Source organism: Protopterus annectens, chromosome 8.part1, assembly GCF_019279795.1.
Source record: "Protopterus annectens isolate FY-2018-M chromosome 8.part1, PAN1.0, whole genome shotgun sequence".
In the NCBI taxonomy this organism is placed as follows: Eukaryota; Metazoa; Chordata; order Ceratodontiformes; family Protopteridae; genus Protopterus; species Protopterus annectens.
This window is the reverse complement of record NC_056742.1, coordinates 404,838,770-404,910,858: the sequence shown is the minus strand read 5'-3', so window position 1 is coordinate 404,910,858 and position 72,089 is coordinate 404,838,770.

The window sequence follows — 72,089 nt, the reverse complement described above, 5'->3', positions numbered from 1 at the left end:
AGTGCATGCATGAAAGCAGAATTGCGTGCATGAAAGTAGATGAAGAGTGTGTGTGTATGTGTGTTTATGTGTGCATGACAGAGAGAGACGCATGCACAAAGAGGCTAACAATGATCAGTCTACCTACTGAACACAAACAAGTTAGCTCACAAATATATCATACATTAAAAGTACACTTTCATTAAATTGTGGCTTTCCTGACAGGGAGAGTGTTGTATTGAACATGAACTCATACCTCTTAACTCTATGGATTTTCAAAGAATGTCTGAATTTTTGCCTCATCTTCCAATTTGTGTCTTTTGCTTAGGAAATAAAAGTAGTCATCCAAGGTAATGCAGTTCCAGGGAGTAAGAATGAGACAGCAGCCTAGGGTTAATGGGTCAGTACTGGACTGACTATGTGGGACTGTAGCATATAAAGTTGTATTGTTTTTTCAGACAAACAAAAAAGCACCTAGTACTGTTTTTTTCATTGGTGGGTTCTAAGCAGTGGTAGATTGGACAACATTAAGCATAGCTTTGGCGGATCGTCAATACTGGCAAATCAAGTGGGCACAATGTCATTTTTTAAATGTTGGGGATTTTAGTGTGCATGTGTGTGCTTATGTGTTGGGAGTGCTGCAACAGTAGATGTTTATTAAAGGCAGAGACTTGCGGACTGTAGAGAATATGTTTCTTTGTTTCAAAACCTAATACTTGGGTACGCATGCCAGAAGTAGATTTTAAGACATAGCTTCTTGCCATTTACAGTGGATGGATATTTACATTTAATGGACAATGTATTAGCGTGGGCCTGTGGGGTTCTGAAGGATGTCAAGTCTGCCACTGCCAATGTCTTGTAAAGTGACCTGGAAATGGATATTAGGATGTTACTGAAAAAATATAGTAAGTGGGCTTAGAAATATAGTTTAATTAAACAAAGTGTACATTCAATTTACAGGCCATCATTTACTTTATTTCAGGTAGTCCAGATACCGGTAGATTGTATACCATTAGACTTAATTAGGGAGAGCTGTCATTCTGGGGAAACAAGCAGCCCTAGTTTCAGTGAATGCTCTGTAGTTGCTTGCAGGTAGGAAGTTGCAGGATGTTGATGCAATGTGTTTTATTTATTATTTTAGTACATTTTGTTATTTCAAAGCATGGTTTTCTTTGATGCAAAAGAAGGTAGGACTGAATGAGCCATATAATGTTTAACTGACAATAATGGGATAGAAAGATTATAAGTGATGTATAATGTTTGCAGCTACAGTTGTTTCAATGGTGTCTGTGATGCATAACAATTTTTGGGCCTGTGTCCCACTTTTATTTTTCGCTTTGTCCAAATTTCTTGCTCTAAGGTTGAGAGGTATGGTTCCATACTAAATCAGAAGTTGTATTTACCTTGGAAGACTTTTCGGCATAATTATGAAAAACAGAGCCTTTTTAATATCTCTGCTTATTTCCAGTATAAACTGCCATGTAACCTTGCAAATAACCTTCTTATTAAGCTACTTTACTTCTTTTGGAATTGACAGGTATGATTCATCTGTTCGGACATAAGCATAGAGTGCTAATGTGACTGATTTCTTGCAGCAGTCTGTGGTTTACATAATCACAATAACTTTTCTGTGTTTCTGGGTGTGTAATCAATTTAACAGTTTTAAAGATGTTTTCCAAAAATAAATAAATATATAATAAATAAATAATCCTCTCTACACTTTCAGCTATTGACAAAGTCTGGGAATTTGTTTTTTTCAAAAGCGAAGGTCAGCATTACAGCTCAGTAAACTGTCAGTCTGTGAGTAACTTCTGCACAAATTAAAATGTGTGAATGTCAAATGGCTTTAGACTGGAGGGAAGTTTATTTTTATTTATTTTACATTTGTTTACCGGGAAAGTCCGACTGGACACAGGTCCATTTTCAGCGGAGGCCCGGGGAGAAAAGCTCCAAAAATAACAGAAAACAATATAATACAATACATGAGAGAGACAGCAAATTATTGATGTAGTACTTATACAATATGACAGAGATTACATCTCGTAACAGTGAGAATCACTGAGGTACAGACTAAACTTAAAAACATTTTTTTTACAGTTATAATTACAGCAAGGCAAATATCAATTTTTAAGAGAAAGCTGTTTGTACATAGCTGAAGCTCTGAAACAATCTTTTGGTATGGTATGGATTAACCTGGGGATTGATACAAGTTATATGTTTACACCAGTATGTATGTAGCATTATAGTTTATGGTTTTCTTATTGATTTACTTTTTGCCGAGCAGTTGTTTGTTGATTTATTGGTGGTCCTTTTGTTAGTGGGAACTTACATGGATGAATCCATCTCTATTATGATTTTTTTTTTCAGCTATTTTGACTTCCAGACAATTTCATTCAGTGAGTGGTTGTCATGCGATTACTGAGGTTGCCTATTTTACAAGTAGGGGCTTTTTTTTGTGTGTGTGTGTGCGTGTGTGTGTGTGTGTGTGTGTGTGTGTGTGTGTGTGTGTGTGTGTGTGTAAGAGAGAGAGAGAGAGAGAGAGATTTAATATGTGTACTGAATATAATGTTACAAATGGAATTCTTAGTTAAACATGCCCCTCTTCTTGGGCAACTAGACTTGAGTAACCAATATTAGATCGTAGCCATCCAGCTGGGAAAGGTTAATATGTGGATTTTCCATCTGGTTTGATGAAGTCTATGCTACTTACCAATGACTACATTTATGGCTATCCATCCAGCCATCGTGTTGCTGAACTACATTGTTTAATAATGAGAGGAGCTTTTTACAGAAGTTGAAGGTTTTTGTGTCAAGAACCTGTCCATAAAAAGTGGCTTGTTTATGTTGCAGTGAAGGCTGTGGTCTTTGTAGTGAGCGTTTAAAGTATAACCAGTATTTCTGAGGTAGAGGAAGTCTCTTAAGGCAGGATCTTTCTTAGCCTGGAAAGCAAGCCAATGATGAAATTTATAGGGGCCAGTGAGAGACAGAGGAAAGCAAGAAGCTTTTTAGTCTGTTTGGATAACTAAGTGAACTTAGTCCTTTGACCTTTTTTGTCAGAAATGGTTGTAGTCTTTCTGTTGGCAGGGTGTTTTGCTGTGGCACATGCCAAAAGGGCACTGCACTCAATAATGGCTCTTGTAAAGGAAGAATACAGGGATGTTATGACCTCCTTGTCCCTGGATGAGATACCCTTACTAATGAAGTGGGCCATGTAAAAGCTTTCCTTACAACAGAGACAACGTGGTGGTCAAAAGTCAGGTTTCTATCAACCTGGGTGCCCAAGTACCATACGACTTATTGCGTGCTTACAACATTGTTATTAATGTGATAATTTGTGGGGACATCACTCTCCTCAAAGAGGATGATGATGCATTTTTTGGCATTTAGCTTGAGGCCATTTTTCTGGCACCAGTTATTTGTTTGGGTGAGACCCTCTTGTAGCTTATTCAGAATTGTTTTATTAAGTCAGTAATGTGAATTCTTTACTTTATTGCAAATTTGTTGGGTTATGTTTGTGGATTATAGTATTGTAGGACTGCTGTTGACATTTTACGTAGTTGGACTGCTGGAATGGTTTTCCCAGTGAGAAATGCTAGTGCTGTAGTGAATATCTGTTTATTTGTAAAAAAAAAAAAAACACACACACACACATATATATATATATATATATATATATATATATATATATATATATATATATGTATATATATATATATATATATATATATATATATATATATATATATATATATATATAGATAGATATATATAGATATATATATATATATATATAGATATATTAACTAAGATGTTAGAGTTAACTGTTAGATTACAGAATTAGAATTAGAATGAGAATTAGAATTTTAAGGAAATATTAGGCATTTATTACATTTATTCATTGTTCAAATGCATCTACAGTACAGCCAGGAGGTCAACTGTGGTCTTTCGGAGCAACAAAAGAGTTAACTATATGATATATTTTATATGCGGCCCCAAGACCATTTCTGTTCACTCAATGCGGCCCCAGCAAGCCAAAAGGTTGGACACCCCAGCTTTAATGGTTATAGGGTCCTTAGCTGATTGCTGTCACATTATCCTTTAATGGTTATAGGGTCCTTAGCTGATTGCTGTCACATTATCCTTTAATGGTTATAGGGTACTTAGCTGATTGCTGTCACATTATCCTTTAATGGTTATAGGGTACTTAGCTGATTGCTGTCACATTATCCTTCTGGGATGAGCGATACCTGCCTTGATTCCTGTTATCAGAGATCTTCATATGCACAAGGGTCTTATCCTTATGGTATTTACACGTCTTTATTTCTGCAGTGTAGCAGACGAGAAGTGCTAAGCAGGAAACAAATGAACTCATATATTATTATCATTATTAGCAGCAGGCAGTCACTATGGCTCATACTGTACAGGTTCTAATCCTAGCTAGTGTATTTACCTCAGTGTGGGACACAAATGGATAAGGAATAGCTTCATAATGCCTGTGTTAGAATTAAGCAATAACCCACGGCTGGGTGTTGGTAATGCTGGATTTATCTATGGTTGGTGCGGTTTGGTCACGAGGGCGAAGCCCGAGTGACCAAACAAAGCCAACCATGGGTAAATCAAGCATTGCCCACACCCAGCTGTGGGTTATTGCTATTATACAATGACATAATTTAAGAAAAAAATACTTACTATTCTTAATCAATGTCCTGGTATAATGCCTCTGTGCTGCCCTTCTGCATTTTTCCAGTATCCTGGGGCTTTTCTGATGTACTGCACATGCATATGGCACTTGCATTGTGACACTTATCCAGCACATCAGTGCTTTGAAAAAAGAAGCAATGGAGAAAAGGTCTCCGTTGCTCCTTTTTTTTTTTTAAATAAAAAAGGTTTCAAACTGTTTAGAGGCAGGACAGAGGCAGAAAGGTGGAAATAAAAGAAAATAAGGTACGTGTCTTTAGTTTTAAATAACGTACCTGATTTTCCTGGTATTTTCTCCATCTTGTCTCTCTCGTATGTCCACAGTCCGCATTTGTGATTTTATTTACATATTTTTGTTAAAAAAATAAATAAAAGTTACTGAATATAACAATGGAAGAAAAGTCCGGGTGACCGGACCTTTTTCCATTGGTATATTCCCGGATTTGCAATGGGCACACTGGTTGGGCTGGCCAGTCAGTGTGCTCATTTTAGCATATTAATGACCAGTCATTGTATAATTTGTGATATCTAAAACTGACTGAAAACAATACATAGACTGTATGTTGGAATCTACAGACGAAAACAGACATAGCTACTTAAATAACAGAGCACTAGAATAATAAAGTCCTGGTTTGGCAGCTGTTACAGATGTATTCAGAAGAAGAAGCAGTGTGTTTGAATATACCTAAGCAGACATCCGGTACTGAGGTGGATTCATTGTGCATACAGAATGTTTAAAACTGTCTGCCAAAAAGCTTTTCACTTAGTGTGGACAATACTTTCGAGAGGGACCTCCTGCATATTCACAAAACAAACAGCACCAGAATTACCCATTCTAAAGACTTAAACCTTGCCTCTGATATAAATAGGAAATAGGACCTGCTGGAGAGATATGTATGTATCTCAGAGACTACCCCGTCTATGAAACAGGCTCCCCATCCATGTGAAGCAGAGTTCCTCCCTAACCCAATTCAAGTGCAATTTGGACAATTGGATGGGAAGCCAGAAATTCTTTCCTGGTTTGGCACCTATGTCTCTAATGCAAACAGATAACCTGTAAATGGTTCATCTCCCAGGGCCATACTTACACTTATCAAGGGTATCAGAACTTGCCATAGATTTGGGATGCATGGCTAGGCTTAAAAAGGCCCTTGTGGTCATTAGCCTAGTAAACACCTATGAACCTATGAACCTATGTGCAACAGAGAGGAGTATTGCAGGGTCACTGTTAGACATTGCTATGCTTTGTTAGAGAACTGCAAGCAACATATTATGGAGGAGGTTATTATTACGGTTCTGAAAAATATTTCAAGTGATGTTGTGGTGTGACCTACTGTGCATAGTGCCTACATCAAACATTTTATTTATTTATTGGTTGATTGATTGACTAACTGACCTGGATAGAACATTGATCCCAGTGGACCATTTGTAGACTCAGCCTGCGGAATGTAACCAAAATGATGATTATAACGATAAAAGCAAAACATATACAAAGTAAATACAAACAATCATTATGTAACAATGCAAGCAAGCAGTACATAGTACATAAAATTTCCAACTGTACATATAGAAAGATTCTTTTTGACTGCTTCTATCCCTCGGGCTCCGTGATTTAAATTACTTGAAGAGAGATGCCCTTTAAAGGACATTTTTTAACTTTATTTCACAGACCAAATTAGACTACTGTCCATGTCCCAAACAGCACTGCAGATATATTTGTATGCTGCACTGAATATGGCAGAATTAGACCTAGGCATACAAAGTGTATTTTGCATCACTGCAATAGCTTGTAAGCAACAATACAGGCTACAGAAACCAAGGTTATTTTTTGTGCTAGACTGGTAGGGCTTGAATAGGTTTTAGAAGGAACCCATGATGATATTCTGTCCATTTCCATGTATATACATTCTCCCTGATACAGAGCACATGGCTAAACATCTTCTGCCTTGCATGTATGTTATCTCAGCAAGCAGGGAATTCTGATCATAGGAGATCAGTAATTCCTCGTGGCTTACGTATACTAAACATGCCTACATATGGAAATTCTTATCCTGAACTGTTACGTAAGTGGCAAGAGTTGAATTTATCTTTTAGCTCCAAATACATGGAGCTTCTTATAGAATTTGTTTCACCACTTGAGACTGAATTACAAACAGAGATCATGGCTTTAGAGAGCAAGATATCTGGAACTTTCTCTACTGCTATTACCGTGAATAAAATGGGCCAGCTGCACGAGAACATTAGTGCTTATGAGAGGAAACTACAAAATATCAAATTAAATAAACTGGACAGAGATAAACTCGATTTTAAGAATAACAATGTATTTTCATGGCCGAGGGACTCTGTAAATAGACCTATTACTCAGAATCCTGCTACTACGAACGTAGAGAATAGTAGGACACTAAATATTGATACACAACCATCCACTTCCGGTTTTCGCGCTAGTAATCCGAGCGCCAATATGGTAACAACAGTTATACACAGAAAAGAAAGTGCTAACGCTAGTAACTCTGCTTCTAGAGTTACTTCCTATGTTTCAGCTGTGAATGGAGATATATCTACATCGACTGGGAGCAAGAAACAGCAGAATGAAGAACGTAGTAACGCTAGTAATACAGGTAAGAGTCCTACAAGTAGTATACAAGCTAGCGCTACAGATAGCAGCGTTTTTTTAGAGAATTCGAAAGTGGGAGAGTTTTCTTTGAAAACAGCTCTCCCATTCAGAGCCAGGGCAAAAAGCAATCCAGCTGTGGTGAATATAACAAAGGAACACCACATGGACAGAACTGTACATTTCTCAAAGAAAAGGAGAATGTAAATAATCTTGTTGTAAATATCTCTTCCATTACATTGACTAATGAACAGAGTAACTTACTTGACAAGGGTCTATCATTTATTCCTGCCAGAAAGGCAGATCTAACAGAAATGATAACAGATTTAAAATTACTTGGCAGAAATTTAAGCTTAAAATGTATGTTTCCTAATAACAATGATGTAAATATTAATGTATATAAGAAACCCAGCATGTTTATACCTTTTACTCCTCCAGGTATACAAAGATTTGTAGATATTTGTGAATATGCCTTCAAAGAAATGCACACTACTAATTTAAATGGCAGCACTTTTTATAATCTTTCTGTATCAGAATATAGGGCTTTGGATGACTTACAGAATTTACACTCTATTGTTATAAAGCAGGCAGATAAAGGTGGCAAAATTGTCTTAATGGATAAAGATCTGTATGTTAATCAGATGAATGTTTTATTATTAGATAACCTCATCTATCAACCATTAACAAAAGCAGCTGTAACTGCTATTATTGATAAGGTGTCTTTTTTGGTATTTGACCTACTGATCACAGGATTAATTGATGAATCTTTGTTTAATTATTTTCTGGTGCAGAAACCTTTAATTCCCAGAATATGCGGCTTACCCAAGATCCATAAGCATACCACTGCCCCGCCTATGCGACTCATTGTATCAGGTGCAGGCTGGTGTACTGAGCCCTTGTCAATTTATGTAGAAGGCATTTTACATGAATTCTTGAATAGTTGTCACACTATTTTGAGAGATACAAATATGTTTTTACAGCGTCTATATGACAGAATGGAAACTATTGATAATGATGAAGCATTTGTATTTCTTACTATGGATATTGAATCTCTATTTACGAGTATTCCAAATGTATGGGGAATTGATAAAGTAAGGGAATTTCTAAACACAGATAGGAAACTTATTTTAAATAAGATTATGTTGGTTTCTAGTCTGTTAGAAATCATACTTGAAAATAATGTTGTGACTTTCCAAGATGAGTTCTTTTTACAGATAAATGGCGTGGCAATGGGCACTTCCTGTGCCATTACTTACGCCAATTTATCATTAGTAAGATGGGAAGCAGAACATGTTTTATCAGTCTTGAATCCTTACTATGATTTTATTCTCTGGTATGTACGTTTTGTGGATGACGTTTTTATTTTATCAGTTTTGAATCCTTACTATGATTTTATTCTCTGGTATGTACGTTTTGTGGATGACGTTTTTATTTTGTGGACAGGGCATGGTTCAAATATTAGTAACTTTGTAGATTATTTACACAGTACCACAGATTTTTTGAAATTTTCTTATACTTTTTCTGACACATCCATTGATTTTTTAGATGTAAGTGTAACTAAAACTGACTTAAAAAAAGTTAAAAACTAGCATCTACCACAAACCAACTAGAACCAATGCCTGTCTCGACAAATCCAGTATGCATCCAAGACACATATCTAGAAATGTTCTTAAAGGACAAGTATTCAGAACTTTACGTTTACATAATGATGATGAAGAGGCTGCAGGTGCCTTAAATAAATTACATAGTGAGTTTGAAAAAAGAGGTTATTCAAGCTCAGAAATCACGAATGTGATAGCTGAAGCATGGAAAGTTAGATCAACAAGATGTAAACCTTATATGAGCTCGCATGGAACTAACAAGAGAACAAATGGAAATATTGATACTGATAAGAATAAATTCAGAGTAGTTTTTCGGTTTGCCAGTGATATCAATAAATATACAGATATCATAAAGAAGAACTGGCACCTACTACAAGAAATACCAAATCTTGTCCCGATGATTGGTGACACACCAAATTTTAGTTTTAAAAATAATGTGTCATTGAAGCAACATTTGTGTAATAAAGAGCATAAACCTTATAGAAAAATTTTTTCTAACGGACAAGGCACTTTTCCATGCAGGAATTGTGCAGCCTGTCAGTATATATATACTAAAAATGAGTACATCCATCCAGTGAAACATTTTAAGTTACATACTAAGAAATATTATGACTGTAAGAGTACAGATGTTATTTATTTTAGTTTTTGTCAAGTGTGTCATGCTTATTATATAGGAAAAACAAATAGAACCTTTAAAGATAGAATATTAGAACATGTGAGAGATATACGGAACCAGAAGCAGTCTAATGCCCTGGCTGATCATATTTTAAATACAAATGGTACTCATTGTTTTAAATTTTTGGTCCTACAACAAATACTAAGGACTAACAGAGGTGGGGATGTGGAGAATTATACAGAGGAGACAGAACAAAAATGGATTATTAAGTTAAATGCAGATAGATATCCAGGCTTGAATGGCTGTACCTCATTAGTCCCTTGCCTTAAAGCAAGACGTCTTAAACATTAACTTTTAAGCTTTATGATAAAAATGTTACAGTCAAGAAGATTTTTTATATGTAATACATTTATAGCATAAATAACAATGGTGCTTTCCACACAGATTTAAGCTTGATTTTAACTTTGTTATATATGTTTTTATGAGTTGTGCATTAATAGTGCTTAATTGTTTGACTATATTGCTTTAAATGTTTGAAATGATCTTGATTGCTTAAGCATTTAACCCAGCATGGTTTGCATTTGTATTGTCTGATGAAGCAACATTGAGTTGCGAAAGCGCTCACCCTCTGTTCTTTTAATAAAAGCAACTGTGGATAGTTTAGTGTGTAGCTTAGGTTTTAGAAGGAACCCATGATGATATTCTGTCCATTTCCATGTATATACATTCTCCCTGATACAGAGCACATGGCTAAACATCTTCTGCCTTACATGTATGTTATCTCAGCAAGCAGGGAATTCTGATCATAGGAGATCAGTACCTTGGGGGACATGACTGCTGCTGATGGAAACTAGTGCAGGAAGGACAGCTGTCATGTGAGACATATTATCATGAACTTTGTTGTCTAGCACCGAAGCATTTTGTTTTATTGAACTCCTGATCAAACCCACCTCTCCCACAGATCTTTGTATTAACATTACAGACATGGTATTAGGTTAATATCAGAACATTGGACTTATGGCTGATGGAATCTTGGTATACAAATAGGTAGGACATAGGGCATACTTTTTCAGAGAAAAAAAAGGATTTTATTCTATGCAGTATGTCTGTTTTCATCCAACAAACAGCTGCTGAGACTGTTTTAAAAAATTAATAATGACAGGACCACATTAATCTATTGAAGTTCAGCAGGATGACAGATGGACTTCATCGAAAGAAATAGGAGGGATGGCTAAAAAAAATGTATATGTGCTCACTAGGTCACAGGTAGGGCAGGAAGGAGAGGGTGGGAATGGTCCAAGGATGTAGATATCCAAACAAATGCTCATGAAGTTCAAATGAACTAATAAATACATGCATACACTTAAATGCATACACGAACAGGAAAATCCATCACTCAGTCAAATCATCTGCAAAATAAATGCTAGCATGAATGTGAAACAGGTGCATTTTCATGGAAAAATGTAAGGAAGTACCTCTTTAAAAACATCTGACAGGCAGCTAGTGTTATCTGAGGAGATCTTCCTTGGTTTTAATTATGCCTGTGGCACATATTAAGAAAACATCTGGGTGATAGTGACTGTGGAAGATTGCTTCACCAGTGATGGAAACAGAAATTTTTGACAACTGTCAGTTGTGGAACGGGGCAATGTAATGATTTGTAGTCAGTGTCAATGATCAGAACTTGATGGATTGCACTGACTTTAAATTTTTAGAAATTATCTCCATAAAACCTCTACTGTATTCTATTATTTTAATTCAACCATTCAAGCTATGTTGCACAAAACTGCTATTAGCCTTTTGTTTCTGACTTAGAATATTTGACTTTTTGAAGTGTTCCCTGATAGTGATAGCAGTGAATAGACTACAGTGCTGAAAATTTCAAATGGTAACATAAGGCACTCTTGTTACTTGCATTACATTTTAGAACATTGTTAATATTTCAGAGGATGCATATTCTACTAACTAACACAGTTAATTAAAATGTTTCACTATATGTGCTGTTCTAGGTAAAGCTTAATGGAATGCTTCTGGTTTATTTCAGTGACACTCCAGCAATGTGCTTTATTAACTGTAGTTATTCCTAATATACTATCATTTAATATTATGATGAAGGACAAATGTCTATTGATCGTAAAGCTCATTAAAGGTATTTATTTTATAAATCTTGCAAAAGCTGGGGGAAAATGACTTGCTAGAGTCACTTGTCATATTTGACTCCTTACAGTGAAATATTCTAGATTTTGGTAGGACAAGTGGGGAACAATATTCACCTTCCTACATAAAATCACAACAACACTTTGGTTTCATCACTACTTTTCATACACAGTATTTCATTTAAAGCAAACACTGTGAAAATCACTGCAAAGAAGTGTGCCATGTACAGGTACAATTAACAGTCAAGTACCATAGCATCTACTGACCCAACATTTCTCACTAATTGCCTAGCAGTTCTTTGGTGCCTGAGGGAATTCATCGCAATGAGGTGTTTAAATATCCCTGAAGTGAGCAGGCTGTGCAATACAACTAATTTACAAAAAACACCAGGCACCCCATAAAATGCAAGTGCAATGACAATTAAAACCATAAAGCTACTAAGAAGTTTAATGAAGTGCATAGCAGCTCTGTAATAATTATAATAAAACCATGCAAATACATTCCAGTCTTATGTTCATAGCAAAAGCTGGAAAGTGAAACTTAGATTGAGTTTAACATAAAAATTTCATTCTCTGTGTATGCATACTAGATACACCATATTCTTTCTTTCTAAAATTCTCTGGATTGTTATTAGGTAAGATTGTAATAAAATGTTGATTAAAAATATGCTGAATAATTATATAGTGCTTTCATCAATGTGACGTATGTCACAATCATTTTCAGCTTTAAATTGCAAAAAAAAAGCCCAGATATGTGGCTTTATTTTGTTTTGTCCTTTTAGACTTTTTGACGCCAGTTGGCCTCTTTTGATTGACACCTCTGATCTTTTTTTAGATTTTTAGATTTACAGGACACCAGCTTCACCTACTTTTCCCTGATTCACTCAGTAGTGACTGTCGTCCAGTTTGATGCCCACAGTAACAGTACAATATCATTTGATACCTAGAGTGAGTTTTGCAAGCATTTATTTTTTTACACCATGGTGCAGCAGATAGGGGTGATGCAATGGTACCATGGATACTGTTGTCACCTCACAGCCAGAGGTTCTCTGGTTCGATTCTTGGTTGGGGTGTCTTCTGTGTGGAGTCTGAATGTCCTCTCTGTGTTTGTGTAGGTTTCCTCTGGGTGCTCTGGTTTTCTCCCACATTCCAAAGATATGCAGTAAGTGGACTGGATACTCTAAATTGGCCATAGGTGTGAGTGTGCATGCAAATGTGTGGTGCAAAAGACCTACTGCGGCAGGGTTACTGTCCTGGCGATGTAAATCTTGGCTGTAGATGATTGTCACTGCTGAAATGACACCCTGACTCCATGTGCAAAAATGGGAAAAAGGGATAGGATGGATGGATCAGAAGAAGTACAGAGCTCTTTGACAATTTTCAGTTTGCCCTTCCTAACTATAAAACGCTAACAAGTATCACTCCTTCTCCATTAAAAAGTCCTTGGTTTTATATATTTCCTTCCAGCCTGTGAATGTATATGGTGATTAACTGATGGGCCAAATGATTAATATATACTTTAAGTAATGGGTTAAGGCCTACTATCAAGAATCTGTCAACGTAGCATAGAAGGTTAAGAATATGAGCTGCTAATGACCTTCACCCTGTATTCCTGGGCTTGAATCCCTCAATCTCCACCTGTACATTGTTGGTTGATTAGTTTGTCATCTGGGCTTGTGGGTCAAGACTAGGAGCACTGACATAAAGCAAGTGTAAACAGTTTCATACATAATAAAGAGTGTTTTGCCTGCACATATTTCAGCAGATAAATCTTACGTATACACATTATTTTAATTTAAGCAATAATGTACGTAACACAGTATAAACCATATATGATTTAAAAGGATTCATGATGATCCATCAAATTAAATTTGTCTGATGAACAATACCTCAAAAAAATTATTGCCAAAAGCCATTTTCAGAAAATAACAAAATAAGCTTTTTTTTCAGGGGCAAGCCCTTATATATTCCCCATGTGGTGGGAACCCCCCCCCCCCAACCATTGCACAGCAGTGGAGAAAACTGCAAATATTAATGTCTGCTGAAAGTGACTGACATTGATATTGACTTTGTGGTATTTATTACCCATTGGACAAATTATTATCGAAACCTGTGAGGTTCCCGTTTAAACAGAGCAGCTGAACTCTGTAATGTGCTATCTTGTACATTATGAATATTAAAAAGTTTCCATGGTTGCCAAATTGGCTTGATTCATTGTTGAAAATGGTGTATGGACCAGCACACCACCCAGTTAATAAATAAAATAAAAAAATAGATAATTTATTAATATGATTTTTTTATTATTTTTATTTATTTGTTTTCCATGGTTGTGCTCTGATCTTCATGGAGTATTTGCAGGCACAGCCTGGGTGAATAAAATCACAAACGAAATGAACAAAACATATTTACAGATACAAGAATATATATACATGTTTATAGATGCAAGAATATGCTACAACATTTAGTTCAAGAAGCAGTTTACAGTGTCAAAACATGAATGGAAAAATGGAATTATGCTTAGCAGAGCTTTCTGGATAAGATGTGGCCATAATGAATCAGATGGCTTATGCTAGAGGAATAGCAGCATATCAGTGTACAAAGAGTTAAGAAGTCATTAGAAGAGCTCAGGGTGAATAGTTGCAGGAAAAGATACCAAGGGAAGAAGGCAGAGAAATGGTAAGAGAGGCATGTAGAGGGAAGAGAAGTAGAAAGGAATGGAAGTATGAGAAATGTGAAGAGAAAAGGGAGATAGGCAGAATGAGAGGCAGTAAGTGAAGGATGACAAAATGAGATATGAAAGGATAAAATGGGGATAAAGGAATGTGAGAAAGCTACAGGATTCATGTAATGTGACCTGTGTGAGTTCAGCCATACTTTGTTTGGGTGAAGAGGTGTTCCTTGAGCTGTTGCCTGTAGTTAGAGCACTTTTGGTCATAGCTGATTGAGAGAGGAATGAGGTCTCATAGTTTAGCTGCTAGGATGGAGAACGTATGGTCAGTGCACTGAAGTTCCTGAGATGGGAGGTAGTATGCACACTGTAGGACAGATGAACAAATGAGGACATAAGAGCAGAAACCAAAGTAGCTCCAATGACAGAAAAGTGTCAAAGAGAACAGATTATTGTGGTTTGGGCATATGTGCAGAAATGACAATCTGGTGAAGAAAACATGGGACAGACAGGAAAAAGGCAAGATGAAACAAGGGCATCCAGCAAAGAAGTGGCTGGGTTGTGTGGGAGAAGGCCTGCAGTAGTTAGGGATGAGTATCAGAGAAGGTAAGAGAGTGGCACTGAATAGAGAGAGAGAGATGGAGACAGTTGTCACAATACCCCAACCCCATGTAGAAAATGAGAAGAAAAGGGGGGGTACCACTGATGATGATAATGTTAATGTGCAGCTGAAAATTAACAGATTTGTCTACCTAAATGCCAAGGTATTTGAAGGATGTGGTAGTTTCAATGGTGGTATTGTTAACATCTTTAAAATTAAGGAAGCTAGTTGCTTTGACTATATTTTGGTTGGTTCAAAATAGCATTGCTTTTGTTTATGAGGGATTGAGTTAAGGGTGCTGGAACCATAGCTCAAGGAGGTCAAGTGCCCTCCCACTTTTAAGAGGATTCAACAATTAAAAAAAAAAAAACACTCCACGGTGGTGGCGTCTTCTCCTTTAAGGAGGACTAAAATTTAATACAATCAGGAATGTGAATCAAAGAACACATACATGTGTGGATGGTCCTAAAAATGTCTGCAAAGAGCCCAAGGTTTGAAAACAGCCAAAGGTAAACTTAATCCTCCGTTGGCCAGATTCATTTTCTTTGAATGTTGGTTTTCGTGCTGTTTCAATGAATGTGAGTTTCAAGGGCAGAGAAGTTTACTCCTCATGCTAAGTCTGTTTTCATTGTGAGACTATTTTGTTTGTTTAGCACATGGCTATCAGTGTTTGTGCTGTTTTATTTCAATATCTGTAATCATTGTAGAGGTAAATAAGAAAACAATCTGCACACTGACAGGTTTGAATAGTGTTTATGGTAACTGAGGAGAAATAGTCAAGTAATGGAACACTGGAATGGCTATGGCGGGGGCTGCTGCAGGGGAGGATGGGGGTTGCTGCAGGAGGAGCTGCTCTGGGGGGGGCCTGATCTATTATCCTTCCTAGGGCCCCATTTGATCATGATCCGGCTATGGTATTTTGCATTGTTATTTACTATCGACTATCAAAGTTGGAATGAAACAACAGAGTTTCGGTTGTAAAAAATAAGTGCTTTTGTTCCGTGTTTGGCAATAAAGGAATGACAATGATTATTATTTTTCACAACTGTCACAGCATTATTTCATTCCAGCTTCTGATAATTTATGGTTTTCACTGTTATTTACTGTTAATAACATTCATATTGTTGAACTTGCTAGTGCAGTTCTGTGGATTGTGGACCTCATCTGAAGTGGCAGCAACCCTGCCAGGTACATTCTGGGCAGTCATTTATGAAATAATAACAGTAAACATAACAATAATAATGATGATAGTGGTGATGATAAAATAAGACTTAATTCAGGCAAGAAACTGGAATAACGTTGACTCTGCTGTTACTGTGTTTCAGAAGAGGTTAATACAGTTTCTTCCTTGACTTAAATCTTCTTTTTTTCGCATTTTTTTCACTACTGCAAGTTGTCTGCAGTCTTGTTAGATTTTTAAAGTCATACAAGAAACATTAATTTATTTAAAAGCGCAATAAATTTACTGTGTCATTTTTATTATGCGTATAAAAAAGTTCTTAAAGCTTCGTGCCTGACTTTCAGCCTTCAGTTAGGTTATTTATTGTTATTTTTCAAGTTGCCAAGTTTTTGTTGCACTTCTGTTTTATTTAATTGAACACATAAAAATATACAGCAGGTTGAGCTTGAAAGTGGTAAACAGCTTTTGCTCACAGTTCTCATTTATATCTCAAAACTTCATAGCTCAAGGGATAAGGCCAAAAATGTAATGGGTCGCGAAAAAGGTCAAAGGTCCAGAATCAGGGACAGATTTTAAGTATAACATTGTTCTTATATGCTTAGCTGCTAGAATAACCAGTTTTGCATTAGCATGCATTTTCTAAAGGATATGAAGTCTAGAAGTCTGAAACTCAAATGTCTATCATTATTTAAGTTTTGAAATCCTCATACATTTGCCAGAAAATCACAAATCTTACGAGGAACAGAATAAAAATATGACACAAAATCAGGGACAGTCAAATGTATACTCTAATCTCTCAACCTCTCAAGGCAAGAATCAGGGAGAAAGGTTGTAAAAGGCTCAACATCATGGGCAAATTTTAAGCTTTACTCTTGTCACCAAAGCAATAGATGAAGGTAAAACACATTACATTGAGCTGGCCAAGCATTTTAACACAATCCCCTACTCACTTATAGTAGAAAATCTGGACTGCCAACTGGCTCACAAGATGCAGGAGATCAAAATAGGGAAGGCTACCTCTAGAAAGAGACCAGTCACCAATGGAGTCCCCAAGGGTTTGGTGTGAGACTTTTCCTGTTTGGCATCTACTTCTCAGAAATGAAAGCAAATAATAAAGGGCTTTGGCTGACTAAGTTTGAGATGACTGCAAGCTAGGAGCAGTTACTGAATCCCCAAATGACTTAACCATTATGCAGGAAGGTCTGTCCCAAATAATAACTGGTTCCAGAATCATGAATTGAAACTAAACTCTAAAAAATATATTATTGTATGCTTTGGGAAGTTGTCTATCCCAGGGAACTACCAAATTGATAATACTCCTCTGAGAGTTGACCCAGTTTTTCGGCATTTGGAAACTTATGTGGACAATGACCTAACTTTCGACCAACATGTGCCCAGCCTCATGAGAAAGTCTTTTATCTGTATAGCTTATGAACAAATTGATTGTGACTAGATCTAGAAATGCTATTGTCCCTCTTTATGAAGCCCTCATTAAGTCAATCATTTTGTATAATGCCCACTTGGCATGTATCTTTCCAGACACATGTAACAACTGGAATGCCCACAGAGAAACCTTACTAATAAGATATAAGCCCTAAACAATAGGTCTTGCATGGACCTCCTCAAAGCCTTATCACTATAGTCTGTATTCTACAGAGTGCTAAGAGGTAGTGCTAAGAGGTGACCTGTGTCTGGCATACAAGACATCCTCTGACCCAGTACTGATGGACCTACTGAACATCAACAATTCAAATGATATCAGAAATTCTCAGTCCAGGTATATAAACAGAATGATGTGGAAAGAAAGATATAATATTAGTTAGGATACTACTGTTCCAGAACAGATTCTGCATTTGAGTAAAAGAAAGCTCATCCCTGTCCATGTTCAAATGCAACTTGGATCTAAGGATGGGTAATAGAAAATGCACCCCCAGGATTACCCTCATGACACTAATGAATACAGGCACTTCCTAAATGTTGCATTCCTTACGTAGGTCCCTTCAAATTATCTATGGTATGATTGCAGTTATTCTCACTAGGGCTGATATACAATTATCAGCCATGGGAAGGGTAAGACAAATCAGGAAACATTTATTCAAGCACCAAAAGAGAAATTGGCTAAGTTTAAAATGCCCCCATGTGGACCTATGTTGAGGTAACAAATAGTTTTAAAAAACTGCCCTTTTTAGATCACTAAGTGCCCATCTCTCCCACTGCCCCCTGGTCTTCAACAGCTTTCAGCACCTCTGGATTGAGTATAAGTTTCTGACCTATTAGCCACTGGTGATGGTTTGCAGGTCATACTGGAGATAAGTTTGAATGATGGAGTGGGATTTGTTTGATGTATAGATGACTATGTCATCTGCATAAAGAATTAGAAAAATAATGTTTAAATGGCAAAAGTGCCTAATGATAGCATAGCTCTAAGGCATATATACAGAAAAACCTTAAAAAGACCATATAGCATATGCAAAGATGATTGCTGTAGCCTTGCCAAGAGTTGACTGGAGTGAAAATAACATTCAAGGCAATGTAACATTAGGTAATGACTAGTTCTTTAGAAAAAAAAATAAACATAGCATAGAGAGAGAGTAGATTCTCTACTCTACTGTACTGGTTAGTACAGAAAAGGAAGTCATTTTGAAGTTAGACATTCATTATCACCAAAGCAAGTACAACAATAAATATTAAAGAGGTGTTAAGGAGTCACTTTGTTATGGAAAGAGGAGAAAGAATGGGTCACTATGAACTTCAACACGGACACATTTCAGGCCGTTTCTGAAGCAGCTGGTCGAAAATTGGGGGGGAGGGGTTGTAGTGAGGGTGAGAAGGGTGAGTGTACTATGATAGGATTGACCACATCTCTAATGTGTTAGCTAAGAGGAAAGAGTATTTAAAAACAGGAAGCTTAAATGTTGCTTGAGCTATTAACAGAAGCCAGTGAGCTTTATGTAAAGAAAGGGAATGATGTTCTGAGAGAAGGGAAAAGGAAATCATCTGACAGAATTTGCTTACTCTAGTTTGTAAGATGCATGTGTTATATTCTAAAATCACAACAATTAAAGCAAGTACATAAATCAGATATTGTATTAACTCCTTCAACCAGTTCTGGTATGAACTCTTTTATTCCCATGACTTTCATATCTTCAAAACATGCAAATAAATAATTTATATGATAGTTTCATGTGTCTGTACACTTTGTTGAAACTACTCTTTTCATGGAATTTGAGAGATGATATAGAATTTCGTAGGATGTCTAGATTCTTATATAGTTCATGTTGTTTTAAAAGTTTTTGGAGGGGGATTATAATAATCAGCACTGAATTCTTTTTCAGTCTCTGGACTGAATCAAACACCATGTAGGTCATTTTTCTGGTCACTAAGGTTCTCTCTAACCATTGGTGAACCAAAATATTACAAAGCCCGTTTTTTACAAGGTGGTTAGATAAACCCAGTAGACATGGGTTTGTTTTTGGTGTGATATGAGAGCATATACTGGTAAAGTGACTTCTTTGGGTTCATAAAGTAAACAAATGGAAATGAACTCTTTCTTGGTATAAGGAGTATTATATCATAAGTATATAGGGCACTTTGTGTTTTAAGAAAGTCGATTGCTGTATCATTAACAAAGTGAAAGCAAGACTGGACCAAATACTGATCCTCGTGGGACTCTTCTGATTATCCTTATGTCCCGGGTATGTGTGGTCACTTGGAAGGTGCAGACAGAGGGATAAGTCTGAAACTATTTAACTGGCCCTTCTTTAAAGTCAGCCTGTCCTAATATCCTGATGAGTTAGCGTTTCAGCCTCTCATTTCAAATCAGATCAATGAACATAGTTTATGTAAATATGTAAGTAGGCATTTCTCCATATTAGTTATATGTTTGTTACTGGATGACATTTTGTTTGAGTGCTGGAAATAGTGATGCTGGGAGCATCAACTTTCCATGTGGTGTTTGAGGTTTGCTTGCCTGCAGATAAGTGGGGTTATTTACTAATGCTGAGAGTTTTGCATATACTAAATGTTTCAGCATTAGGGTTTAAGACTGTGTGGGCAAGCATTTGCAAGTTAGGGTTAGATTAAGGGCTAGATAAGGGGATAGATGTAATTTTGTGCATGTGTGGTTATGTAAGGTGTATGTGTGCGTAAGCATGTTGTGTAGTGGTTGTGTTAAAAAAGGGGGTTGTAAGGTAATATGTAGAGCTGGGGTTAGGAGCAGTTGCAAGGTTAAGGGTAGCTTGCACGAGTAAGGTAGTTCACAAAAAATGTATAGGACAATACATTTAAATCAATTAACCCAGTGCTAAGCTTTCTAATAAACAGAATGTGGGATGCTAAGGTGAAAATATATTTTTTTTCTGATACAAAATGTTATTAACAGTTTTGAAACCAGAGAATACTGCTGTGTGTAAGAATCTAAATAAAGCAAAGAAAACAGTTTGTTAGGAAGTGAGTGAAAACAACTTAATGCTCATAGGACTAGAAACTGAAATAAATGATCCTTGTCTTTTATTCTGATGTTTGTTTGTTTCTTTGAGTTTGTAGAGTGCTGATCCATCAGGATCAATTTCAGGCTCAGTCATGTGGATTCAAATAGAAGGTATCCAAACAGAAGACATTGCGCATTTTGTAAAATAAAACAATAACTTCATTTAATAAAATTTATCAAACCAACAAAAGTATTAACATTGGAGGAGCAGATATTAAATAGGATACTAACTGGAATCAGCTAATTACAAGGAGCATAGACAAAATTGCACAAATGTAAGAAAAACAGTTCTAGTAAGAAGCAAAGAGAATCTTTATTTATATATATTAGCATATGTATAAATCTAAGCCGCGGTGGTGCAGCGGTAGCATTGTCGCCTCACAGCCAGAGGTTCTCCCGTTTGATTCTCATCTGGAGCTCCTTCTGTGTGGAGTCTGCATGTCCTCCCCACGGTCAAGTGGCATTCGAAAGACATGCGTGAATGGGCGTGCCTTCATTGAAGGTTGGGCATTGAGCTGGCACCTCGGCACCGTAAAAATCTACTGCCAATCATTAGCGGACTGGAGTTCTGCTGTGGCGACCCCTAACCGGGAAAAGCCGAAAGAAGAAGAAGCATATGTATAAATCTGGAAATGTAGGGTGAGTGTACTGTGATAGGCTTGACCACATCTCTAATGTGTTAGCTAAATTACAGAAATATTGACCTGTAATGTGAAATTTGAACTTGGTACAAACGTCTTTTCCATTTACATACAAAGTAATACTCTTGGGCATGAAACATTTACATTTTGCTTTTTCTAAAAGGTGGACTTTACATTGTGTTTGGAAGTCTATGTGATTGTATTTCTGCTATGTGGTGGGATACATTCCCACAGGTCTGAACCAAGACAAAGCAATTGTTATTGCTATGGAGTTATACAAGAGCTGCTCAACAAAAAGTGGTTTCTGAGGGTTGAGAGTCAAGGTTTGAGCATTGTTAAATGCTTGAAAATCTTCCTGCTAGGAATGGAAAGGAATTAAGCTTTGGCAATTGGAATAGAAGGAAACCATATAAGTAGTTAGACCTTTGCTGAACAGAACAGGTAACCAAACTGACTTTTTTAACACTGTGCAGTGGTGTACTCTTTTGTGGCCAGGGCTATAAACAGACATAGTTTGTTTGAGATTTATGTATTTTGGGGATGGAGAAGCAATAATAGCAGCCCATATTCTAACTAGGCTTAATAATGCTCTTTACATTCCCAGTGGCATCTTTACAAGCTGCACAAAGAGGAAGTGTGAAATGTTCAAGGACCAGAGGAGTAATTGAAATATTTTAGTTGAGATATCCTGAAATTGGTTGGTCCCTCTCACAACAATTATATTAGCCCCCACCCGTAGGACCTTGCCTGATGTCTTCTCTACCTGCATCCAGTTGGCCCAGTCATTCCTAGCAGATGGGAGCTGGGCAGTCCGAGGTTAGGTGAGAACCTTACAGTCCATTTGGTCTTGTCCAGATATTCCAATTGGCCCTCTGTTCCCAGGGGTAAGTTGTGTGGTTAGGGAGCTGGTCAGTTTGCTGGTCCTGCAGGACAGGGCCTACCTCATACCCCCCCCCCCACACCATTAACAGCTCTTCCAAGCTCTGCTATTGCTGTCTTCCAAGGAGAAGCATGCCTTTACATGCTGAATTACCCTGGGTTTTTAAGTAGGCTAGAACTCTACTGGGTATAACTCCTAGTTCTTCTGCTAGGCGTTGCCCATGTGGTGAGCTAAAACCATTCCCTCCCCCAGTATGGGTGTGCTGACTGCAGCCTCTCATTACCATCCTCCCCATCTAACTCCTACAAGCTCCACCTATAAACACCCACCCTACTAATGAAATTCAGGTCACTTGTGGTGTAGCCAAAAAAATTATCATTCTATGGCACTGAGTTGGGTGCAACATTTATATCTTTGAAAGAATCTAGATTGCTTTGAGGAATACCTTCTCCCCCTCCTCCATCTGAAGCAAAACCTACTTATTCTAAAGTGTCTGGATTAAAAAAAAAGGCAGGATGTAAAGTCCAGTTGTAGAGACCCTAAAGTTTTTAGATTCATGGGTCTGTGACAAGCTTAAGGCCAAGTGGCTTCAAGGAGCTGGAGTGCTGTTATCTCATGGTGAAATCTATATGTGTACCCATGCATTTGACCAGGTCTCTTTTAAGTGAGCCAGGGGACACATGGCCCGAGAGCACCATAATTTAATTTTTCTCTTTATATAGTCCAGGGAGGTAAGTCTTAGGTTATTCACACCTGTATGGACTATGACTGAGTCATACTGGTACTTGTGGTTCATAACCTAAGCACATGAATGACCTTGTCAATCCTGGCTCTTAATAGGCAACTGACCATGATTTTATCCTTGTTTAGCCTGGTAAGTGGGTCATCTGTATTGTTTCCCAGATTCTGATGTGCTCTGTAACTCTTCAAACTATCACCATCAAGAAAACCATGGTGCTAATTGGTACTTTGACTCCTACAAGGAAAACTGAAAAACATTCAGTGTGGCTTTTCAGAAATATCTGTTAGTGGTGCAATTGAGAGATCTATATGGTGTTTGGCCCAAAACATTTCAATCACAAATGTAATAAATATGGCATTGATTTCCAACAGTTAACAGGCAGTGTTTTGTGAACTTATGACCCGAATGTATAAGCAGCTAATAAATATGTGTTAATGAAAGACTGGATATATTTTACTATTTTAAATTTTCTCTCTGAATGAAATAATTACTAACTAGAATATACATTTAATTTTGTTATTTTAGTAGGTACAGAACAGTGTCTCTATATGGAATATCCTTATGTAGTGGGATAATCCAGTTCAGATAGCAATTTGCTGAAGTTCCATTCCATTGTAAGGTTCCAGATTTGTATTTATTTATTTATTTAACATTTGTTAAACCCTATTACTAACTCCAATATTATTATTGTTATTATTTTATTTTGGTATGATAGATTTTCTGTATGTATCTCACTCTGTGGAGCTTTTCTCCCCGGGCCGCTACTGAAAATGGAAATTTCTCCAGCTAGCCTAGCCCGGTCAACAAATGTAAAATAAATAATAAAATAAATAAAATAAATAAAATTGTTAACCAGGAAAGTCTGACTTGGAATGAAGCCAATTTTCAGAGGAGGCCCGGGGGGAAACGGTCCAGACGCATGTCTTTGTAACGTGGGAGGAACCGGATCACCCGGAGGAAATCCACACGAACACAGGCAGGACATACAGACTCTGCACAGAAGGCACTCCAGCTGAGAATTGAACCAGAGAACCTCTTTCTGTGAGGCAACAACGCTACTGCTGCACCTCCGTACCGTCCATACTTTACATTATTTTATAAGAATGAGGAAGACCATTAAAAAAATCAAAATTTCTGTAAAGGACTATGTTTTTTGGCAATTAGGAAACCCACAAAGCTACAATCAAGATTAAAACACTATGACAATCAGGAGTACCCTCAAAGATAATGAAGACTTCTAAAACTAACTCGCATTCAATTAAAAGAAAATCACACAGACCAAAGAACATTTATTCTGCAGTGTATATAATGAGAAGCAAGTCAGACAAGTAATGCCTAGCAAAGACCACTCTCACAGATGGATAAAAACTGGAGTTTCAGTAATACCAGCACTGAAATTACAACTCAGCTAATACAAATTAGTATATCCACAAAACTGAAAAGAAAAGCTGTCAAAAATCTAATGTTATGTTAGCATGCTAAAACATTTGAAAAGTCTGAAGAACAGACCAAGACACCATAGTAAAAATGGGGTCGCCACAGTGGAACTCCGGTCCGCTAATGATTGGCAGTAGATTTTTATGTGCCGAGTTGCCAGCCCTGACGCACAACCTTCAACGAAGGTATGACCATTCACACATGTCTCCACACAGAAGATGCTCTAGCTGAGAATCGAACAGGACAACGTCTTACTGTGAGGCGACAACGCTACCGCAGCACCACCAATATGATATGTAATGGATTAATTTAATTTGTAGACTTATTGTAGACTTATTGACAGTTATTTCTCCCATTAGAACATTTGTCGAGCAAGAGGAAATCAGTGTTACTGTTTTTTTTTTTAAGAAAAGAAATCAGAGTTACTCTTGTGGCAAAAATTAATCATATTGCAAAATGGTAACAATGAAATTCTCAAAATGAAGTCATACCAAACAAGAAAGTGCTAAATATAGATCATAACCAGAAAATTTTGCAAATTAAAGCAAACTGTAAATGGGTAGAGCCAAAAGCAAACAATAAAGTAAAATGATACAGGTAGGGGGCAGGTTTAGTATAATGGTTGAAGTCTTTACCTCACAGACACAGGGGCTAGAGTTTGATTCTAACTTCAGGTTAAAATGGCACGTCAGGGTAGGTAACCTAGTATTCACCCATAAACCTATAGCAATAGAACAAGTCAAACAGAAATTTCAGTCTACAATAAGAATACATTGGTACCAGTTCTTACAGACTTAGAAGCTGCACACAGTGTTATCTAATTTACATCCAACACCATTTTTTGAGACTGTGATATAAAAATCTTCCCCCATGACTACAATGACAGCAAACAAAACTAAAATTAAGACAAAAATATATCTGCTACTATATCACTGTAAAAAACTAGAGTTGATCAAGATATTTAATTCTTTAAACAGTGCTGTAAAACAAAATATATAACTGATAAATGAACAGTCTTTGTAGAGATAATACAAATCCTAAGTAAACTGAAAGAAAAAAACTTCCAAATAAAATTATGTACAGATATAGCCATCAAACCAGCAAACCATCCCCACAAAGGAGTATTTTTCCATACTGGGGCAAGGATGAGAAAGTGCTAGCAAAACTAGAAAGAGCTGATGTAACAGAACAGGTAAACAAACAAAAACAAACAAACAAACTGATGGCTATCACCAATACTCTCTCCACCTAAAGAAAAAGTCCAGAAAAGATCATTGCAAGGCTGATACATTTAATACTCATAATGGGTGTCATAATGACAGGTATGTATGACACATGGCTTGGGATCTGACTAACACCAGTTAGAACATTATCCATAGAGCAGAAACATAACTTTTTAAACACATATTGGCTTAAGAAGGAATAATGTCCATCATCCAGCACCAGCGAAGGGTGAATATAAAAAAGGACTAATTCAGTTTATAGGCACAAGGTAGCAATTTCTCCGATGGGAACCTATGGGCAGTTAGTGTTACTCTCATGGCAAAATGAATCACTTTGCTAAATGATTCTGATCAACATCCGAAGAAAGCGAGAGTCTCATTAATTACTAAATTAGGCCGAATCAAAATCATTGTGTTGATTATCAATAAGTAGTTTTACATGGACGTTTTTCAGTTTTTCCCTTGCATTTATATAGTTCAGTAAACTCTTCTTGGTGTTTGTCTATCACAGATTTTTGTTTTACAACATTATTTAAATAATTAAATATCTTGACAAGGACATTTCAGCATCAACAATCCATGTAAATGTTTACAAAATTATTTTACAAAATAAAATCCAGCAGATTTAGAAGAAATAAACAATGATGTAATTGCACTGGTGAGGACACAGAATGAACTTGACATCAGTTTAAGGAAAGTGTTGCAGAGACTTTAAGGTCATAGGCAAACTCTGAGTATAGTGGAATTCTGTTTCAGAAAGCATAGATTTGAATCATGTCCTCTGACCTCAAAAAAGGCTCCTGCTTCAAAGAATGGGCCACCACCTAAAGACTGAATCGGCATTAGCAGTCTTTTCGATATACTTTGTGTCTTTTGGCTTTTCCCGGTTAGGGGTCGCCACAGTGGAACTCTGGTCCGCTAATGATTGGCAGTTGATTTTTACGTACCGGCTTGCCAGGCCTGATGCACAACCTTCAACGAAGGTACGCCCATTCACGCATGTCTCCACGCAGAAGACGCTCTAGCTGATATTCATTAAAGATATTTGAGCAATCACAAAACCACCTAGAAGCCTTATTATAAAAGATAAGTTTGGATGGAGACCATTGATAAAATCTTGTAAAAACAGACTGCACCAATTCAGATCAAATTATACCTTACACAGATCCTGTTAAATAAACTTTGCTTGTTGTACCTACAGTCCTACTTGTTTTTAGAGTTACTTTACTGCAAAGGCATAAGGGTCACTTCAAACACATAGCATTTCTGGCAACAGATCGCTCGAACGTATGCAAAGCATTACTTTCAGATAGAAAGGCACAGAAGCCATAGTTTGCAGTTAGGGTTATTTTCATTTATATTTGCATGGATATACCTTCACCTTAGTCACAGAGCAAAAGCCACCTTAAATAACAACAGTAGCCATAGAGGAAAGTCACCCCAGGTTTAAATTCTCCAAATGTTTTGAGTTTATAATATCAAAACAGGAATGGACCCTATTTGTAAGTCAGAGTAAGATTAGAACCCATGAAATTAGTGTTGTTTTTGTCTTTAATGTTAGCCAAGAGTGCTCTTCCCAGGACTCATAATGTGCCAAAACTGCCTTCTTCTGCAGTTCATATGGGATTGATTACACTCAATGTTAGCATATTTAAGTATGACTACAAATTATTTTTTGTTATGTTTTGATAATCCTTTTGTTCCTTCTACTGTTACAACTGTCTGGGTATCTGTCTTCCCCATTGTTCTCATTGCTGATTCTAAATCCTGGTATTTTATATATTTTATGTCTCCCTGTATATAGGACACTGCAATTGCTGGGTGTAGCAATTTTAATTTTGTTGCTACCTTTGTCTTTTTTCTTGAACTACTATATTTAGTTTTCTCACATCTGTTTTTGTTTGAACTGTTGGTAATGGGTGACTTCATACTTTTTCAAACAAAAATCATTTTTATTGAATTATCACTAATGACCTAAGCAGTCATGCATTTATATAAATGAAAACAAACCACTCTGACATATTTTCAGTTGCAAACATTATACATCACTTATAATCTTCTATACAGTCATTGTCAATTGCATATTACATAGGTCGTTCAATTCCTGCCTTCCCTTAAACCTTATTCAAGCTCCAAAACATTATTGCTCATGTCTTGCTCCTACAATTCCCACTGTTTTTTTCTAGAACAACGTGGTTTGGGGTTACCTGATTTGAAGGGATATTTTAGAGCTACACAGTTAAGGCTCCTATACTTAGTACAAGCAGAAAGCTATAATTCAAAGTGGAAATGGATGATGATGATGAAACAGAGAGGAAGCTCAAGAAACAAGAAGAGACTGGGATTTTGGATGCAGATCCTTAAGAAAAACGACAATAACCATGCAGAATATTACATTCATAAAGTAGCATAAAGTATTCTAAGATCTAAGCTAATGGAGAAAGGAGAGTCTGCTGATAGGGATGACTGCAATTAGGGGTACCCTGTCAGAAATACTAGGTGAGCAAATTGGTTTAACTAAGGAAATGTTTTTTTTTATTTTTATTTTTGAGCTGCAATACAGAATTGGAATTGCCTAGACATAGTAAGGCCTTGCTGAGTTTAATTGTGGTGGCTGCCAAAAAGCGATTACTGGAAAATGGAAATCAAAGTCTAAACCAACCGTATGGGTGATTGCATATCATATAAACTTCATCACCCTCAAACTAATGTTTTGTAGCTCATGTTTCCAATCCTTCTCCACTACCTCTGTAGTTTTTGCATAATCCCCAATGCAAAAGTCATGCTATATTGTATCTTTCGTTGTACAGACCTTCAGTCATGAATGTATCACACTCAGAAACAAGATGTGCAAATGTTTTCAGTTCTGCTTCACAGAACCTACATTTGTCTTTTTCTCCCATTTGTTACATAGACTTTGTAAACCAACATGTACATAGTCCATTATCTTGGGAAGCCATTATTAGTTGGACTGCACTGATCCCATTAGTTTACCTCTGGACAGTTTCATGCACTGTTGAACGCTCTCTTCAAAGTACTTTTCAGCTTTACATTATTAGTACTTGTTAACTATTGGTCTTACGCCTGTGTTTAGCCTTAGATGGAGTTTACTTCCCACTTTGGGCTGCATTCACAAAACAACCTGACTAAAAGAAGATCTGACCTCAGTGCGTCTGGGACCACTGCTGTTCTCACACCATCCACGGGCTAAGCCTTGATCACAAGGGTTTGGGCCTCATGTGGCACTGGGAAGATGTCTGTACATCACATTTTCCATGCCTGTTTCCTGGGCAGGCAGTTGGTGCTTGGATCCTCCTTCTTCTCTCACCATTACTGAGGGACTCTTATAGGTTTATAGGTGTGTACTAGGCTAATGGCCCTGGAGCCTTTACAAGCCTAGCTCATAGGATAACCCCGACATTGTGCGTGCCACCCGACCTATCTTGGTTAATTTCTTTTCTTCTACTTAGTAATATGCTTAAATTTAGCGGGTCAACATATCTGATCTGAGGTCACATTCCAAGCCAATCATGAAGGGGAACCGGTACCCATCCCATGAGCCCAGGTGCTGTCCCCAGAAGGAGGACCTTACATGTGTGCCATGGGAACAGCATAACCAAACTCTGGGAGGAGCAGGAGTAGGAAGATCTAACACCATCCAGGGTTGGGAACAGGACAGGAGAATGTCCCACCATATACATTGGAAGGACAGCCAAGCAGTGAACCACTGACAACCTCTGGGGAGTGGGCCAGACTTACAACCTCAACCTCCCATCTGGGAAGACACACAGGGCCCAGGAGCAAGCCTCCCACCCCACACAGCACAGCTGGACTTCCCAGCTTGGTGGTCTGAGGTGGCAGAGGCTCCTCTGTTTTTGCCTCACCTTGAGGGGGATGGGGGGGGCCAACACCTGTCACCCATGACACCCTAGCCATGCCCTCAGGGGGTACACCTCTGTAGGTGATTAAAGGCACAATGATCATCAGACAGGCAGAACCTTGGTAGTAACGCAGGGTTGCAAAGTGCATTCAAAGTATTGTTGTGTCCTGTAAGTCACATTAGTCCTTGCAGGTAGCTGTGTTCTTCAGCAACACATGAGCCAAGTGATCCACTGCTCATAGCTGTACAGGTCTTCTTTCTCTAACTTTCCACCCTGAGTCACCAATCAGTGATGAGGGGGCATTGGCACCACTGACAATGGACAAAATGCAGAAAAAGAAGTAGGTGAGGTTTCACAGGCATCATCCCTAAGACTATAGCTTTATGCTTTTGTTGTATTATTTAAAAAGGGAGGAACATATTTCAGATTGTTTGTCATGACACCTAGTCGTACATGAACCATTAACAAGTGGACAATACAAAATAGATGAGTAATACCTCACTTGTATTCTATTTACTGCTGTTCACACATCTCTCACATTAGAAAAAAAATGTAGACAGGAACATGTAAAGATACAGGTTCATGCAGTTATTCTCTGTGAATCGCTTTTTCCTGGACCACATATATCAAATGTCAGAGTGAGTATAGCAGTTCTCAATTTTTATTTTCCAAACTTTATGTTTAATGTACGTGGTCCATGGTTTTCTACATAACTTTGGAGGGTTTGTGTATGAGGGAGTTGGGACTGCGAGGTTTGCAGCTTTCCTTGAAGTGCAGTTACAGTTTGATTTGGGAACCTGTAATCCTTTTCAGTGCCATTCTATTAAATGTTGCATATGTAGAGCAGAGCCATCAAAAGTCCTCTGTAACAAAGCACATGTATTAAAGCATGGAAAAGACTGTTATACTGGAATTAACTATGTTGTCCACAAATAACACAATTTGTAGAGTTGCTGACTTCTCCACAGTTGTGCAACTATGGAGTTAGTGTCGAGGTGTGTGGGAACAAAGCTTCGTAAATGGTGGTGAGGCATTACTTCCTTTAAAAAAAACTTTTTTGGTGTTCTTCTTTTTGTGTGGTTTAGTAGCTCATGGCATATTTATTCGGGTTGTGTCGTGTGTGTGTGTGTGTGTGTGTGTGTGTGTGTGTGTGTGTGTGTGTGTGTGTGTGTGTGTGTTTATTAGCTTGGGTTTCACTGGATTTGGGTAGCTTTTCTAGGGATTCAAAGGGAATGTGTTCCTTTCCATTTCATTTCGTTTGCATGTAATAGATTTAGTGATGTGGCATTCAAACCAGTGACATAGCTCCTTTGATTTTACTGTTTTCTGTAGCACAATGCTTCAGGCAGGGAGAGGGAACAATTTTTAGTTTAGGGATATTTGCTATGGCTGTGAGACCATGAATTTAGTGAATTTAAGTAAACAAAATGCAATGAGTGCATAGGGCCTTGCCTCCCTGCAGAAAAGGCTGTTTTTTTTTTGTTTGTTTTCAATGATAGAGGCTTTTTAATGTTTTTGTGTTTGTCAGTGTATCTGTTTAATTTGTAGCAGAATGAATAATTTTGGCTTCATTCTGTTCACATTACCCTAATGATTCAGTACATCATCAAGTTAAAGAGCTCTCTCAAACCAGTTTGTGACATTATATTGGATGATAGCTTGTCACAAGCAACAGTCTTAGAAATTGTTTTTGTGAAATTGGGAGCTGAAGTATTGTTAAAGAATATATTATCATAGAAAGAAGCTATTTTTATTTTAAAATTCAACACTCTTATACCAGGGGGATTAAATCAGGAGATTAATTGGAAATGTTTGCTTTAATAATGATTTAATTGTTTTATTATTTAATTGTCTTATTGCTTGATTGTATTAAGGGGTATATATATATATATATATATATATATATATATATATATATATATATTTGTTGTTCTTCCGGCTTTTCCCGGTTAGGGGTTGCCACAGTGGAACTCCGGTCCACTAATGATTGGTAGTAGATTTTTACGGTGCTGAGGTGCCAGCTCGACGTCCAACCTTCAACGAAGGCACACCCATTCATGCATGCCTTTCGAACACCACTCGACCACGGGGAGGACATGCAGACTCCACACAGAAGGCACTCCAGCCGAGAATGGAATGGGAGAACCTCTTGCTGTGAGGAGACAATGCTACCGCTGCACCACCGCGGCTGTTCATTTTATATATATATATATATATATATATATATATATATATATATATATATATATATATAAGGTTGTGTAAAGGAATGTAACTCTTTGAAGGCTTTTGTGGCCGAGGCGCTAAGTGCAATAAATTGTATGGGTCCTGTATCCTGTTGTTTTTCTTCTATGTGTGAGATTTTGGTGGTTTTATATCTTCATTTGATGGGTACAGATCCCTCAGCTAATATTCCTCATATTTTTTGTGAGGACTCTACTACATTGTCTACTACCTCAGGTTTGAATGTGTCTGCATCACAAAGAACAATGGATAATTTCGTAGTGCATAATTTACCATTAAATGGTAATCCAGGCACGCAGGTGAGTGCTTCAGGTACTGTTTCTTCTCATAGTGCTGTGGAAACTATGTCTAACACCTTTGTTTCAATATATGTTCAAGAGAGACTACAGAGACTTAATAACCCATGTGCAGGCATTGGTCTTACTAATAATGGTCTCTTTTCTACGGAAGTGCAGGGTCTTATTGATCGGGTTGAAAATTTAATTTATAAGGAAACTCACTGCCATGTCAATCTGTTGGGGTTACAACATTATGCAGAGTTGAATATTTCCCCACGAGGATTGTGGGCATTTAAAAGCCCTTCCACTCCTTTTGACTCTACGGATGCAGCAGATGCAGCCTTGTGAAATTGGGAGCTGAAGTATTGTTAAAGAATATATTATCATATAAAGAAGCTATTTTTATTTTAAAGTTCAACACTCTTGCACAAGGGGGATTAAATCAGGAGATTAATTGTAAATGTTTGCTTTAATAATGATTTGTTTTATTATTTAATTGTCTTACTGCTTGACTGTATTAAGGGGTGTATATATATATATATATATATATATATATATATATATATATATATATATATATATAGAAGGTTGTATAAAGGAATGTAACTCTTTGAAGGCTTTTGTGGCCAAGGCTCTAAGTGCAATAAATTGTGTGGGTTCTGTATCCTGTTGTTTTTCTTCGTAGGGCCTTGCTTCCCTGCAGAAAAGACTGTTGCTGTTTGTTTTCAATGATAGAGGCTTTTTAATCTTTTTTGTGTTTGTCAGCGTATTTGTTTAATTTGTAGTAGACTAAATAATTTTGGCTTCATTCTGTTCGCATTACCCTAATGATTCAGTACATCAATTTAAGGAGATCTCTCAGACCAGTCTGTGACATGGAAATGACATGCAGAATGCTTCCAGTCTTATAAAATGTGTTATTTGTCAGAATGAACTTATGGTTTCTAATTATGTAAAATGTATTCTTATAGGACCAAAGTTAGCCATATGTCTGTCACAAAACAGAGCTCTACATGCTGCAAATAAGACTCACCAATGGGGGGGGGGAGTAAGGATGAAAACTTTAATGAGACAGAATATCTTGTTTTCAAATATTGATGGTGTACAGAGACTATGATTTTAGATTGCATGACATGCCAGGCAAATGTACTGAACAAGGAGCAGTATCCACCAGTCTGGGTTGCTAACATAGTTGTGGACAGAATGCAATGAAGATTTTTATGGCTCTTTTGTTCGCTTGTGAATATTTAGACTGTAAGTGGTGATTATCATAGATACTGAGTTACAGATCCAGACACTTCTATATCTACCACTGCTGTTATCCTATTTAAGAAGAAAATGTATTCTATATTTGCCACCTCAGAGCAAAAGGTTCTCTGGTTCAATTCTTGGATGGGGTGCCTTCTGTGAAGAGTCTGCAAGTCCTCCCTGTGGTCGTGTGGGTTTCCTCCAGGTGCTGCCGTTTCCTCCCACATCCCAAAGACATGCTGTAGGTGGATTGGATACTCTAAATTGGCCCTAGGTGTGAGTGTGTGCCTTCTGTGGAAGGTTGGGCACTAGGCTGGCAACTCGACACTGTAAAACTTCACTGACAATCATTCTGCGGACCACTGTTTCGCTGTGGTGACCCCCAACCAGGAAAAGCTGAAAGAAGAAGAAGAAGATCTGGCATACCTAAATTCTGATAATGGGCCATGATTTAATGGATAACAGGTTACATGTTTTGATAAATACGTGAGTTCTAAGCATAAGAAGATAATACATTTATGGCCACATGCTAATGGGCTAGTTGAAATATTTGTGTCCACACTTGGAAAGCCATAATACTTGATTATAATTAAGGTATTACTTGGAAAGAATGTATTCATGTTTTCCAAAAGATTATATGGCAATCCCAGCATAGTAATATGTCAAAATATTCCCCAGTGCAAATTCTGTTAAAATTTTATTTCAAAACTAAGTCTCTTAATTATCCCAGACTGGAAAGTCTGATAATCATTCTGCAATAATTTATGGCACTAGATAAAATGATACACGAATAACACACACACATATATATATATATATATATATATATATATATATATATATCTCAGGAGACTACAGAGACTTAATAACCCATGTGCAGGCATTGGTCTTACTATAATGTCTCTTTTCTATGGAATGCAGGGTCTTTTTGCAGGGGTGAAAATTTAACATTTCAGCCCCTCCTTTTGACTCTACGGATGCAGCCATTCCAGTGTCCCATTACTTGGCTATTTCTCACCCAGTTGCCATAAACACTGTTCAAAACTCAGTGTGCATACTGTTTTATGATTTACTTCTTCAATGATTATAGATATTTGGATTTAATTTACAAGTTTTATTTCAGATTTTATAACACAAACACTGATAGACATTTGCTAAAACAAGCAATAGTCCTACAATGAAAACAGACTTAGCATTAAACTTCTCTACCTTTGAAACTCACATTCACTGAAACAGCATTGAAACCTATATTCAAAGAAAATGCATCTGGCCAGTGGTGGTTAAGTTTACCTGTTTTCAAATCATAGGCCCCTTACACACATTTTTAGGACCATGCAAAAGTGCTTTGATTCACCTTCCTGACTATATTAATTATACTATATAAGAATTGAATTATATCCATTGTATAATACAACATCATTTGTTAGAGTGTGTTTTAAATTTATAGTTTTGAACATTTTTCCAGTAAGCAATGAAAAAAACATATGACCTGATAATGACAAACTGCCCAATTCAGAACATTTCAACCATAAAAGGCCACTCAGACTTCTGTCATTACAATCCACCAATATCAGTCAATATGCACAATCTCTGCAGAAGTAAAAGTCATCTGAATAATTCTACATTAAATAGATCTGAAACTAATTAAGAGGTTCTTGCTAGAAAGCAGCTTTATATTTCAGTGTTTCATTTACAAATTCAGTGCCTGCTACCCTTGAAGAATAAATTGTCTATGTTACATTAAAACAATGGTAATCTGGTATATTTCAGTAGGGAATGGATGGCAAGTTGAAAAACGGGTTCATAGTTACTAGGCATCTCATCCACAGGATGATATACTCAGGACTGCAGCACCCTACCCCCTTAAAATACAAATCTACATGGTGTGGGAGTAGAACCTGCAGCCCTCTGTATCAAGATGCAAGTATGCTACCTGTTTTGCTACTAACACTGCTTTAAAATTCTATACCATAATAGAGATACCATTTGCTAAACAAAACAGTTGCACATTTTAAGCAGACTTAGGATGAGCAGCAGTAAACTACTCTTCCCTTGAAGCTCACAATACCTTGAAAATACTCTTGAAAATAAATTCCACCTGCTAACTCTAACTAGGGCATTTCACTTTCTCTCTCACACACACAAAGCCACACCTCAACCTCAATGCAAGAAATCTGGACAAAGCCTAAAATAATTAGGGACAGATTATAAATATTGCTCTCATGAAGTTAGAAAATTGCTAGAATTAACAGGATTTGTTAGTATGCATTTTTCTAAAGGATATGACATCTAAAACTCAAATGTCTGTCATTATTTAGCAACTTCATTTCTTTTTAGGAGAAATATGGGGTAAAATCTGGACATTCTGCAAAGACCTGTACAGATGAAGGGTATGCTACCTCCCTCTTACACGCGCATGTGCACACACACACACACACACACACACACACACACACACACACACACACACACACACACACACACACACACACACATCATACCTCTCAATCTCATAGCAAGAAGTCTGGAGAAAGCCTGTTATAATGTTGGGGACAAAGGCCCAAAACTAGGGACATATTTAGAAAGTTGCTAGAATAACAGGATTTGTGTTAGAATAAATTTTCTGAAGGATATGAAGTTGAAATTCTAATGCATGTCATTATTTAGTAACTTTAATCCTTAGCTCATCCTAGTGATTTGTCAAAAAAAAAAGTAGTTTCATGAGAAACAGCCCAAACTATAAGGCAAAAATCTATACATTATGTGAAAATCTGTACAGATGACAGGTATGATACACACATACATCCCCCTACCTCCTTCGAAAGTGGATAGAACAACAAGGTTTGCATTACTATGCATTTTTTTCTGAGGATATGAAGTCTAAAACTGAAATGTCTGCTATTATTTACTGACTTCAGTCCTTAATGATTTGCCAGAAAAACACAATATTATGAGAAACAAACCGAAAATATGAGGCAAAAATGTGGATAATTGCGAGGTATGAACCCCTTCTTACACATACTCTTTCCTCCCTCTTACTTACACACACACACACACACACACACACACACACACACACACACACACACACACACACACACACAGACCTACCTACTTCTTACACACACACACACACACACACACACACACACACACACACACACGCCCCTACCTTTGCCTACCTACTTCTAACATACATGCATAAACACCTCTACCTACCTATCTAGTTCTTACATCCACACACTTCTACCTATTTCTTACACACACACACACACACACACACACACACACACACACACACACACACACACACACACACACACACCCCTCTTAAACACTTAAATGCACACACACACACACACACACACACACACACACACACACACACACACACACACACACACACACACACACACACACAGACCTACCTCTCACTTGTACATTCGTCCGCAGTCCAAATGTGTTCTGGGATTCAAATTCTGTGTGGGCGCTGAAGATGAAGACATAAACCCACTGTTCTTAAAGAAGAATGCCCCTAAAAAAACATATTTTTTAATTAAAAGAAGATTAATCTCCCAGCCAACCAATTCCAAGGGGGTGGATGTGCACCTCCTTTCACCTGCCTGCGAGCACCCTTGTGTATATATATATATATATATATATATATATATATATATATATATATATATATATATATATATATAAAACATAGCAGCTGCTGTAAATTAAACTATTACATCAATAACAAACACACAGACACCAAACAGTATTTTAAGGAGGTGCAAGTCCTGTCTTACACACCTAAATCCCCACATCTCAAATTATTTTAATGTTGAGATCAAACAACATTGGTTTAAAGACAGGCTTCCTTACCTCACAGTTATATGTTCTCACTAAATTCATTAAGCAATCTTCAACAATATCCAGAAGTTGATGAAAACAGTTTGACTGCTCCTGTTTCATCTAAAGTCTGTGCAATGTTGTTCATCAGGATTTCTTTTTTTTTTGTTCAGCAGACTTTTAAGGAGAAAAGAGCAAAAAGTAAACATATACGCAGAGGAAAACAGATTTTATTAAGCATAATTTGAAAGTATGGAACTATGCACTGGCAAAATAGCAAAATGCACTCCATACCATTTCAGTGAGCTACACCATCTAACTAACATTAACAGTTCTTTTATTAATGCTTGCAAATACTGATAGGAAATCATTAGACAGAGTGCATTTTAAAAAAAAAATAGAATATTGGTAGTTCAGTCAATTTTTGATGTGCAGCAGGATTATAATTTAAACTGTTAATGATGGCCTTCCAGTACAATGAGACATGTACTTGTTTAAACTACTACACGTCGAAGCATTGATTGTAAATGTTCAGTATGCTAAACTGTCTTGAATTATAGAAATGCCTGTCACTGGGCACTTTCATTTAAAATGCTTGTTTAATTACTCCTATTTTTATTCTGATTGGAAACATTTTAGAGTATATTTAAAATATATATGCTATAGTTTTAAAACAACAGCTGTAAAATACCAACACAACTGAATTTCAGAATTGTAATTGCGCAATTAAGAAGGGCTACATCACAGGTACAACTGTACTGTGAAGTAAAAATATGGTTCAGGCTTGATCAACATGGAGAAAAACTGGTATGCAGTACAACTGTGTACCAAAGTTCTGTGTGAGTCAAAGAATGATACTAAATGGGGTAAGATATTTATGCATCCTTACTCCATTGTGTATCCACAGTACTCTGTGTTTGTGGAATACATGCAAGCATTACCTGGACTATAAAAGATTCACAAACCTACAACAACTGTGTACAGCCTGGTCCTACTGGGGTACCTTAGGGGACTAGAACCATGTACCTACAAAAAGTATAGTGCTTGTGACTGCACTAATTTCCTTTCCCTGATGATACATCATCATCACAACCACAACCACACTGCCCCCCCCCCCCCAGTGACACAGCAGAGCTCCTGCCAATGGAAGTTGAAAGATAAACAGATTTCCTCTTTTTAATATTATGTTAATACTCCCGCGGTCGAGTGGCCTCCAAAAGACATGCGTGAATGGGCTTGCCTTCGCTGAAGGTTGGGCGTCGGGCTGGCAACTCGGCACCATAAAAATCTACTGCCAATCATTAGCAGACCGGAGTTCCACTGTGGCGACCCCTAACCAGGAAAGTCGAAAAGACAAACAACAACAAACTCTTACTCTGCATACACAACAACTGAAGCAGGTAGATTTCTTAATAGCATTTTGCCATGTGTGGTTTGGCATAATAGCTAAGGTCTTCACCTCATAGACATAAGGTACAGGGTATGATTCTGACCTTGGGTTATTTGCTAGAGTTAAAATGGCCCTTCAGGGCAGTTAACCTAGTATTCACCTATGAACCTTGTATGTAGAACTGGAGATTTTTTTTTTGGTGTACTGCAGTCCCTGCCTGATATACACATGTAGCAGTTGCCCATATCAGTGTTAGCAATGTGTTATACAATACTATGACTGCTGTAGGCACCTAACAGCCTTGTAAAACAAGGAGCACCAGATGGATGAAGCAGCTAGTGTCTGGTGTTAGCCCCCATAACAGCACACACACACACACACACACACACACACACACACACACACACACACACACACACACACACACACACACACGCACACACACACAGTCCCTGGAACAACATCTGTGACAGGGTGCCAGACTGCATCACATACTATGGCTATCTGAGCTGATATTGTCAGAATTCCTACACAGGGTGCACTAGCCAGCACTAATCCATTTTTTACTATTCACAGTTGTAGTTGGTACATCATTACAACAATCCAGGTGTATGAATCATGGTAATGTCAGGCAGGACCATATAACAAACATAGTGCGCAAAAGTTTTTAATGATACTGACAGCTATGTTTAGGAATCCAGATGATGGAAATGTTTTCTTTTTTGTTAAAAAATAGAAATGAAATATTTATAGAGAATCTCCCTTTCAGCCTCCAAACTGTAGCCCAGTTGTTTATCCAGACCTGGAGAGTTATGGATAGTCAGAGCACTGAGAAATGATTACAGGAATGCATATGGTTTCCTGATATTGTTTTCTTAGCTTCTACTACACATAGGCTATATAGGTGTTCAGGCTGAATCAGCTGTAGCTCTGGCATCGACTGGTATCAAGAATCACTGATGCTGACTGTTCTGTTGACTGCAGAGCATGGTCTGCCATACGTCTGTCAGGCCAGGAATAAGAAAGACTTCTCCTTGTCAGTCATACTCACCAATTCACTTCAGGGATGCCTCTCATTGGCTCAGTTCTGAGAGTGATGTGTTTGACTGATTCACAGCATTCCATTTACAGAAGCTGGATTCTTAGAATACAAACAGCAATGAACAGCAACAGCTGAACCTAGAATTAAATTTGTAAGTAGCTGATTAAAAACGTGTCAGCGAACACTGTGGGTACATATCATTATTTTATCAACTAATTTTTTAATGCAATAGATCTTAATCTATTAACTTGTATAGTATATTATTTCAATATTTTAACATGTGCAAAGTAACAGTTTTAGCCTGAACATTTCTGTGTGTACTGTGAGACTCCAGATTGTTTTAGCATTTCATTCATGTACTGCAGAAGTCCCATGACACTGTCTATATATTACTGAGATGTATTGCAGTTTTGGCTGGTTTAGTTATTGTTCTGAGTGCTCCATTTTGAATCTTCTTGGATACAGTTTTCTAGGTGGTTGATATCATAGGGGTAACAATACTGGCTTCCTTCTCTCTACTGTTGTTTGAATGTAATGTTGTACAGCTAATGTGCGTATGCACTTTTGTTTACCACGTGACAGGCAGTCTAAAACAGTTACCAGGCTTATTTCTACCACAGAATGTTTTAAATGTCAAAAGTATTTTTCTTCTGTGCAGTTTTTAACTCTTGTTTACAATCCCTACAGTGTTATTTGCTCACCGACTCACATATATGAAGCTGCTGTCTGATATAATCAGAAATAGTCCTTTTGAATTTTATCTGACATGAGAAAGAAATTATCATCTTTCCTATATATGCATTGGTACTCTCTAAAGTTGTCATGATGTCTTCATATCTTTGCTATTGAGACACTCAGTGCATGTGCTAGGCTGTCAAATTAACTGCCTAAATTAACTATTCAAGGTAACCACAGAGCAACAAGTTGCTTCTAAAAATATTTTTAATTAGACTTTTTATTTTACTAGACATACTTTCATATAGTTTGTATAAAACATAAACACTTCTTTTTAACTTTTGGTTTCTAATTACCAATGCTCGAGATAATAAATATGATATTAAAATTAATTAAAACACGGCATATTATGGGAGTTTGATACAAGCATACAGAGCAGCATATGATATACTACTTATTAGAAAACAATTAGTTATGTACTCACCATAACGTCAGATGTATGTGGTCCATCTTGCCTACATTCTTAACTGACGGGTTCGGAGCTGAGAATCGGCTCCGACTCGGCCGCTATTTACTAGCTTGAACTCTCTGATTGGCTGGGCTAGCCCTAGTATCCCGAGATGCACCACGCCCAAACCCCCAGATCTTGTTTGCCAACAATATAACAGAGTGACATACACAACCTCCTAGAAATAACACAAGGAGGAAGAGAGAAAAAATAACATCCTCAGAAGGGTCTAAGAACATAATCTCCTCCAAGTCCAACAGGTCGGGGGACGGTGGGTGGGTACGTAAGAATGTAGGCAAGATGGACCACATACATCTGACGTTATGGTGAGTACATAACTAATTGATGTAATGTGGTCCTATCTCGCCACATTCTTAACTGATGGGACAGCGGCCCTAGCACCTACATTCTGGGAAGCTCACTGACAATACTCCTGAGCACCATGGAACCAAAGGAAGCCCAGTCTCTAGACACCAAATCAAGCTTGTAATGAGAAACAAAGGTGTGCGGAGAGGACCAGGTGGCTGCAACACAGATGTCATCCAAGGAAAGCCTAGCATGATAAGCTACTGATGTAGCCATGGCCCTGGTAGAATGAGCCTTAACTGGGAAAGGTAAATCTCTGCCTGCTGATGCATAAATAAAGGAGACACAGTCCTTGATCCATTTAGCAATAGTACCTTTAGTCACAGGGCTACCATTCTTGTTCTCTGAGAAGGACACAAACAATTGATCCGATTTCCTGTGGGGTTGTGTCCTGTGCAAATAAAACCTTAGTTGTCTATGAACATCCAGCTGGTGGAATTTGAATTCCGCTTCATTTGAAAAGTTTGGAAAGAAAACCGGTAACTCAATGGATTGGTGAAGACAAAAGGTAGAAGATACCTTAGGAAGGAAGGAGGGGTTGAGTCTCAAGGAAACCCTATCCTTATGGAAGACCAAATATGGGGGCTTTATGGAAAGGGCCTGAAGCTCCGATACCCTCTTGACTGAAGTAATGGCGACCAGAAAGGCTGTCTTCCAAGACAAATATTTTAATCCACAAGTGTCAGCCGGTTCAAAGGGGTAGAAGTTAAGGTTTGAAGCACCAAGCTTAAATCCCATGGTGAAACTGGTTGTGACAATGGTGTACAGAGTAACCAGGCTCCTTTCAGGAAGGCTTTACAAAGTTTATGGCCCATAAGGGAAGGCTCATGTGAGACGTGAAAGTTAGAAATGGCCGCCAGCTGTACCTTAATAGTGGAGGTAGCGGAACCCTGTTTGAAGAGCATAGCCAAAAAATCTAATACCGCCGACAAGGGGGCTGTGAAGGGATCTAGATTGTGTGCTTCAGCCCAGATAGCAAATCTTTTCCATTTGCTAGAGTATAGTTTTCTGGTAGACGACTTGTGGGAGGACGACAGAATATGCAACACCTCAGGTGAAAAGGAATGTAGTCTAACTAAGGATGGAAGTGGAGCAGCCACGCTGTCAACCTGAGGGTTCATAGGGATGGATGGAACTGACCCGACTGATGAGTCAATAGGTCTGGTACTGGTTCCAGAGTCCAAGGGCCGTCCACTGTATACTTCTGAAGAAAGGGGAACCAAACTTGATGAGCCCAGTATGGTGCGATAAGAATAATCTTGCTTCCCAAGGAAGCTGCCTTCTGAATCACTCTTGATAATAGAGGGAACAGAGGGAAGGCATAGAGCAGACCTGGGGGCCAATCGTGGGCTAGGGCATCCCTGGGTGACTCCCCCAGGGGGGAGATCAGAGTGAAGTACCTGATGCACTTGGCATTGAGGGGGCTGGCAAACAGATTGCAGCAAGGTTGACCCACCTGGAGAAGATCTGAGTTGCAACTCGGTTGTTCAAGGACCACTCATGAGGCATCAGAATAGCTCTGCTTAGCCTGTCTGCTATCACAATGGACTTCCCCGGAATGTGCGTTGCCACTAGAAAGCGTTGGGAAGACACCGCCCAGTTCCACACTCTCATGGCCTCTCTGCAAAGGGGATAGGACCTGGTTCCACCCTGCTTGTTTAGGTACCAGATGACTGACATGCTGTCGGAAAGAATAGCAATCGTCCCCTTGGGAAGAGAGCTCTGAAGTGCTTGCAACACTAGAAGCACTGCTCTCATTTCCAAGACATTGATGTGCAAGTGTACCTCGTGATCTTGCCATGTGCCTTGGACCGTTCTGCCCAGATAATGGCCACCCCAACCTATCTGGGAAGCGTTCATGGTCACTGTGGCGGTAGGAGACAGGGGGGTCAGTGGTCTCCCTATGTCTAGATTGGATGACTGAAGCCACCAACGTAGGTGCTAGAGTATAGTTTTCTGGTAGACGACTTGTGGGAGGACGACAGATAATGGCCCAGATAATGGCCACCCCAACCTATCTGGGAAGCGTTCATGGTCACTGTGGCGGTAGGAGACAGGGGGGTCAGTGGTCTCCCTATGTCTAGATTGGATGACTGAAGCCACCAACGTAGGTCTTGCCAGCATTGTTCCGTGATGAGAATGGGATAAGACAGAGGAAACTCCTGAAAGGACCACTGGACTGAGACCAGCCACTGGAGGATCCGCATATGTAGCCTGGCTAGCGGTACTAGCATGATGGTAGCCGCCATGGACCCTAGTAGTTAAAGAGCAAGTCTGACTTGGACTTTCTTGAGGGGTAGTAAGGCTAACACCTGAGCCTGTAGCACTTTGATTCTTTCTGTTGGAAGAAAGGCTCTCATTTGGACGGAGTCTAGCTCTGCACCAATAAATGCAACATGCTGTGATGGCCGCAACACAGATTTTTCCCAGTAGAAGGTAATCCCTAGGTATTGGCCCAATGTGATGGTAGCCTTCGTGGCTCGTACGAGTAGATGCCTAGAGGGGGTGGTGAGAAGCCAGTCATCCAGATGAGGAAAAACCTGGAATCCTTGATGTCTCAAGTGGGCTGTCACCACTGCTAAGCATTTGGTAAACACCCTGGGGGCTGTGGTGAGACCAAAAGGCAGAGCATGAAACTGGTAGTGACTGGCTCCCAGCCAGAAGTGTAGGTGACTCCTGGATGCCTTGTTTATCTTGATGTGGTAATAAGCATCCTTGAGATCTATGGAGCACATCCATACTCCTTTTTCCAATAAAGGGAAAATGGACTGAAGAGTGACCATTCGGAACTTGGACTTGGACTTGGACTTCAGTACAAATCGGTTTAAATGGCTGAGGTCCAGAATGGGCCTCAGGTCCCCTGTCCTTTTGGCACCAAAAATAATCTTGAGTAAGTTCCTGATCCGATCAGGTCTGAGGGGACTGGTTGGATGACTCCTTTTTCCAGCAGCTTTGAAACCTCTAGCGCTGCTTGATCTCTTTGACTGGGTGGAACATCTGGGATTTTTCTGGATAGGGGAGGGGGTGTAAGAAAGGGAATGGTATAACCTCCGGTAATTATTCGGAGCACCCATTGATCCTGAGTGATACTTTCCCAGGCTAGAGGATGCCTCGAAAAATGGCCCCCGACTGGCTCTGGAGAAGCACAGTCGGGCAGTCCCTCAGGGACGTTGGTAGGAGGATCCACAAAATGATTCACGGTCTCCTGAGTTGCGGGGGCCTCCTCCGCCTCTAGGGCGGCACCTTCCAGAGTAATTCCCCCCTCCTCTGCCCCTGGAGGGGGGGGGTCACCATGCTTGACAAGGAATGACTTCTGAGACTTCCTGAACCACATCTTGCCTCCCCTCCGTGCCTTGGGATAAGGCCTAGAGGGAGGCAAGAAACAGGCCCCTATGGCAGACAAAGTCTTACCATCCTGCTCACATCTGGTGAGAGTGTCTTTCACTTTGGGTCCAAAGAGGGAGGACCCATCGAAGGGGGCGTCAGTGAAGGAAGACTTGAAGTCTTCCGCAAAGTGACACAGGTGCATCCAGGCTTGCCTCCTGAGGGCTATGCCTGAGCTAGCTGCCCTACCTGCTCCTTCGGCTGCATAGGATATGAGTCTCATGGACGAATTGACAATAGAGGAAAGGGTAGACAACTGGGCATTGACAGTCTGATTCACTGCCTCAGGCAAGTTACCCAACAGGGTATCTCCCACTTCCTTAAGGAGATCTCTTTGGAGCCTAGTAAAGTGGCAAAGATAGTTCAACGACCGCAAAGTAAAGGTCGCTGAAGACAGGGTACGCTTCACATACCGATCCATACTCCTGGACTCCTTGGTAGGAGGATGAATGGAAACAGAAGCTTCTGCAACTTCTTGCTGAGTGGCAGACACCACCACCATGGCATCTACAGGAACTCCTTTAGTTAGGATCTCTTTCTCCAGGGGTGCAGACAGAAACTTGTTTGGGCAGCTGGGCACCGGTTCCATGGAGTCAGGGTGTTCCCAAACCCTTCGACAAATAAGGTCTAACAATTTGTTGAAGGGCGGAGACACCCAGGAGGTGGAAGGTCGGGGTCCGAAGGCTTTGAGGAGGACCGACTCATCCTCAGATTGGGATTTGGAAGGCCAGTCACCTCTCTGCCTTAAAATCTCCAGAATATCGGAGAATGAGACATCATCGGAGGACGACTTGGGGGACCCCTCTGCATCATCGAGGTCGGTATCAGAAGTGATGGACTCATTCGGGGAGTCAACATGCTTCCTCTTGCACGACTTCTTTCTGGGAGGCTCCTCAGGCGATGAACCTGAAGGACCCTCAGAAAGCTGGGGGCCACATATGGAAGTATCCTCGGGCCTTCGAGCCCCGCTGGTGTCAGAGACTCCAGCCTCAGTGTCAAAGGAAGCAGTAGCTGATTCGAGTGAAGTCACTGAAGACCTGGCCAGTGTGCTTCTCATGGCCTTGAATGCGGGTCCATCAGAATCCGAGGACCGACCCGTCTCCGAAACCACAATCGGAGTCGGGGTTCCCTTAGCCGAGGCACCAAGAGGGAGACTTGGAGCCGAGGGATGAAGCCCCGATGTATCCCCCTCAGGTCCGACCGAGGAAACCCGGGTGCCACAACCAGAAGATGGAGTTGAAAAGGTTGGATCCGAGGTCGGAGCCGAAAGGCCTAATGGGGGTATCGGTGCCAACCCAAGGACCTCACTTGATGCAGAACACCTCGGCTCTGACGACGCAGAGGTGCCCGGAGGAGGAATAATCGGAACCGACAAGAGGGAGGGCTCCGGAGCCGACTGGGCTGGAGCAGAAAATAACCTGGCTAACACCGGCACCTGAAGGAGCCTCTGCACCACTCTATCCACATCCGAATCCGATAACCTGGAAGACTTGGAGGACACAGAAGGTGGTCGAGATATCTTACCCAGAGAATCCAGGTTTAGACTAGCAGAAGGGCTCCGAATCGGCTCCAAGAGAATCGGTGCCGAAGCTGGCTCCAGTGTCACAGAAACCTCCTGCGGCGCCGATAACAATGGAGCTGAGGAAGCCGACTCAGACACAGGAATTCCTTCCCTAGGCTCCAAAGCCAATGGAGCTGAGGAAGGTGGAGCTGTCTTCAATATCTTCTCCGATGGCTCCAAGGAACTAGACGGAACCGGAGATCTCTTTTTTGGTTTAGATTTATATTTCCCACTAGTGGAAGCAGACTCCAACGCTTCTTCAAAGGCAGGTTTGACAAGGCCCCTGAGAATCAATTTATTTTTCCTCTCTTCCAAGACTCTAGAACTAAAGGAGTGACAAACACTACAAGATTCTTGCAAATGAATGGCGCCCAAACAATACACACAGATGGCATGGCCATCTGTTAAAGACATCTTATAAGAACATTTGGCGCACTTTTTAAAACCAGAAGGCTTATGCTCCTTCTGATCTTTGCCTGACATGGTAATTCACAATAAACCACACACAAGATAAGGAAGGCAGGAGGAAGGGACTCTAACTTAAAAGTCCCAACAGAGTTAACAGACACAGGAGAGGGCTAAGGCCCTCTAACTTAAACGGGTCTAGCCCGTCAAACACAAGGATGCCACAAAAAAACTTAAACTAAGCTAGTTGAAGGAAGGGGCTCTAACTTAAACACGCCTACAGACATAACAGACACCGGAGAGGCTAAGGCCCTCTAAATTAAACGGGCCTAGCCCGCTAAACACAAGGAATCCACAAAAACTAAAAAAATTAACTGAACTAGTCGCAAAACACAGGATACACTCAACGTAGCTGTAAGAACAGCTTTTGACAGATAGTCTAGAAAAATAAGCTAAAAAAACAGTTTAAATAAGGTACTTAGCCACAGCCAAGCTCGAGACCACGTCTGTACACTACGAGCGGCAAACGAGATCTGGGGGTTTGGGCATGGTGCATCTTGGGATACTAGGGCTAGCCCATCCAATCAGAGACTTTGAGCTAGTAAATAGCGGCCGAGTCAGAGCCGATTCTCGGCTCCGAACCCGTCAGTTAAGAATGTGGCGAGATAGGACCACATTACATCTATTATTTTTTTGCCCCACTTTTCCTGTACTATTGGATAGGTTACATTCCTACCCAGCCTTCATTCTTTGTTGAAACCCACTCACACATAGCAGACACCTCATTGCTAATTTCGTGTTAACTTTGCCAGCTGAAGAAGATTGTTCATAAGTTCATAGGTAGGTACTAGGCTATTGGCTCAAGGGCCTAAGTAACAAGGTTCCCTGGCTTTCACCACCCAAGAAAGACATTTTCCTGTGCCCCTGTTGAGCAGACCCACAGAAGTGATCCCCGGGGTGAATTTCCTATTTCCCATCCACTCATCAAGATTTTTCTTGAAGAGTGCTAATGAGGAACTCTGCTTGACATAGATGGGTAGTTTGTTCCATAGTATGGGAACTCTCTGGGACAGGATTCTATCCCTCCAGCATGTTCTGTTTATTGTGGTGACAAGGTTTAGGTCCCTAGAGCATGTAGCTTGGAGGGATTGGGATTTTTTTAGGTGTAGTATGTCCAACAGCTCTGGGTTTGACATAGCTTTATATGTTAGGCAGAGATCACCTCGAAGTAGGCGATATGCTACGGAGTAAAGCTGGAGTTTTTTGAGATGGTCAGCGTAGGGCATCTGTTTGAGTCCAGTAATCCTCTTTGTGAGGTACTTCTGTGGCCTCTCCAGCTGTTGCAGATATCTTGTGAGGTACATTACAAAAGGGGCATTGTACTCTATAATGGGTCAAATGAGAGCTGAATATAGGGGGACAATGACTTTTTTTTCCTGGATGAGAACCCTTTTGTAATGAGGTGTGCCATGTAGAAGGATTTCCTGACTTCTGTGGCATTGTGATTATCAAAGGAGAGACTACTCTTCACCTGAGTCCCAAGGTATCTTATCACACATTCAGCATTAAGTAGACTGCCACTATGTGTTAGTTCATGGGTACAGAGTTTTTACCAAAGGGGATAACAATGCACTTTTTGGTGTTGAGCTTGAGGCCATGGCTTTGACACCAGGCATCTGTCTCAGTGAGGCCCTTCTGTAGGGTGCCCATGTCATTTGGGGACTCGACTATGGCTCCTAATTTGCAGTCATCTGTGAACTTTGTTAGCCAGAAACCTTCTGTGTTAACCTGTACTTCAGAGAAGTAGATACCAAATAGGAGGGGACCCAGGTCTGAACCCTATGGTACTCTACTTGTCACTTGTTTGAAGTCAGATTTGGAGTCTGCAACTTTTACAGTGTGGGTTCTGTCAGTGAGCCAGTTGGCAACCCATCTTGTGATGTAGGGATATATACCTAGTTTAGTGAGTTTATCTATAATTTCAGAATGGGGGATGGTGTCGAAGGCCTTGGTGAGGTCAAGACAGGCTGTGTGAACCACCTTACCCTCGTCTATGGCTTTGGTGACTGCCTCAAAGAATTTGATCAGGTTCAGGAGGCATGGTCTGCCTTTCACAAACCTGAACTGGGTGGGGTCCAGGGTTTGGAGGTTACCAATGTCTTTGTTTATGAGTTCCATGGCCTTGCAGACCAGGCTTATCAGACTAATAGGGTGATAGTTCTCGGGGTCTGGGGTGGCTCTCCTTTTGTGGAGTAGGATAACTGCTGCTGTGGGCCATTCAGTCTGCATGAAGCCTGATGTGAGGCTGTGATTGAACATGGTGCTTAGGTGAGGAGCCAGTTCGTTCTGAAGTTCGTGTAAAATGCTGCTTGGGATGTTGTCCAGTCCCATGGATGCTATGTTCTTGGCTTTAGAGAGTGCAGTTTTTTCCCACATAGTTGTGATTACAGAGACTCTGCATTCTTCCAGTATAGATATGGGCTCTTTAAGGGGTGAGAGAGGGGTAAAGTTAACACTGAACCTATCTGCCAGGATGTTGGCAATATCAGTTGGTTCTGTAATTTTTGTGCCATTGTGCTGTAACTCAGAGCAGATCTGGGTGTTGCCACTGAGATTCTTGACATAGCTATATAATGCTTTGTGGTTGTCCTTAGAATCAGTGGAGATTTTGTTTTTGTAGCTAGCTTTGGAGGATTTTATGAGGGATATCAGCTTTTTACTGTGGCTGACCAGAGAGCTCCTCCACTCATGTGATTTTACTCTCTTTTGCAACAGTTTCTTCCTTCTGTTGTACAGTTTGTTTATGCAGGCGACCACCAGATTGGCTTCCTTTTTTGGAAGATAGCGTCTTGGTTGTGTTAGGGATAGCATGATCCATACACTCGTGTAAGTGTTTATAGAGTGCATTTGTGTAGGATTGAGCAGTCGTAGCTGTATTGTCCATCTGCATGGGTGTCATGAAGTTCACCACTTCTGTCTTGAGAAGCATGAAGTTGGCTTTGGAGAAATTTTTTACAGTGGTTTCCTTAATGGTGGGTGGAGGCGGGATGTGGATATCTTTGATGATTAGCTTGTGGTTGGATCTGACCAAAGAGAAGTTGACTTCTGGTGTGGAACACTGGTCACTCATGTTGGTAATGACTAGGTCTAGGATATTGTTGCCCCTGGTGGGGGTGTGGATATAAGCTGATCCAGGGCATTGGAATTTATGAATTCCAGAAAGCGTTAAGCGAAGAAGTTGGTACATGAGTAGTTTTCCCAGTTAATGGTAGGGTAGTTGAAATCGCCCATTGTTAGGGTGTTTGGTTGCACCCTAATATTTTCCAGTATATCAAGAAAAGAGGAGTGGGAATCCTGGGGCATGGTGGGGGATCTATAGCAAGCTACAATTGGGATTGCAGTTTTGCCCAGAGTTAGTTGCACTTGGATAATCTCGGATGCATTATGTTGGGCAACTAGCCTGGAGGTGTGGATATCCTTAAAGAATATGGGCACACCTCTGCCTTTGGGTGTTCCGGTCCAGGTTAGATGGCCGAAAGATGTGGTATGAGTTATAGCCTGGTAATGCAGGGGTGCTCTCTGGGGCCTTGAACCAGGTCTCAGTCACTGCACAGATATCAATGTTCTCCATTTTAAGGACTGCCTCGAGTGAGTGCATTTTGAGGTTTAGACTTCTAGCACTGAGTAGCATTACCCTCAGTTTTTGCTTGCCTGTACCTGTTACGGTGATGAATTTGTCATTTGAACCTTGCCTAAAAAAGGCACTATAGGGGCGGCAAGAGCCTTAGCCAGTATCCAGAATCCCAGGGGTGACAGGTGCAGGCCATCTCTGGCAAAGCATCATGGCCTGTCGACCATGTTGTCCCAGGCAGACAGATACTGGATCCCCTTAGAATGACATGAAAAGATTAGCCAATTGTTGAAGTCAATCATTTTGTCCTTGTACTGCAGTATCATTCTGGGCGATGGCAGGATGCTACTCAGGGCTAGGGTCATACCTGCCTGGGCTACAAGATCAGAGAGCTCTTCCATGTCTCTTTTCATGTAGTCCAGGGAGGTACATCTCAGGTCGTTCACACCAACATGGACAAAGACAGAGTCATATTTGTACTTGTGGAGTGACCTGAGTGCATGGGATCCTAACACCTGACAGGCAGCTGACAGTAACCTTCTCCTTGTTTAGCCTGGTGAGTGAGACATCAGTATGCCTGACTATTGAGTCACCTATGATTAGTGTGTTAGGTACGTTGTTTTGCTTATGAGCTGTGGTTGAGTGGCATGGTGAGTATCTGGGTTATGTGTTATTTGGGCTGTGTTGGGGGGTGGAGGTTGTTTGCATTTCTGCTTTGGAGGTCTCTGTTGCTAGGGCAGATTATTATTGAGAGCCTCCGTGAATGTTTTTGTGTTTCTACACGTGGATTTCGGTGGTGTAGGTTTAGTGGGACTATGTGATGAGTGTGGTGTGGTGCAAGTGTTTACTTTCTCCTCTTGACTGTCAAGTTCAGTTTTGGTTGGATAGAGCTTTGCCTCCAGTTTGGCTAGATAAGTGCATCTCTCACAGGTTGTAGTGTTGGGTGGTAGGAAGAGAGGGTTGTCTGTGTACATGAGGCAATTGGTCCATTGCCCCAAGATGACCAGATTCATCAGGTAGACAGGAGACAACACCAGGAGCTGTCCCTTGGACATGCCTGAATAAAAACTATTTTCCTCTAGACAAGTGAGGAAAGTAAGTACAAGAGCTGTTTTCCTCTAGCAAGTGAAGAGGGTAAGTAGAAAAAACGTTTTCCTCTAGGCAATGAGGAAGGTTGAGTACTATAGTAATTTGTAGCTTATTTAGTGCTTACAAGTTCTGACCATGAAGAAGCAAATTCAAGTGCTAAAGCTAAGAAACTGGTTAGTTAATAGTTTAACCCTAGCTAAGCGGCGCTGCACGATGTGCAAACTCACACAAACCCGTTTTTTTTTACTCAGAACGTTGAAAGGGATAGAAGTCAGCCCAAAACAGCCAATAAGGTTAATTTCAGAGCTGGAAACCACTCCTCTTGTGACAGGCTGCTCAATGCTTACCACTCTCACTGATAAGCAGAAAGTCTTCCCACTACCACAAGGTCTGGACAACTCAGAAACACAAACTAAAGTCCTGAAACCAGCAAATATGGGATCTGGACTATTTTAGTATAGGAAAGGGTGGGAAACAAGCAGATAGTATTTTTAATTAAACAGAAAAAAGCTATTTAAACAGTAAATATGCACAGAAAAGGCTGTCATACTTGAGTGTGACGCCTACATAATAAATGCAGTTTAAATTATTAACTTTAAGCTGAAAATGAAAGTGCACACACAGTAAAATGATTTATCAGTAAAATGCAGCAGAAATAACAACAGAACCACAGTAAAATTGCTTTTAAAGTGTGATAAGCAATAACAGTCAAGAAAAAGTCACTAAGATACTTAGAATCAACAAAATGTCTCTCCTTCTCGTTTCTGGTGCTGAAGTAGTCTGCAGAAAGCCCAAACAGGCTCTGCCGAGCTAAAACAAGTGCAAACCCGTGCAAACACGGGTTTTTAACTCAGAAAGTTGAAAGGGATAGAAATCAGCCCAAAAAGGCCAATAAGGTAAATTTCAGAGCTGGAAACCACTCCTCTTGTGACAGATAGACTGCTCAATGCTTACTACTCTCACTGATAAGCAGAAAGACTTTCCACTACCACAACAAGGTCTGGAACACTCAGAAACACAAACTAAAGTCCTGAAACCAGCAAATCTGGGATCCAGACTATTCTAGTATAGAAAAGGGCAGGAAACGAGCAGTACAGATAGCATTTTTTTTATGTTTTTTACCGATTTGATGCCTTCTCACCTCTATGTACAATGAGATTCATTCTATATTAGCACTCATTGTTTTGTCTTTTTATGCTAGGATTGTGCAATCAGATATAGGAAGTCTTCTGTTTTGCTTGCTCTGCTTATAAATTTCATAATATTTAGAATCTATTTTATTTGCTATAGCAGTGTTGTGCTTTGCTTTAATTGGTGGTGCTCCTGCTAAAACATGAAATCTTTCACATCTTAGATTGCTTTCCACTCTGAATATGGGAGTAGCATTGTATATCTATTAAGGACTTTGTAATTTTTTCTGATGTCTTTATAGGCATGGAGTTTTACTAGTTGCAATTATAGTACTAAAAATAGTACCCAATGCTGCTCATTTGATACGTTATGTAATACCTTTTTGAAAGAATTGGTTCTTTCTACGTAAGCTGCTTGCACCTCCATTTCTAGTTTTCTTTCCTCAGAGGAATCTATTTTTAAGTGAAGTATTAAAATTATTGTGTAATGCTGGTTACAGATGCAGTAGTAGCTTAAGCTGAAAGGGACCCTGAGAATCAGTAATAATTAACTTCCACTTTAAACATTGCACAAAATAGTACAGTTATTTAAAAATCTGAAGAGAAAGTTTGTTATAGTAAAGCAAATACTTGACTATACAGCCTGAATATTTGCTTTACCTCTTTGTCTTTTGTTTCTCTGGAGGAATTATATCACTATATACACAAACATATGGAGATGTTGACAGAAGAAGGCCCCACAATCTATTGAGTTGGTGTGGTTGTTGCAGCTGTCTGAAGAACCCACAATCTGTTGAGTTGGTGTGATTGTTGTAGCTGTCTGAAGAACCCACAGTCAATTGAGCTGGTGTGATTGTTGCAGCTGTCTCCCAGTGCATCTTTCTTTCCCTTATTTTGCCACCTTCCCTTTTCCTATATTCAAGCTATCATATTTAAGGTATATATATCTTTAATACTAATGATCTGGCTTCAGTGGTTTGCATGACAAGGGGTGTACCATTCATGCAGAGAACATTTAAGTTGGAATACATACCTAAGTGAGGCTGTTACACCATGTGTTTTGTGTCTTTGTGTTATTTATTATGCCTCCTGCCATGACATTGCATCAGAAATGGAGAAAAAAATTGTCAGGATTAAAGAAATATACATTCAAAAGTCAGGAACTATATTTGCTTTCAAAGGCATATACGATGAAAAATACAGAAGTGTGATTCTCAATGGAAATATGCTCAAACTAAAACTCCTGGAATGCTTCTGCTGTATGGAAATTTTGTTGTTGAAAACTGAAAGTATTGTAGGCAAAAATTCAATGTGTTCCTTACTGCAAGTGAATTAGCTGAGAATAGTTGTGATACATTCTTGCATGTTGCTGGTGAATGTCTCAGTGTAAAAGCAAACACCGTATATGAAGAGAAATATTCACACAGCCATATTGACAGTTCATACAGCATTCAAAGCCATAATAATGATATTTGGCATGACTATGCTGATTTATTTACAGATCTAAGAACTTCATCAAGGAGAATATCACATAAACATAAACAGTAATGCTTTTATAAAATCTCAAAAGAAAGTGCCAGTAGTTTTCAGGCTAAAAGTAGAACAGGAGATGAACTGAATGGAAAGCTTAGGTGTCATTAAGAAGCAGCCAGACCCCACAGAATGGGTTAATAATATGGCTATCATCATAAAGAAAAAAAAACAAGATGTGAATGTGTATTAATCTCTAAACTCTATCAAATATTATTTAAAGTATTACACACAAGACAGAGTTTATAGACTAAATTAAGAAAGTTTCAAATATTGTACATTTACTACACGTTTAGGAAACTGCCTTAGGCTTCCATTTGGTATTTTATAAGAAATAAAAATATCCCAAAGAGCTGGTGCACAAGTAATTGAAGGCTTGGAAGATGTTGTGAACATAACTGATGCTGTATTAATAAGATAAGATACTGATACAGTTGCAGTAGTATTCAGGCTAAAAGTAGAACAGGAACCAAAGTGAATGGAAAGCTTGGGTGTCATTAAGAAGCAGTCATACCCCACAGAATGGGTAAATAATATGAGTATCATCATAAAGAAAAAAAACAAGATTTGTATTTATATTAATCTCTAAACTCTACCAACGTTATTTTCAGTACTACATGGAAGACAGAGTTTAATGAATCTAAATGAAGAAAGTTCCAAATTTTGTACATTTACTACACTATTAGGAAACTGCCTTAGTCTTCCATATGGTATTTCATCAGAACTAAAAATTTCCAAAAGTGCTGGTGTACAAGCAATTGAAGGCTCGGAAGATGTTGTCAACATAACTGATAATGTATTAATATGAGGTCAGATACATAAAAAATATGATAAGATACTGATACAGCTGCTGAATGGACACCCGGCTTCTGCTTGATAATCTAATAATTTTCATTCTTATGGGTGATCCCTAATATTATGATAATAATCTGAATACTGGTATTGTCACTTAAAGATCGTGATTGCAATATCCTTGAGGTTTCTTCCCCACCCCTGCCTCCCTGCCCCACAATACAGAGATGGCAGTGTTGGTAGGTTGGGGGCACAGGAAACAATCTCTTAGGGATATTTCACACTGCAGCTGTGGTTTGAAGTCAACTATTTGCAATGTTTCCTAATTACATTTGTGAAGGTTGACCACAAAACAATTGCACTTTCATTAGGAAGCCATGTTAAGCAGATTATTACAACTTAATTTTAAGCTAGACATGAGTAAATGTTAAATAAGGCTGTTAGGTCTGAAATACATAGGCAATATTCTAACAACAGAAGTTATGATACCTGATACAGAAAAAGCCTGAGCTATAGTGTGAATGTCAAGGCCAGGAGACAAGCAGGCATTTCAGAACTTTTTGGGAGTAATGTAGTATGTTACAAAAGACTGCAGTTAATATAGTACAGATAATTATGTGTCAAAAATTGTTATAGTAAGTTGTATTCAGGGAATGGAGCTATAAAGAAAAAAATGTTTAGAAATGTGACGAAACTAGCTACAGATGCACCAATATTAAAGTACGATGATCTGAATAAACCAGTTGTGTTGCAAGTGGATGCCAGTTAGAATGGTAATATGAGCTGTGATCCTACAATAAAATAGACCAGTTGCATGTAGGTCAAAAGCATTTACAAATATAGAAAAGCAATTTACTCAAAAAAAAAACAAAAAAGAATTGTTATCAGTAATGTATGGATGTGAACAATTCCACAAATATGTATATTATAAAGAAGGTCTGGGAAAGAGATCACAAATCCTTCCAAATTATATTCAGAACATCTTTACTCAACACAGAATTATACTTAATCTGCAGAAGTATGATCTGAAAGTCAAATGCAGACCAGACAAGGAACTGCACGATACATATGTTTAATAGAGTATACTTACTGAAAAACATGCAGAATTGTTAGAATAATTTGATTCTCTGCGTAACACTGCAATTACAAATAACAGAATGTCTGTTGATGAGTTAAAGATGCAGCTACTGAAAGATGTTACAATGAAAGGATAGGTCTAAGGAGAAAAGCATCATTAAGGAAAGAAATAATAAATCCAGACATATTTTTCTTTCAGATAAGATATAAGCTGTGAACAGAGCTTAATGTTCAAAGCAAAAAAAATGGCTCCCAATCATTGAAAACAAGGGAAATAAACAGGTGTTCAAATGTAGATCCCACAAAAAGATAATGCCCAAATGCAGCCTCCCACAATGTCAGCTCACAGAATGGTTTTAGGTATTTTTCTCTCTAATGCAAGATCACTGCTCTATTAGCCAAGTTTTATGTTACAGGATTTTTTTCTTTTTGCTTATTTTATTTTGCATTTGTTAACTGGGGAATTCAAGCATATGAAAGCCAAATTGCACTAGCCACAATTCATTGAACAACTGGAGAGAACTATCTAAACACTGAAGAAGCTCATGAGAAGAAATGTGTAGCAAAAATTATTAAGATTTAAAGTTTTGAGATTCTGGAATATAGGGTTAATCCATCACAAGGACTTGATCTCTCTTCTGTTAGATGCATAGGTTCATAGGTAGTTACCAGGCATGCATTCCAGGAGACCATTAAGTAGCCTGGTCCAAATTCCCAATTTCCTCATATGTCTATCTGGCTTGCTCAAGGTCACACAGTACACAAATAAAGGTAGAAAGATTCAAACCCTTTACCCTTGGCACATAAAACAGCTGAAGTCAGAGCTTTGGTCCACTGTGCTAAATGCAGAAAGTTGAAAAAACAGATCACTTACTTTAAATACAGTGCAGATGCCTGAAAATCAACACAAAGCAAATGAAATGGAGAGAAATCACCCCATTAGCTTGACAAACCTGATCTTTAAAGCAATGGAGTGTATTATTGTGGATCTCATAAACAAGGACATAGGGAATTTCCAAGCACTTGACTCCACTCAATTCGGATTTGTCAAGGACAGAACTTGCATGTTGAACCTGATTGACTTCTTTGAGACTGTCACCAAGGCCATGGATTAGGGAAAGTCAGTACACACAGCTTACCCAGACTTGGCCAAGGCCTTTGACACAACCCCCCACTCAGAAATAATCAAAAAGCTAACACAACTTGGCATAAATCCCTATCTCATCGGGTGGGTGACCAACTGGCTCACTGATAGGACCCAAAAGGCCTCCACCTCTGACAGCAGACTTGTCACTAGTGGTGTTCCCCTCCTGGAACCCCTACTGTGTGGCATCTACTTCTCAGAGGTCCAGGCAAAGACAAAAGGCCTGTGGCTGACCAAGTTTGCAGGTGACTGTAAGTTGGGTGCTGTCATTGACTTCCCAAATTATGTTAACATACTGCAAGAGGGTCTCACATCAACAGATGACTGGTGTCAAAGTCATGGCCTTAAACTAAATGCAAAAAAAATGTATTATCATACCATTCGGCAAAAATACTAAGCAAACAACCTGTGGTGAGAGATCTGGGTACTTGGTTGACAACAATCTCACATTTGACCATCTTGTGGCGGCAGTGGTCAGAAAAGCCTTTTACCTGGTTCATCTCATAAGTAAAGGGATTGCATCCAGAAAAAAATGAGGTTATTGCCTCTCTGTACTCCTCCCTCATTAGGCCTATAATTGAGTATAACACATTTGGTATGTACCTTTCCAAACATCTGCACCAACTGGAAAGGCCACATAAATACCTTGCAAAGAAAATCCATGGCCTCCAACACCTGTCCTATGTGAACAGGCTCAAATCACTATCATGCTACTCAGTATCGTACATATTCCTTAGAGGTGATCTGTGTCTCGCCTGCAAGGCAATTTTGGACCTTGCCTTACTAGAGATGCTCCATATCCATAAGTCTAACTCCTCACACATTACCCACTCAAAAGGCCTAAATCTAATATGCAACATCAACAAAACCTGCTGGAGAGACAGGTTTGTCTCCCAGAGGCTGCCCCTTCTCTGGAATAGACTTCCCATACACATCAAACAGAGCACCTCGCTGACCCTCTTCAAGCCCAACCTTGATAAGTGGATGGGAAACCACAAACTTGTCCCAGGGGTTCCACCTGTGTCCCTATTGGCAGGGGTGACAGATGCTGACTGAGATTTCTTTTTTGGGGGATAAACTCTTGGCTAGGCTTGTCAGGACCTCAGGGCCATTAGCCTAGTACCCTCCTATGATCCTATGATCAGCATAAACAGAAATGTTGTTATTATAGAAACTGCAGCAGACTACTGTATTTGCAGGTTGGAGACAATTTAACAATACAAAAGCCATGGGAAAGTTCACAGCATGAAGCTGAAGCAGTTGGTCAAGAAGTCAAGCTAAAATCCTTTATTGCTTATGGGCATACCTCTCAACTTTTATATATATATGTTTGTTTGTGTCCTTTGGCTTTTCTCGGTCAGGGGTCACCACAGCGGAACTCCGGTTCGCTAATGATTGGTAGTGGATTTTTACGTACCGGGTTACCAGCCCTGATGCACAACCTTTAATGAAGGCACGCCCCATTCACGTATGCCTCCACACAGAAGACGCTCTAGCTGAGAATCGAACGGGACAACGTCTTGCTATGAGGCGACAACGCTACCGCAGCACCACCACTGCAGTAACTTTTATATATATATATATATATATATATATATATATATATATATATATGGCTTACTATTGTTTGCTCGAATGGCAAAACATTTGCTGTTTGGAACAACGAATAGTAAACCTGAAAACACACATTCTGACCTGCCACAATATTGACCCAAATGATCAACACATTTGAGTCGACATTGTGGCCGAACCATCACGTGATATCCGTATAGGATCTGATGTAAATCAGACTCCTATATGACAAATCACGTTTTTGCTGGGGGGCAAGCCCCCCTGTGGAGGGGGCTGCACCCCCCCACCCCCCTACTAATATATTCTAACTCCGAGATCGCACTACAGTGGGGATATGGATGAATTTCCAATTCCCACTGTACTGCAATCTCCATGCAGATAGTCTAATACACTTATGCGAATGCACTACAGCATTCACATAAGTGTGTTCGACTATCCCATCCATTTATGTTTTGTGCAAGACATTCTGATTTTTGGCACAAACCATAGTAAACATATATATATATATATATATATATATATATATATATATATATATGTGTGTGTGTGTGTGTGTGTGTGTGTGTGTGTGTGTGTGTGTGTGTGTATGCGTGGACTTGTTTGTGCTTATCTGCAGGGACATGAATGAGGCTGAATGTGTGTGTGAACTTGTGTGCATATGTGTGTGTGTGTGTGTGTGTGTGTGTGTGTGTGTGTGTGTGTGTGTGTGTGTGTGTGTATGTGTATGTGTGGACTTGTGTGTGCTTATCTGTAGGGGCATGAATGAGGCTGAATGTGCTTGTGTGTGTGTGTGTGTGTGTATACATATATGTAAGGGGTGCTTTTGTTAAAGTGATGCATGAGTTGCTAGGGAGCATATTAGCATGGTGAAGGCTCACAGTGTAGTGTTCGATTCAGAGACATGGTAATGAGGTGTTTCTCAGTGTGGCCTTACCATGCTTTGAAATCAGAATTGCACTGTTTTGCTTTAATTGCCCAACCTACACTGGACAATTAGCATGTTGGAGTGACATTTTCTAAATCCTGCTATTAGACTATTACAAGTTAAGCAGTGTGACTGTGAAGAGCCACTCATACACAGTCAATTCTTCTTTTTAACCAACTCACTATCAAGATAATTTAAAATTTTCATGATTGCTGACCTTATTTGATCATTAAACAGTTCTAGTGACATAAAATAGTGTATTTTGATATTAAAATAACTTTATAAATACCTATTTGTAAAGCAGGTAAGCCAACTGAGCACTCAGTCTATTTTCAAGGGCAACCCAGGAGCAATGTCTAGTTAAGTGGGCCGTGAGCAAATTAAGAGTTGTGGAATCTAACTCTTTACCACAGGAACTGCACCTCACAGCGTTAAACCTCTGTACCTACTGCAAACTGTTCTGCATAGAAAAATCATCATTTTTAAAAGCAGTGAGAAATGCAGCAGGTGCTAAAGGGGAGGCGTAATAGTGACTGGATTTGTGAAAATTCACATTTGAACTGCCTTAACTACAAAGATTTCACAAGCTGTATAGCTATTAAGGGCAGAAAGGAATGACAGGGTATAAAATAACTCTATATTTAAAAACATTTTATGGAAGTATTAACTGATATTAATCCTTCAGCTGCACAGAAAATAATGTACATCTTCAAAAGCACTTTGAATTCATTTCTCAACTGAACTTAGTAATAGACAATTTATAAAATGAAGCAAGAAGAAATGATAAAGGAATTATTGGCTTTAAAAAGGTTTAGAAAGCAAAGACACAGTCCCCTGGATTCACTATCCTTCCGTGCAGGACTAGCTTAGTCCTGCAGGGAAGCGGCCGTTTAGGAGCAGGATGGCAGCATGCCATGCATATTAATGAAGGCGCGCTGCCTGAGCTCCTAATCTTACACGGAGCATGTAAGAGTGCAGGGGGTGTGTCTGAGAGCACAGCTCTCAGAATATACATGCCCCTGCAATGAAGAACAGCAGACAAGTCATAAAAGAATGAGCAAGACCGCTCATAGGTGTACGCATACCCCCAGCAACATCCCCCCACGTGTACAAGAGCAATAGTTAAAACAACAAATATAATGATTTTTTTTTTAGAAACAGATTAAATTTAACCGTAGGTGCACAGGTTTGCCCATCGCTTAGCTGCAGTTAATGCAGCTTAAATAGCAGAAGAGGATAAAAAGCATGATATATGCAAATGAAGCAGTACAGCAATAGTGTAGTGGGCAGAGCATTTGCCTTATGAGCAGTTATTCCCGGTTCGAGTCCCACTGGAGTACATTCCATTTTCCATGTCAAATCACTTTATGACCAATATTTTTAGTTGCATAATCTACTAAATAACATATATTTGTGAACTAGAGTACTGCATGAAATGCAGATGTGAGGTGTCAGTGTCATAATGTTGCAAAGTCCACAGATAATCACACGTACCTCATACAGTATATGTACACAGGAATCAGGGATATTAAATATATATATATATATATATATATATATATATATATATATATATGTAAGCATAAATAGAACAGAGAACATAAAAACATATAAAACCACAAACACCATTAATGGGGGTGAGGGGGCCCAAGCAACATACTTCTTGTACATATTGATATCCCCCCCACAGCCAAACAGGCCTGCCCTGCAGTACCAACCAGGACCTGACACAACATGGACACAAGATGTTAACAGTACTCCATCCCACCTGTATGATGTCAGGCTGGTATCAGTAACATATCATGCAATACAGTCTGGCTACCATAGGGAATGTACAATGTGGAAGCAATCAACATTCCTAAGATACATATGCACAGACACATATATGCAGATGGTCTATATTGAATTAGCGAACGCTTAGAAAAGCTAACGCCGGGGCGTGGCCAAGGATGAACACAGGATAGCAGCAGATTTCTTCAGCTCCACCAATTTCATTACATTGACAGGAATTAATTACTTAAAAAATTAATTCTTGAAGTAATTTTCTTTCTAAATATGTTTGTTTTATATAGTTCTTGAACTATATCTAAAAAAGAAAGGAAATCTTAATAATATTCCTGTCAGAAATTACTTTGGAAATTTTCCTGTCAGTTTATCAGTCTGAAATGAGTTCCAGTAAGACAAATTCTCAAGACTCCAGCATCAAGAAAGAACTTCAGTCTCTGATAATTATAGTCCAGCAACTTACTGCTAAGATGGATAAAATGGATACTAAAATAGACACTTTCATAGAAAAAACTACAAAACAAATAGACTTGTTACATATGGACCTGCAACAACAGAAGATCCAGATGACAGGCATAGAAGAAGCTGTGAATGACATGGAAAATAAAATACAAGAACAGGAAATCAACATTGAGTTTCTGCTGAAACAAAATACACACTTACAAACAAAGCTGGGTGACCTGGAAAATAGATCTAGGCGCAATAACATTAGGATTTTTGGACTGCCAGAAAATATTGAAGGTAACAATATTACTTCTTTTTAACAACATGGCTCCCTAAAACTTTAGATTTACCAGAAGCATTCTCTTTTGGTATCGAAGAGCACATAGATCTATAGCTAATACTAACTCTAACAAAACTATCCTAGATCAGTTACAGTTAGATTTCAATCATCTTTGATAAAGAGATGGTTCTTAAATCTGCTTGGGCTAAAGCTCCTGTTAAGTTTAATGAGACAACTGTGCGTTTTGACAATGACTATTCTTCCATGGTAATTGCTAAAAGAAAAGTTTTCTGCCACTAATAAGGGAGCTTAAAAAGCACAGTTTAAAACATACCTTCTGTTTCCTGCCAAGCTTAAAATCTTCCTTCCTGATGGTCCTAAGGTCTTCGATGATTTAGACTCTGCTTTACTGTTTGTCAAAGAAAAAGGATTTTGGATAAAATAGAAGAAATGGAATGGGCTAGTTCTTCATTAAAGAGATTGGCAACTGAAGCTTCCTGGAAGACTTCAGAGAAGAAGAAGAGACTAAAAAACAAATGATTTGTTATATGTTTTTTTCTCTCTCATCATTTTAGTTCATTATTAATCTTCTTGAATATAGTTTCTGCATTTCCAGAAAGCCACAAATATTTTGGAAAAGATTTAATCAAAGTTATTCTCTATGTGCAAAGAAATGTTTTGTTTCATAACCAGTCAAAATGCCTGAGGATTTAATGGCAGGCTGTGACTCGATTTGTTTTTCTTTCTGAAAAAGTAAGGTTAGTAATTTGATACATTTTTTATCTTTACCTTTTTTTCCTTCTTCTTTTATTATTTTCTTTGTTTAAACAATGACATTCTATTTAGATTATGTAGTGGGTAAAGGGTGGGGAGGGCAGGAGAGAACAGTAATGAAAATATCATTAATAGAATAATAACATATTTATTTCTTGTAAAAGTTTATAAGTTCTTCAAATGCTATTTCTAATTATACTTTCTTGATTATACTGCTTATGCTTGTTTGTAAATAATCTGTCATGCTTTAACTAATAATAATCAGAACTAAATAAGAGTAAATAATATGTTTTATTTTTAACTCTATTAATATAAACAGTAAGTAACATTCCATTGTATATACTTCTTACAGCTTTCTCTTACATTTTTTATTTCTGCCTCACTTCCTTTTATTTTCTACTCTCTTTTTCTTTTCTTTATTAATATATAGAAATGCTTTAGACTGTGTGGGCACAGTGAATAATAGGATTTGTATGAAAATTTAGTTGGGAGAAGAATGCTGAGTTTTATTGCTTGTTGGTAATTTTGAGTTTAATTTCACTTGCATAGAGGCTGTGATGATCTGTGGAATACATTGTGGAGGTTCTGTCATGTTTAGATGAATTTACACTGCTAAATGAATGTTTGTCACTAGTTTTAATAAGTTTCCCGCCAAAATGTTAAGAGAGACAATCTGGGATGTGGGCTGTCTTATGCACAATGTCCTTGAGTTACCTCAGAATCTTCAAATCACAGAATTCTCACAGAGAAACTGAAAGCAGTTAGTATAAACATTGACAAGGTTATCACACTGACACACCACAGATTCAGGAAAAATACTCTGTTCATAAAATATGTCAGTTATAATGAGTTTAAATGATGTAGTTTCTTGTAGTAAGTAAATGTCTTATTTTAGAAGGCATAAAAATTAAACATTTATTTAAATGTTTTGAAAATCTACTTAACAGCAGCATAATAATGTGTGTTAAAAAAGTTGCGTTCCAAACATATACTTTACTATAACTCATTTAATTCATCTGATTGACAAACATAAATAATCTTATAACTCTATTCTGGAAGAAATGTCATGTGATATATTTTAAAGCAGTAGGTTAGCATGATTGTAAAATCTGGTTACCAATATGTGTTTGCTGTGCATTGTTTTGTATAAAGCAGACAGATTTATTCTAGGGACAGCAAGTAGGATAGTGCTCTACTAACACACAACTCAGTGAGATCAGATATATATATATATATATATATATGTGTGTGTGTGTGTGTGTGTGTGTGTGTGTGTGTGTGTGTGTGTGTGTGTGTGTGTATGTATGTGTGTGTGTGTGTGAGTGTGATGGCTTTTTTCTGAGAATCTGCATAACTATCCAATATGATTTATAATAATTTCTATGAATACAATATTTTACTCTATTGACAAAATGAATGTTTGCCACAAGTTTTAATAAGTTTCCATAAAATGTTAAGGAGACAATCTGGGATGTGGGCTGTCTCATGCACAGTGTCCATGAGTTTCCTCAGAAGCTTCACTCACAGAATTTTCACAGAGAAACTGAAAGCAGTTAGTATAAACATTGACAAGGTTATCACACTGACACACCACAGATTCAGGAAAAATACTCTATTCATAAAATATGTCAGTTATGATGAGTTTGGATGATGTAGTTTCTTGTAGCAAGTAAATATCTTATTTTAGAAGGCATAGAAAATGAAACATTTATTTAAATGTTTTGAAAATCTACTTAACAGTAGCATAATAATCTGTGTTAAAACTTGTGTCCCAAACATATACTTTACTATAACTCATTTAATTCATCTGATTGGCAAGCATAAATAATCTTATAACTCTATTCTGGAAGAAATGTCATGTGATATATTTTAAAGCAGTAGGTTAGCATGATTGTAAAATCTGGTTACTAATATGTGTTTGCTGTGCATTATTTTGTATAAAGCAGACAGATTTATTCTAGGGACAGCAAGTAGGATAGTGCTCTACTAACACACAACTCAGTGAGATCAGATATATATATATATATATATATATATGTGTGTGTGTGTGTGTGTGTGTGTGTGTGTGTGTGTGTGTGTGTATCTATGTATATATGTGTATGTGTATATGTATGTGTGTGTGTGTGTGTGTGTGTGTGTGTGTGTGTGTGTGTGTGTGTGTGTGTGTGTGTGTGTGTGTGTCTGTGTGTATATATGTATGTGTGTGTCTGTGTTTATGTGTGTGATGGCTATTTTTTTTTTTTTTTAGGTAATAACAGGTGTTTCTGAGAATCTGCATAACTATGCAATATGATTTATAATAATTTTTATGAATACAATATTTTACTCTATTGACAATAATGAGTTTAAGTAAATGCTCATATACAAACAATTCAAGATTTTTTGGAAGCTGTTGATAGAATTCACATGACAGAAAATAGATGCATCTTAATGCATGTAATGTCTGAATCATATTAGCCAAAGTTTTTGATTTAAATGAATGTTAGAACATAATTTTCTCTCCTCTTGATTTCTAACATTAAGATTATTTGAATGCTATTAGAATTCAAGTGTTATATATTACATAGATCTATATAATAGTATGAACAGTTTTAAAAAAAAAAAAAAAAAAAAAAAAAAAAAAAGTTTATTTTAGTTTATATGATGCTGTTTTACCGAATGTGTAGTTTTGTCTTGATAGATAATTGAATTGAAAACTGTTAACCTCAGTTAAATATAACTAGTATTAAATTGATAAGGTGGTAGCTGAGGTACTGCTGCTTAGGGTAGGGGGTTAACTTGAGTAGTAAATACTGCTCTAAGTTGGAGTTTTCAACTCAGGCGGGATGCAAGGTTTAATCCTTACATTATTTTCACTTGTTCATTGTTATATGTATATAGTTTTGACATCCACAATATATTTTGTACACTCATTGTCACTACAAACAAAATTGAATCCTATACAAAATCCCATAAGAGATTTAATAAATACAGCTATATTTAAAGGTACACCTAAAAGAGGAGATGTAACATTATTTATCTTGTTATTTGTTATTTCGATCATAAGATTCTTGAGTTTTAAAATGCCAAATTACATCTTTAAAAGGAATTTCTTTAAACATTAATGGATTGAATAATCCGTGTAAAAGGGCAAGCCTAATAAGATACATTAATCTACACAAGGCCAATCTAGTCTTCCTGCAAGAAACCCATCTCTTGAAAAAGATATTGATAAACTAGCCACTAATAAGTATGCAGTATTGGTTAGTTCAGAGCACACTCAGAAAAAGAGGAGTGGCTATTTTATGGAATAAAAGTATGCCCATTCCTAAAACCATTAAGTCTTATCAGGATGACAAAGGAATGTTTTGTATGGTTACAATACAAATTAATGGGAAGACTTACACTTTAATTAATGTATACTGGATACCTGGAATTGGTATTAATACAGTGAAACATCATATTGATAAGATCATATCATTCTCTATAGGGATATTATTTTAGCTGGTGATTTTAATTGTATACTACATGAAAGTGATACTACCACTATAAAGAAAAGAAGAATTACATCTAATGCAAAACATTTAAATGATTTTGCTAATTCTTATCATTTGAATGATATTAATAATCAGATAGAGTCAAAATCATTACCATACACCTATTTTTCTAACAGATACAAAACTTATTCAAAAATAGATAGGGTCTTTATTTCTAACCAGATGGTAACAGATTTAATTAATTACAAAATCATTTCATGTCCTATATCTGATCATAACTCAATTGTTTTTGAATTCATGATAAAAATACTCATAATGTTCAGATCAAAAGGATACCAGCATACTTAACTCAGCTAAAAGACTATAAAGAATATATACTTTCAGAAGTACAACATTTTCTAGACATAAATAATACTCCTGAAGTCTCCATTGTCTATGTTTGGGATGCCTTAAAATCATATCTATATGGACAAAGTATCAGATGGTATAATAACAAAAGGAAATCTTGGGATAAGGAATTGTTAGATATTCAAAGTAAACTAGACTCTTATAAACATAATAATAAAGAAAATATTATGGACAAGAAAGTTATTGAAGAAATAAACAAACTAAATGAGAAATACAAAGAAATTTTAACTCATAAAGTTAAAATAACTTTAGAGAAATACAAGTTTTGTCTTATTCAATAAGCCCCAAATACTTACATAGACTTAAAAATAAAACAAAAGATTGAATAAACAAAATCATATCAAAGAAATCTTTTCTCTAAGGAAAAGAAGAATGTTTCTAGTATACCAGAAATACTGGATGAATTTAGAAATCACTTTCACAAGATTAACCATAACAACATTAACATGGAACCTAAAGATAAAATAAAGGAGTTTATAACCACAAACATGAATAAAAAGCTTAATAAACAACAGATTAAACTATTGGACAAGAGTATTTCATATACAGAAGTTATTACACAAATAAATAAGCTTAAATCAAACAAAGCACCGGGTAATGATGGTATTATACCAGAGATATATAAAATCCTTTCTAAAACTACATATTCATTAATACATAAGGTTTTATTCTGGCCCAAACTGAGTTAATAACCCCCATCTTGGCAATATACATTTATTTCACCAATTTTAAAACCTAATAAAGATCCAACTAGATGTTCTTCATATCGACCCATCTCATTACTTAATGTTGATTATAAAATGTTTATGAGTATTTTTGCTGATAGATTGAAGACAATTATCCGCGGCATTATAGACATAGATCAGACGGGCTTCATTGTAAATAGAAATACTTTTGATAATATAAGAAGAACTTTAACATTAATTGATTTTGCAAATAGGAAAAGAAAGATTTAACACTTATTAGTCTTGATATAGGTTCAGCATTTGATTCAGTAAGTTGGGACTGTTTACCTTACTGAAGTGCACAAATTTCTCTGATGCATTTGTAAATTTAATTGAGCATTTATACAAAGGAACGCTGGCTTATATTAAGGTAGGAACATATGTTTCACAAAAAATACCCATTCTTAAAGGTACAAAGCAAGGATGTCCACTTTCTCCACTATTATTCACTTTAGTAATGGAGCCTTGGGCTAATTTGATTAGAAACAGTACTGACATAGAGGGTTTTGAAATAGAAGAAAATACAACATCAAAAATTCAACTTTTTGCAGATGATGTTCTAATTACATCAGCAGGATCTAATTCTTCTATGCAATCTTTATTTGATAAAATGATGAATTTTAAAAATATTTCTGGTTTAATATTCAATGAAGAAAAAGCTAAAATACTACCTATATATACACGAAAAAATACTCTCATTAGTGATTTTACTAAATATGTACCCAACTCAGGTCAGATAACTTATTTAGGTATAATACTATCTAAAGATATTAAATCTATTATATATAATAACTATAATACCTGTTTTCTTAATATACAAAATCTTTTTAATACCTGGAATAATATGTTTTTTACTATGGAGGAGAGACTTACAATTATTAAATTGATAATATTCCCCAAGATTTTATACTTAGTACAATCAATAATACTTTCACCTACAAAAATAACTATCAAGAGACTGAATACACTAATGTTAAATTTCTTATGGGCACCTAATAGACCTAGGATTGCATTAAAGAAACATACTAATAGCTGGTCTCAAGGGGGTATTTATTTTCCAGACTTTAATTTATATATATATATATATTATCTCTTCTATTATAAAAGTTATTACTTTATTAATAGATCGGTCATATGTCGCAAAATGGAAAGATTATTGGGAGCTAATTAGTATGCACTTCATGAAAATATCCTTAACACATAAAAATATGATTATAAATAACTCCATGTTGTGGTTGCTAAAGGAATTTTGTACTTCACCTATTACACCTAAACATATGGTCTGTTACCCATTAAATATTATTATTAGTTATTGTAACTTTATATTCATGCACCCTAAGTATAGGGAATGGAATTTTATTGTATTCCTATAATTTATACTCAGGGTATGCTTATGTCATCTACTTCTGAAGGAGCTCATTTAGCTATAGATAATAATCTAAAGTACTGGTATCAGCTGATATCTGATAATAAAGTTAAAAATCTAGATTTCTTAAAACAAGAATTTGATCTAAGAGAAACTTGCTGGTTAGAGGTTCAGATCTTTAGACAACATCTCATTGATAGAATAGATCTAATGTCTATAACAGTTAAAGAATCTATTCCAAAACTGATTGATTACTTGATAATAAATTTACAGCATAAAGTTTCTGATAAAGGTAAACTTTCATATATACATAAAATTATCAGACAAGAAACTTTTTACAATGTAGATTCATACTGGAATTATTTCACCTCTATTAATGGGGACCCACCAACTCAACAAGATAAACAATATATATTGGAATCTGCTTATAGAACTACATCTTCCATTGTCTGGAGACTTTATACATGGAAATTTTTACATAGATCTTTTATACACCTTTGATGATGAATAAAATTAATAATAAAGATAATCTATGTAAGAGATGTAATGTAGAAATTAATGCTGACTGGGCTCATATGTTTTATGACTGTATGAAGTTGAAAGAATACTGGAAGTCAATTAATGAATTTTTGCAGGCTCTTTTTACAGATAATTTCATTATTTCTAAGTCTCTTATATTATTCAACACACCTGTACCTCAATGTGTTAAAAGATTAAGCTTCCCTTGTTATGGTCTATCCTAGCAGTGGCTAGGAAAATAATAACTAGAAATTGGATTTCAGATACACCTCCTTCGTTCAATGAATTTAAAAATGTTATGAATATAATGTGTCATATGGAAATAAGCACAATTAGAATGAGAACAACTAGAAAAACATCACATTTTATTGTATGGGATAATTTACAAAATTTGTTAAAAAAATTCTAATTTCAATAGCACAGTATTTTAGTTTAATTAATTGATCTGATTGTAGTGGATGTCTTTGTAAATACTTTAGTTGTTTTGTTGAATATTATAATAATACCTATTTTTAATTATTTGTATAAAATTGTTATGATATTTCTCTTATATGTTAAAACAATAAACTTGTTTTAAAAAAAAAAAAAAAAGAAAAGCTAACGCCAGTTCATCGACCCCTATTAAGCGGAAGCTTAAAATCTCGACCACCCGGAACAGCGATTTTTTTTTCCCTGGGAAAAAAAATCCCTGTTTCGAGAAACACACACACAACACAAGCACACCAAAAAAAACAGCAATCCATACACATACACTTAAAATCCTACATCTACCCTACACTAAACTGTAGATACACTACTATCTATCCACTTACCTTAACCCAAACTCTAACCCTAAAGTCCATCACTATCGAACACTCACCTGACCCGCACCCTAACCCTAACTCACCTACCCCGCCCTAACCCTAATGTCTGTCACTATCGCACACTCACCTCACCCGCGCCCTAACCCTAACTCACCTAACCCGCGCCCTAACCCTAATGTCCGCACAATCGCACACTTACCTGAACCCGACCCGTAACTTTCCACCACAGTGCTGAAAATAGCAAAGCCACAGAATCGGCCAACCAAATTCTTTCCCTAGGAAAAAATTCAGTGTTCTGCAGCTTCGCTGTTTTAGGGTCAATATTATAACATTCGATGTTTTAAAACTTCGATGTTCTAATATAGACCCCATGCAGATATATATATATATATATATATATATATACACACATATATATATATATATATATATATATATATATATATATATATATATATATATATATATATGTAACTACACATACACACACAGAGATATGTATAGGAAGATACATATCTAGAGGGTGCACACCATACGGAACAGCCAGTATGCCTACAGTTGACACCTTACCAACTGGACACTGTATGAGTCACCCATACAAATGGCAATTGTTGCCTGCAACATATACCCACAGAGAGGTCAAAGGATATAACACCACACACAGGTTTGCATACATGGGAAACCTTTATTTGTGTACTATTACAGTTGTATATGCCATGTCATATAGCTGTTTACACTCTGAAATACATATAAACAGACTAATGCAACTGTCAAACAGATACATTAATAGAGTATTCTGGAAAGGATTACATATGTTGCTGTCCAGGCCAAGGCCTTCAGGTAGTACAACAGTAAAGACAGACTGGGCCACAGGATAACAATCAATCAACAGTAAGTAATGCAGATGTATAGTCCAGCAGCCTCTATCTACACTTTATACACAATCCCTAGGGGTTAAAGACCTCAGTTGACACAATGGGATGTATCTGTTACATAACAGGGCATACCTGAAACCATCACAATCACACTGACAAACAGAACAGTCTGTATGGCAGGAAGCAGTAGGACTGCATTTATCCTAGGTGAATTGTACGGTAATGTACATCCACATACCTTAAGGCAGCTTACCCCGATATCCCCACATGTTGTAACAGCCTAGGTTAGTTATGGTGCATCCCCCCATAGACTGACATACAGGGCCATATACCACTGTTACATTTACTGGCCTCTGGACTGCATAAGGGCACACATGTATTGTGCAGATGAAGCCCACACATATATGGACCCAACCCCACAATATGTGTGGGGGCCACAGCAGCAGTGGAATGATGGCAGGAATGGCAGCATGACATACTCACAGGCCATTACATAACAACCCCTGACGACATGTCATATGGACAAAGCCTGGTATGTAGGTGGAGGAGAGAGGCTGGAACACAGGCCCATATGTGAAACAGTGTTGTCATACACTAAGCAAGTCACTGGTGTTACAGGATAGTCTGCAACATACTCTTAGTCAGGAATATGAAGTCAGAAACACAAATGGATGTAACCATGTACTGATAGCACTCAACACACACACAGCCAATGATATATCTGACACAAGACCTGTGTGGTGGACAGGCAAAACATAACACGCACACCTTTGGCCATCAAGTGGATAGGCACACAGTTGAGAGCTATGCAGACAGACTGCAGTCCATGTTAAACTAGTATGTACACACAAACCCTGTAACACTGGTGCTATACAATGCATACAACAGTACTCACACTCTCTGTTTGTAGTTCCAGAACCTCATACAAATATGTAGGTGGCCTGAGTGTGCAAGTCCTCTTGTAAGAGGTGTTGCTACCTGCTGTCTGTAGCACTGCTGCCCACACACAGGAAGGATGTCCACCATACAGGAAAGGTAAAGGGACCACGCCCATATGATGTAGGGATTTATAGTAGTGGGTTGCCATGACAGTGGTAATTGGAAGTACTATACAACTGGCTGCATGCAGGTAGCAAGTGAAGGACACTGATTGGTGCAGAGGCCATCACCTGGTGCAGAGGCCATCACCCAGAAAATCCATGCTGCAATCTTTTCCAGGCAGCTCAATCCATTTACTGGAGAGAGAGAGACACAGAGAAATAAAGTGAAAGAGAAAAAAGGCCAAACACGTACAACAGCTTTTGAACCACAACAACACCAGAAAATACAACAAAGGAAGTAGGAGAAGGAGTGAAAAAAAAACTACCTCCTACAAGGATACTATCCACAACAGACCTCAT